Source organism: Azolla caroliniana, unplaced genomic scaffold (assembly GCF_043228905.1).
Source record: "Azolla caroliniana isolate FFs.n. ecotype wild unplaced genomic scaffold, voAzoCaro1.0.p SCAF_21, whole genome shotgun sequence".
Lineage (NCBI taxonomy): Eukaryota > Viridiplantae > Streptophyta > Polypodiopsida > Salviniales > Salviniaceae > Azolla > Azolla caroliniana.
This window is the reverse complement of record NW_028230456.1, coordinates 2,876,067-2,937,014: the sequence shown is the minus strand read 5'-3', so window position 1 is coordinate 2,937,014 and position 60,948 is coordinate 2,876,067. Positions and strand designations below refer to the sequence as shown.

Below are 60,948 nucleotides of genomic sequence, written 5' to 3'. Positions count from 1 at the left end.
TATGAAAAAGGGGATTATTATTGTTACTATCATGTAAATAATGCCAATGGTTGTATGACAAGTTACAACAAATAATATTAATTATGTGACAAACAAGTTACATCATATAAAGGGTTGAGGTAGATGGCTATGGTTCTAGGATAATCAACAATAAAAATGTAATGGTGAGACCTATTAGAAGAAAGTTATGTTCATTCAACAAGAGATAAACAAAGGTGTATTTTGATTGCTTTTTAGTATATTCATTAGATAAAGAAAAATATATGGGAAGGTAGCATTGCTACAATCAAGGTAGAGTTTGAGCACATTTGAACGTATTCATAATGATGCAATCATGTTTCATGTGATTACCCCTATGTCTATACATGTGATATAAAGAGTATACAACTTTGGATCAAGACAGATGGCAAGGAATGTAATACCTACAACACGTGACATTATTTACTTGGGTACGATGACTATAACATCCAACAACTTGTTCATACCAAAGACGTGCAAAGGGTAGGGCGTTAACAACAAATGTAGACCATAACCATATTGCATGTTTGGATGGGGCAATATCCTGTGTGCATGAACAATTCCATTAGTAGTAGTCAATGAAGGCCACCATCATGCATGTCGTGGGTTGGAACAATGTCATTGTGTGAGTGCACATAACACTAGTAGGAGTTAATTAGAGTTGGTGTAGGGAAATTTTATATTTTAACATTGTTTAGCTCTTAATATATATATATACATGGAATGAATAAATTGCTTGGATCAATAGAGAGAGATATGAAGTCCTTAGAGGGAGCTTAGAATGAGATGAACGTTCCAAGAGGCTAAGACGCGTGACATCCGCTTTTGTAGGTGTTGATAATTTATACACAAAAATCATAGTGTAAACCATAGACACTTATTTATTCTTATGATGTAGGCAGAGAAAAGCTTCTCGCAAAGAAAGAGGGAGGAAACACAAAGATCCTAATCGTATTAAGATGGGACATGGGGGAACATCGGGATGTATGAAAGAACATTGGGGATGTTCCTTATCACGCTCCTCATTGATCGGGACCCATTCCCTTGTAGTTGTGACATGTGAACATGTGGGGGCACATTTTTTAATATGTTCACGTAGGATAGTCTTCTATGTAAATAAAAACAAAGTGATACTTTTTCAAATAGGTTGTGGGAACATTTTGTGCATTTCCTTGTGTATTGGATTGTTGTTGTTTTCTTGTCATAGCAAATAGATACAAACTCTTTGCACCACATGGATACCTTAATGTCATGGTACACCTGAAAAACCCAAATGTGTCCGATTTCTTCACCACTACTTTGAATGGGTTAGCTGCATTCTATTTGTTTCAAAACATCGAGATTTCATTCACTTGCATTTGTTGCATGGTATTCATGTTCATATTTAGGAACATGACATTATCATTGTGCTTGACTTTCCTGCTTGATCCATGAGGAGTGACTTCCCCAAAGTGCATGGATTACAACATATCACCTTGCCTTTTTGTAGGATGTGATGCTCCGTGATAATGTATTTTATTGATGACTTACAAACATATCCCGTTGAGAAATGGTGGTTTTATAGACATTTGTACACGAATGGTTTGGCATTCAATAACTATCCAAAAGTTGGAAGGTAGATTTTGAGTTATGAACCTAGAGATGCAAAGGTTGAGTACTTCTATTGACACTTCTAATTTATGGACTCTATTATGCATCGAGCCTTGGGAGAATATTTAGTGTCTTGATATTTTACCATGCCATCAAGGTTCTTGTGAACACCTAGTCCACTCCCTTTTCACCAACATGCCCCTTTGACACATATCCATTGTATGCAATGATACACCCATTCTACAAAGTTGGAATTTCCTTTGTCATTCTCTCATTTGTATACCTTTGATCGTTGGGAGAATAAATTCTTTTATGGAGCACATTTATTAGAGTCTCATAAGGTGGCCAACCAAGAGAGGGTACTTGCATTGTTTGGAATAATGGGATGCTATCCTTGCCTTTTTCTTTGATGCAACAATCCATCATCGGTTTAGTTCAATGTTGGTTTACCAACAAGCACTAGGGTATTTCTAGGGTAGTGTTAATTAAATAGTCTACATTTATGAAGGCTTCACACACTTGATATCTCTTTGTGGATGGTGGCATTCCTTCAACGAGAAAGAGACTTTAGTGCTCACGTGCTCCTACGAGCACGTGTAAATTGCAACAAATGCTTTTTGAGGAGTCCTTCATATGTTGAATCAATGAGATTTGTTCCAAGAATGCTTTTAGTTAGGTGTATGGTGTCGTCAGGTATTGGGAGTGTATTGATCCACCAGGTAGCACCACCACCATCGTCAGTACTAACGGTAATCGTAGATGTTCTTACGATTCCACGAGGATTGTCGACAACAATGTTGTGGGATGTACATACATACATACATACATACATAACTTCATACACTTGGGCATGTATACATACATGCATGGCATGCATTAAAAGAAGTTTATACATACAACATACAACATACAACATACAACATATCTGGATACATACATACATACATACATACGTAACATATGTACACAGTACATATATATCTGGATACATTCATACATGCATACAAAACACATACCTACCTGCATACATACATACATACACGCATGCATGCATAAAAGAGAATTGTATAGAGATTAGAGAGAGAAGAAGAAGAAGAGAGAGAAGATCTGGAGTCATTCGATCTTTCTTCTGCAGACCTCACTTCCTTCCTTCCTTCCTTCCTTCCTTCCTTCCGCCATAGCCATAGCTTCGTTGCTCCACTTCAAAGATAGAAGAAATGGACGAAGATATCCTGCTGGATTACGTCGAATTCCACCTCTCCTCCTCGTCCTCCTCTAACAACAGCAGAAACAGCAACAGCAACAGCAACAACAAGGACAATCACACCTCCTCCTCTTCCTCCATGTGAGTTATCCTCTGTGCTTTTTCCCTTTCCTTTTGGATATGTCTAATGCCTATTTCCACGGAGAGTTCTCTATTACCTGCATTCCCTCCGTCCCGCCTTATCTCGGGCTGCATTTATTCCGGTCTTCAAAATGCCAATATGCTCTCTCTCTCTCTCTCTCTCTCTCTCTCTCTCCCCTGGCTCATGAACGGAGAGATCTTCATATTCTGCATTCTTTCGCTGAATGTTTATTTTGATTTCTGTCTCCCTGTCACATTTCTCCGTGTTTATTTGAATCGTCGAAAAGTTCGTAATTCTCTCTCTCTCTCTCTCTCTCTCTCTCTCTCTCTCTCTCTCTCTCTCTCTCTCTCTCTCTCTCTCTCTCTCTCTCTTCTCCATATCCTGCCCATATGCACGGAGCTGTCTTCATATTCTGCATTCTCTCTCTGAATATTTATTTTGATCTTCAAAATGCAAGTCTTTTTCACCTAATTTATCTCTGTAGGTGTTAGAATGCTGTGGCGACTTCTTCATATTATACATCTTTCTGTATAATTTTTGTGTCGGTGACCTTATGTTCTCTCTCAACTTTCCCTCTCTATTTTTCTGTTTCGATCTTCTAAATGCAAGTGTTTTCATATCTAATGTTGTATATGTTCTCTATGTGTTTATTTCCATCCTTCAAAAGGTTGCTCTTTGTTTTTGGTCTAGGTTATCTCTCTCGTCTTCCTTTGTTTTTGTTTCCATCTTGTTTTGATCTTTAAAAACTGCAAGTCTTCCTGGCCGGCGATTGTCCATGTTTTCATCTCTTTCTTCTGCTGTAGATCCTAAAATACGTAAGTGCATTTAGATCCCTTAAAATGCAAGTTTTTCAACCTCAATGCAGTCTGCATTTCTCTAATTTTCTGTGCATTTATGTCTCATTTCGTTGTCTGCTGCACAAGCAGCATGTGCGAGCTTTCTATATCTGCAGGAGGTGAAGCAGAGAAGATTATCTCGGGGTTCTTCAAGCCATTTCTATCACATATTCACGCCATCCAAGAACTCTATGAAAAGAACTCTTATTCTACTTCAATAAGACTGGAAAGACCTCACATTCATCAAGGAAGAAGGCCATGGTTCACCAAGAAGACTATAAACAGGTTAAGCAAAGAATAAATATATTTTTAGTTCACTTCAAACATGCTTTTAGGTTATTTCGAACATGGTTATGGATAATTTCAAACATACTTATTTATGTTATTCTCAAACATGATTCTGAATTATTTTAAAACATCTGCTGGGATTGTTTCTCACATCAATCAAGATCAAACATTCGTTTAAGGATCATTTGAGTCTGAAAAAAGTTGCCAGGATTTGTTGAGTAGATGGTTGACCTCTGCCTTTGTTTTGTCTATAGACTTGTCGAATTCGTGAGCTCTCCCGAGGTTTTAGAGCGTGTTAAAACAATTGAGGATGAATTACTGCAGCTGGAGCAAGTGCGGAACATCCAAGCAAGCAACTTAATACAGGTGTTCTCTTATGGGCATTCCTGTAACTAACTATGCATTAGGAGGTTTCCTGAATAGATCATGCAATTTAATCATGTAGTTAACTCTTTATTTAAGTTACAAGATGAGTAGAATTGATCCCGAAAAAAAAATTCAGTCATTTTGATCTAATTTTTTGGTGTCAGCCTATAGTTTACCCTCTTAATCATTCCATATGGAGGTGCCTCACAATTTATGTCCTAAATGCTTCCATATGGTTAGATCTGAGATCATTCTGGATTCAAGATTGCTGGAGGATGTACTTTTATAAGTTTATTGCTCTGTGCCAACTGTTACCTAAAAATTTATTGTCTTTCAGATGGAGGATCCAGCTCTGTGTGCCAATCCCTTCTCCAATACTGGTATGTGGTTCTCTTTTGTGAATGGATTCTATGTGCTTTTACTTCACAAAATCTTAACAATGGAAAATTACATCTGTATGAGTTTAAAACCCAACGCAGCATTTAGAATGCAATTCTATTGTATTTTCTTGTGTGCTAAAATCATTACCCTTGAATTCCAGAGGTCATGTTTACACCATCTGGACAAAATTATGACGATCCAATCAGCAATGAAGTAGAAGCGTCCAAGTAAGCGCTTTCCTGGAATCCGTCATGGAACTCATTAATAAATGTGTTATAATTCTCATACATATTAATATCCTACTCATAGGTGGCAGCTTGTCAAAGCAATGGATATACGACTACGTGCATTGCAACAAGAACAGAATTTGGCTTTTTCTCGAGCTGCCAAAGCTGGATTTGACTATCATATTATGGAAGATTTGATGTCTTTTGCTGAATTTTTTAGAGCAGACCGCCTATGGTAAATACTTACTCCTCATTGATGATTAATCTCCACTGTAGAGTATATATATCTAATAGTTACGTGTATTATATTAAAATGTGCAGGTTTATTGTTGGTTGACTCTATTTCTGATGTTAAACTTGCATACACATGCAGAGGCATACATGTAGATGTGATATTTGCATGTTTAATTTAGGATCTATGTGTTGTTCTATGTTCATGTTTTGATATTTGTATAATGTTTAGATCGTAATTAATATGTTCATAATATTGTATATTTTACTCTTTATGTAATGCTTTTCCACTCACTTGGGTTGCTTTAATTTAAATATTATACTCAGCAATTCTTACGTGTATGATCTGTATAAGCGGTCTAGTGTCTGACCTTTAGAGGTCATTTATCTTGATTCAAATTCTTTCTCCAGGATAATTGTGAATATTTTGATCTTTAATCCTTTTGTGGTTGCCACAATCTCAATTGGTATCTATTCTGTGCAGCTTACGCCTTTGATTTTAACCACAATGTCCTTAGCAAATTTTGTTGAGACTTAAAAAGCTTTTTCAGTCTTCTGCCCGTCATCGTCACAGCAACTAGTTCTACTTTGGCGTCCAACTCTTGCAGCCTTCCACTGAACCCAGTGTGGTGCATCAGTGTAAAAACAGTCAGTGAAAAGAATGCAACACAAATGGAAATGCTGAGATTGCATACTAGTAGTAAAATCAAGGAAGAATTAAGAGCACATCTTTTCATTGGTGTGGGGCAGTGAGGTGCTTCAGTTTTGAGTAACTTTCAACTGGTCGGCTACAATAGATTGCTTGTCTCTGCCAAATGTGTTTTTTCAAAGTTGAAAGGCTATTTCAGGGTGTCTTATTTCTGAATCTGTCTTATAATGACATTATATAATTACCTAGTTCTTTAATGTGGTCTGGTAGTTGTTGCAATTGTACAACCTCATAATGAGAGATGCCATAACTATTCTAAGCTATTCGTTTTTTTCTGTTTTACTTTTTGAACTTTGCAGCAGAGCATGTATTTGGTTCTTCAAGCTCTCAAGAAAGAGACAACAAATGCACACAAATTTTATGGAGGAAACAAATGAAGCACTCTTACAGTCTAGTGTCGGGGAAAAGGAAATTAGAGGGTCAATGTCACTATATGATAATCTAGCACAATCATTGTCAGACGAGCTCTTGGGCAATAGTCCACCAAAATCGGGAAGAACTCTTCCTCAAAGAACACCTCCAAGGAGGAGGTCTATGTCTCCACTGAAGAAAGTTCAGGTTGGAAAATTTGGCAGCCGTCGCTCTGGCTCTTTAACATCTCGTAGCATTAACTATTTCTCTTCTCAAGGACAAGAAATTAAGGAGAGAAATAGCAACGTGGAAGCTAGTGGCAGTGACAATGAAGACGAGATGGGTTATCATAATCAGGAACTTCAACCTTCTTTATCCTCAAAAAGATTAAGTGTGCAGGCTGCTATTAGCCTTTTTGAAGGCAAACACAAGGATCCAAATGAAACGCTGACAAAACAGCGATCCTTGAAACAAGAAACCTCCAGGATTTCTTCAGACAGCTCAAAGGCTGAAAATGTTAAACTGAGAAACAGTTTTGTGGCAAAAGATTGCAACCAATCTATCATGGATGATCAGAATGTACCGTTGAAAGGTGAATTGAAGTCGTTCACGTCGCAGATACATGTGGTACCTCATGTTTTACAGGAACCCTCAATTTGTAGTTTTGACACAAGTTTAGATTTTCAACTACACAACCAAGAGGAAACATTGGCACCACAGCACTTAAAAGTGTTGAGAAAAATCAACTCTAAGAGGGAGTCTCATGGAAAGGAATTTTCGAGATCACACAAATATGTAGAGTCTACAGAGGGATTCAGAGGAGTAAGTTCCGTAACTGAGAATACATTTTCAGCTCATGGACCCGTGGCTAATAATCAATCCAGTGCAAGCAGCAGTGTGACAAGCATACCTAGGGGCATGGCAACTTCAGATATAAATTGTGCTTCGCCTGAATCAAGACAATATGCTACTCCCACTTTTCCAATTACAGCCCAAAGAGATACACAGTTATCAGAGCGAACTGGAGTTCTAGATGAAGAGGACCAACCTAGTCACTCTATGGAAGAGGATTCTATTGACAGCAAAGGCTGTGTGAATGTTGCAAGAGAATCTATCATCAATTCTTGGAATATGCCCTCTGATAGTAACATGAAGGCTCTTGCTAGCATGATTAACCATTCAAATTCAAGTGAGGATTTTTTTGGTAGGCGTTATGAGCATTATAGTAAGTTGAGGAATGCCAAGATGATGGATGAACACCTTTCAAAAAGGGCCGAAAGAGAAGCAAAGCTCAGATTAATGGAGGAGACTCTGGATTTAAGGAAAGCAGAGATGCATGCAACCACAGCTAAGTTATCAAAAGAAGGTAAAAATCTTAGAGTCCGTGCAATAAAACTTGCAGATCTCAAAGAGAATCCATGCAATATGCATAAATCTCAGGTACAAGTTAACCTCTATATGTGCCGTTCTATTACGTGGTGTTCTTCCTTCCTGTATGTGCTGTGAGTTATGTGTTGATGACAAATATTTTTCTTCCTTTCTCTAAGATTTTGTGTGAGGAGAACAGCAAACAATCACTGGATAATCTCCCGCCTTCCCCTCCATTGACTCCACGAGCAACTAAAGAGTCTGCAAAACTTCACAAAATAAAAAAAGCTAGTTCGTCTTCCCAGAAATCTGCAACAACTCCTCGTAATTCTATGCGTGCTTCTTCAATATCGCCTAGATCTGCACCCACTGGAACAACAGGTAGAATTTCAGGTTATCAGCCATCTGTTTCTTCTAGTATGGGGGGTAACCAACTTGTATGTTCAGTTTCTTGTTTCTCAGACTTGAAAAAGGAGAATTCTAAGCTACATTCTAAGTCATCTCTCTCAAGTCATATGCATCCAAAGAATGATAGTATCTCCAAAGGTGTAGTTAAAGATTTCCCTCTAGAGTCTATTGGTGCCCCAAATAATTCTAGCAATAGAACAGCAAGAAAGAATACACATGCCAGCATGTCACCAGCAGATAATGGAAGGATGCCAATATCACTGAGTTTACAGGAAGAGGTCAAACCTGAGATCCCTCTTCCAGCTAAGATGAGAAGAAGTGCTGTTGCTCCTATCCATGAGGTGAAGTCATTTCCACAGAGGGGGTCTAATGCTGGGCATGGAACTTCTCCTGATTTTGTGAAGGTGAAGAAATTTTCTATTGTTGACATTACAGCGAAAAGTTCTAATGAATATTGCTCTCCAACACGCGTAAAGGGATTGGATGAAGATGCTCAGCTTATCAGTGTGAAAGATGAGAGTGATTACATCATTGATGAGAGCGTAACATCTCAGAATCATGCATCTATGCTTTTTCAGGAAATGGGAGAAAAAGAGGCAGAAATGGATCTCGACATATCCTCAGATGCAGAAGTAACAACACATCACTCAGATGGTAGTTTGTCTTTGGTTTCCATGTATCAAGTTGTGAATCCAGTAAATACATCTTCAGTAAAACACGAAGAGTCACTCAAGAATGAAAGAGCATGTCCTGCAGTATTATTCCCCATAGAATCTGGAAAACACAAACTATATAACAGCACTTTGGAAACAGAGCATGTATTGAACACTGGAGACTCTCAAAAACATACAACTGTCCATGGAGAAGATTGTGCTCAAAGCGAATCTAGCAGAGACATAACAATTCATGAAGGAGAACATAACACATCTGTAGAAGCATCTCACAGAGGAATAACAGTTCACGAGGGAGAACATAACACATCTATCGAAGAATCTCACAGAGGAGGAACAGTCCATGATGGAGAACAATTCAGCACTGTATCAAAGCTCATTGCTGATAGTGCAAAGTCATTGCAAAGGGAGAAAGTAGCCACTGGTTCAACATCTTTTCATGCTAATCTTGTTTGCGATGAACTTACCATATCAAAGCAATATTCTGTGGGTGCAGAGGAATCCGCAGTAGCTAGTATTCATGATGATCATTGTGTTGTGTTTAACACTAGAGTGTCAGAACCCTCTATTCCGAGTCCAGCTTCTTGGGATTCGTCATGTGTGCAATATGCTTCTGAGATTGATGCCACCCATAAGAAGCGGACAAACTCTTCTCAGAAGCCAGTTGTTGTGGTGCCACCCAAGGAGCCAGCCAAAGGTCTGAAACGGTTGTTAAAGTTTGCTCGGAAAAGCCGTGGCACTCCGGAAGTTATCATAACAGATTGTCTTTCTGCGACGACAACCTCAGGAGGTGATGATTACTTTGAAGACCCAAAAGCAAAGATTCAGTCGGTGAATGATCTACGTAAGTTGAGAATGAACGATAGGATGTTGAAGGAGTTCAGTAGACAAAATGGTGCACATAATGTCAATGACAATATGCGAGAGAAAGGACCAGGTAAAGGAATTGAGATTTCAAGTTGATGTTACTCTAGTTAGTTTCATAGATTTCTTATGCAATTTATATTACTGCTAGATTTTTTTAATTGTGAATAGTTTTCCGTTTCTCACCATCTTTTCAAAAACTGGCATGAATTTGATGTAGGGTTTACATTGCACCTGCAGTATTCAATTTCTTTAATATTCTAAAAAGTCGCATCGGACTTGCATTTCCCATTATGGTTTTTGAATTCCATATTATTTGGCTTAGGATTTACATCGCGGCTGCAGTTATGCAATTTCACATGATCTTGCATTCAGCATCTATGTGGGCATCCTCATGAACATGCTCTATTCTAGCAATCATTCCTAATAGATTGTAGGCAGCATTCCAAGTGAGAAATGTTGCAAGGACCTGATTTTGACTTCATTAACTGCAGTTCAATTACTACTAAGGAGCTCTATTCCAACACCCCCTTCTAACTTCAAGCTAAGGGATGATCATGTATCAGGGAGCAGCACACGCCTGAAAGGTACTCACTTTTATGTGAAAGTTTGATACAACGCTTCTATAATGCGTATCTAGTTTTGACTGAAAAATTCTGTTTTTCTTTGAGTAGCTCCGAGGTCATTCTTCTCCCTTCCAAACTTTCGGAGTCGAGGCAAAGAAGGAAAGTCAGTATGATCAGATGTAATGCCTCCACCTCCATTCACAGGAACAATACATAAATGTCACAAATGGAATTCTCCATATCATCGAAGATAAGGATATGTGCATTTATTACGTATACTATTCTTCCAACCTCAACCATTTAACTTTTGGCCAACTGAAGAAGCTCACATGATGTTCCATAGTTAACTTGAAGTACCAAAACTTCTACACATTTACAAGCTACCAAAGACTTTTACATTTTACACATTTACATTCAAAACTTCTACATATTGTGAGAATCTATTTGACCATTTTGTCTAGCTAGGAGTGTGCTAAGAGGAGCCACTTTGGTTTAAAAAATGATTCCTAGGTATTAGATCAGAAACAGTTATTCTAGTTTTGTTGAATCAGATCCTAAGCCCTTCTTCTACTTTTGTTTGTTTAGATCTGATACCCTGCAAAATTGTATGTCTTTATTGGAAATATAAAACTAGGGAAATGTGAATCCTGATCCACTGCAAACATTCTTGTAGAACAACTTGATCTAAATGTTTGGAAAGGTGCCTAAAAACCAGTTGACACTGATCTTGTTTGGTCTCTTGCTCTTCAAATTTGGTGTATTTAAGCTGGTTTGCAACTGAAGAAAATGACAGTTATGCATATTGTAATGAAAATATTTGAGCGTGTTGATATTTATTTCACACTGAAATGCTGATGTTAATATCTCTTAGGTCGGTTCAGATTGGATTGGCTGGAACTAACTACTTTTAAATTGTTTCTTTGTGAAAAATCGATCAATTTTTTTTAAACATATTGCTGCCTAAACATGTGGTTTACATGATAAATTATGTTAGCAAGAGTAAGCATAGAGATTGTATAGATACCCCTGAGCTAGATGTGTGGTTGTATCACATACTATGCAATTGTTTGCAATACTTTGCAATACTTTGCATCATGGAGAACATCCATCCCATTGCTACTGCCGTAAGATGTGAGTGGATATACATCGTTCCTTGTTAAACCTTGTCATGTGGAAGTGATCAGGATGATGATGTGCAAAAGTGATAATGCCTTGCTGTCTATGTGTAAATTGTTAAAGTGTGTTTATGGGTGCTCATGAGAAGAAACCTGATGCATTACCATTTAATAAGAAAGAATGCTGACCGTTTATAGCAGGGATTAAACTATTTTGAGGGTTCCACACTACTTCAATGAATACAGTAATTACACTTCATTGTGTCTTTTATCATTCTTTCAATATCTTAATCCTGCTCTTATGCTCAACTAATGATGTCGTACATGTTACTGAGTGATTAGCTTTTCACACTAGTCCTAACATGGTTTTCATATATCAATTTGATAATTCGTTTTTTGATCTAGCTAATCTAGATTGTACACCATTTATTGGTATTCTCTGGTGTAACTTGTACCTCGTGGAAGGTTATTCCACATTTAGTACATTCATCACATCACTCACACCTAAGTTAAACTATTTCTCATCTCTACCTACATGTAAACAGCAAATGAAAGCAGAAAGTGATGTCTCTGAACTTATGAGGTTGTGTAACCTTCTTGCTTTCATACTAAATATACTTCTCTATTTTGTGTTTTTTGTAGTGCTCAATGTTAATGATGTTGGAGGCATTATCCTCAACAAGGAGCTTTAATGAACTTTGAAAGGACAGAGAAAACAAATGCTCAAGCATATAGAAGTTGAAACACTGGTTTTGGATGAAAGAAAAATTTGACGTTAGACTAAAGAAATCGTCAAGAGCTAGACATTGGCATACAATATACTAATGCAATCCAATGACATGGACTTAAAAGTTCTGACTTTGTGCACTATGTACAAAAACATCACAATCACAATGAGTGTTTTGGAATCAGAAAGTTCTGTTCTAAAAGTTTGCCCACAGCGTGGAAACACGTTGACTGACAAATTTCTCTATGCAGTTCATAACGGGCACCATCTTTCTTGATGTGTTCGAATAAGATTCTCGATGAGATCGACTGCAAGAAATATACATAAATCTATTTTCGGATGAAGTAGAGGGTTTGAATGTAACACTTAGTCTACTAAATGCTTTTTAGAGTACGAGATAAATTATACAAAGGGAAGATGATCAAAATGCCTCTGATTTACCATATTTCCCAGAGCACCACTTCAAGCATACTAATCTCTAAGCATGCCAGTCGTTAACAATTTAACCGAGAAAATTCATTGATGAGAAAATTAACTGCTAAACCCTGGAAATAACTGCTAAGTCTTTCCTCATTTGTTGAAATGCCCCCGAGTTTTTGCTATTTCCTATTCTCAGTCAGTCTTTTCCCTTCCTCAAAATGCCAAGGGCATTGGGGGAATTAAAGAAAAATCCAAGCGGGGCTTTTCGCAGAGTCTTTCCCTGTTTTATCGATGAACTTGCCCAAAGATCGCAGAGCTTTCCTGGAGATGATGAAGTCATGTGGGGAGCATAAGGAGATCTCCATAGCCAAATCTATACATGCCCATGTTGTGCAAAGAGAGGTTTTACATAAGGATATATGCCTTTGTAATGCATTGATTAGTATGTATGCTAAATGTGGTGCTCTTTTAGATGCCATAGCTTTCTTTGAAAACCTTCCATGCCCAAATGTTGTATCATGGAATTCTATCATGTCTATATATTACCAACATGGCCTCCATCACCAAGCTCTCTCTTGCTTCAAACAAATGCAAAGCAGGGGTCAATCTCCGAACGTAGTCACTTATATTTGCATCTTGAAATGTTGTAGCAACATTGGATTTATCAAGAATGGTCAAGAGATCCATGCTATAATCATTATGCAAACATTGTTGTGTAATAATTTGGCGCTCGGGAATGTGTTGGTTCATATGTATGCGAAATGTGGTATGCTAAGAGAAGCACAAGATGTATTTGAAGAGCTTCCAGAACGAGATGTTGTAACTTGGAGCTCTCTTATTTCTGGTTATGGCCATCATCAGATGCATGATGAAGCTTTGAAATGCTTTTGGAAAATGCAACATGAGGATGTCCTCCCTGATGTGGTTACCTTTCTGTGCATTTTGAAATCTTGTACTAGTATAGAGTCTCTTGAGATGGGAGAAAAAATACATGCCTTGATTATAAGGCATGCAAAAAACATCATGCTCGACAACACGTTGGTTGATATGTATGCCAAATGTGAAGAGATGGGAAAAGCCCGAGAAATGTTTGATGAGATTCCAAAACGAGATGTTGTAACTTGGAATGCGTTGATCATGGGGTATGTTCGGCATGGTCTCAATGATGAAGTCCTTAAATGTTTCAAGTTGATGCAAGAGGAGGATGATATTTTTCCAGATGCAGTCACATTTATTTGTATTTTGAAAGCTTGTGGTAACATGGGTCTTATCGGTATGGGAGAAGAGATTCACATTGAAGTAAGAAACAATGGTCTACTAGAGAAAGACATATTGTTAGGGACAACAATAGTGGACATGTATGCCAAGATGGGCATGTTAGAAAAAGCAAAAGAAGTATTTGAAGATCTTCCAATAAGGAATGTGGTATCTTGGAATGCAATGGTTAGTGGGTATACCCAACATGGGCACAATGAGGAAGCCCTAAAATGCTTCAGACTAATGCAATATGAGGGACTTTCACCAGATGTGATAACCTTTATTTGCATGCTGAAAGCTTGTGGTAGCATAGGGTCTGTTGCAATGGGAGAAGAGGTACACGTCAAGGTTAAGAACCAACAGTTGTGGAAGAAAGATATGGTTCTTGGAAATACATTAGTGGATATGTATGCGAAATGTGGTATGCTCGGAAAAGCACAAGAAGTTTTCAATGAACTCCCATGCCGGGATGTTGTATCTTGGAGTGCATTAATGGATGGATATGCCCAGATGGGCGAGGCTGAAAAGGTTATAGAAAAATTCAATAAAATGATGATAGAAGTTGTGATACCAGATGTGGTTACTTTTCTAGTGTTGCTTACTGCATGCAATCATGCTGGTCTATTAGAGGAAGGGCTAATGGTCTTCGATGCCATGGATTCTAGTTATGCTGTGACTCCAACCTTAGACCACTACACATGTATGGTCGATTTTTTAGTCCGGGTCGGACATTTTGACAAGGCATTAGATGTGATTGAAAATGTGTCACCTTCTCATTGGCTTCCATTGTTGCTAACTCTTCTCGGGGCCTGTTGTTGCAACTGTATGAATGTAGATCTTGCGAGGTGGGCATTTGAGCAGTTATTACAGTTGGATAAAGAGTGTGTTTCAGCCTATGTTTGCATGGGAAATATATATGCATCTTCTGGTATGCATGAAGAGTTAAAGGGCATGTGATGGGTTTATAAACATCCAAGTAAAAATTTGAGCCCTTGGTGACGTATAAAAGAATTTCTTTGTGATATAATCGTGTTTGTTATAATATTTTATTGGATTGCTGTGAAGTGTTCCTTGCTGTTTGGTTACACATGGGATGGGTTATGAATATATAAACTCTGTATCTTTCTGAGATGTTGGAATGGATATGGCTTGAGATGGATTACATATGCTTGCCAGAAGAATTTTATGGTCATACCAAAATGGAGAATGAAAAATGATGATAGGCATGTCTTTTTGAGTGCTTTTAAGCACAAAATTATATTTATTAGCATTCTTTTGTGGGGTTCTCACCTCATGTGGAGGTTTTCCCCACCGGTAATGTGATTCATTACTGAAAAAAAAAAGCGAGTAGAAGAATGAAAGAGGTCTAAAGCACAAGATCATGTACATATGTGTGAAAAAAACCCATAGCGGTGAGTACATTCTTATGTTAGATTCAGTGAGAATGGTGGAAGTCCCCTCTAGTTAGAATTCCATGCTACATTTACAATGCCTTTTCCTGTATACACAAAACACTTGATTAAGGCCAAAATTGTACATCCCTTCATAAATTGTGGCATTGCATACACATGGAAAACAATTATGATGACATAACAATAAGACTAGAGTAGGTACACTTCTTTACTTTAGTGGATGTAGTGCATTGGAGTGAGATCATGGCCATAGCTTGGCCAACACACAAATCCTATCTCTTTTGATCATCAGTAGTGCAACAGCTAGAATCTGATCAGGGGTACTACCACTAGCAATGGTTGGTAGTCACATACTTATCATCAAACAACCAAGTCACACAAACATTTTTCTAACAAATTCTCTTTTCAACATAAATGACCACAAGTAACTTGCCCATTCTCGCAAAATGGTGGGACAAATTAGTACAACCAACAACTTTTATTGCCTCCTCGCCGCCAAAGGATGAAGCAAAGTACCACGGAGAAACCTTTTTCAGGTGAATGAGTTATCCACATCATCTCGCGTTGTTCACAACAGCAGAACATTTAGGCTTTGTGCGAATGCTCACCGGGGTATAAATGTGAAAGTGTGTCGTCCTTTTACCCTTAAACAAGGCCAAAGGTTTTTAACTTTTTACCCTTTCAAAACTAAGGCCTCTTGGGTTGCATTTAAAACCTCTAGTGTAGGGTACATTTAAAACCTCTAGTGTAGGGTACAATGGTAACTTCTGTACTCTTTTCTTGTATTAAAAAATCTACAATAAAACAAATGCAGCAAAGAATGCATCAGCTATGATTGTGTCCCCACCCCTCTCACCTCCTTCAGAATCTATGAGCATCAAGGTCATTTTCAAACATAGCTTCTTATTCAACCAAAAAATCCATTAAAAAAATGCTCAAATATTGTTTATTTTGTCGAAAAAAACTCACTTGACGAAGCTCGCTAAATAAAAATATATCTCAATGTTAACAAAAGTATTTGAAAGAGTTTGTGCGCGCCAAACATTATATGAAATCATTGATATTTGATGAGGTGTTTTGTGATATCTCACTTCTTTTCTCTACAAAGAGCCTCAACTCAACATGTACTCACACACTTTGACAAACGATAAACTCTAGGATGCCCCCAATTCCAAGAACATTTTCACGCATGGAACCCCCTTAGGGAAGAACTTCATTTATCATGCTCATTGACGTACCTAAATCATTAGATACGAGTGAAGTGAGGAGGAATAGAAGTGATAATATCACACCGATGGCCAAGGATCTCAAATACTACATTTTTTTTTATCTTTTAGTTTTTTTTAGTTTTACGCAATTCGATGAACGGAACACAAAGAGATATTCGAGAAAGCTACAATAGCTGATCGCACATGGAAGTGAACATTCTTGGTAGCTACGTAAATAATGAAAAAGCAATGTGAAACGTTGTATTGGGATATGTGCTCTCATTCGCTCCAATAGACACACTCTTGATACCCTTGTGTACGTTCTTGACCTTCACACACTTGAGATGTACTTGAGACAAGAAAAGGATCTATCAAATGTATCTAGTAAAAATTTGGCGTAATAGAAGGAAGATGTGGCTCCTTATGCTAACTTAGAGTGGCATGACCTCGTCCCGCTAAAATCAGTTAAGACATGACAAGTACATGGTTTCATTCGGAAACATTTGGAAGTAGTAAGTAAATGGTCGCAAACAGATGATGAGAAATGTTCCCTTTCCTTAGCTTGGACTTGTCTTTGTCCCATGAGAAGATTAAACCGCATTGTCTAACATTTTGTTTACTCCAAAGTTGGTTCACATATTATTTGTAGAAGCATTGTTGAGGAATGGTGGAACCTTTGGGATGAACATTCCTTATTGGAAAAACCCATTGCACCTTTCCCAAACTAACACAACTAACTTTTTCAATTCAATTGTCTCAAGACACATTGAATGATCCTTTTCAAGAAATAAGAATTTGGAATTCAAGAAATTCATGTGAAAATTGATGCTTAAATGTCATAACACTAAAACAAAAGAAATTCAAAAAAACATTCTTGCACCTAATAAATATATAAAGAGTGAAATTTTTTACTCAGCTATGCTCCACTTTTTCAAGATACATTCGATTAAGAAATTTTTAAAGATAACATTTGATTAAGAAATAAAGATTCTAAGAAGAGCAAATATAATGTTTGCACTAGTGCATTCCTTTTGTATTGTTTGCATTTGTTGCTTTTAATTTACAATACTTTTTGTGTGCGCATTATAATTAATTAAGTTCCAGCCTCTGACATCTCGGTCATGCAGAGCTTTCCTCAACATGTAATGCGATTCATGTCTTTATTAATTCATCTCCTCATTTAAAAGGTATTACTTCCATTCCCATCCTTGCCGCTTTATATTCTATATGTTGCAATAATTGATAACATTGTTTAAGCATGAATGCTTGATTATCATGATGAATCACATTTTAATAGTTGCCTCGATCCCACTTTAGTTCTAATTTCTGCAAACCATATACAATTCTAGCCAACATGTACTACGCACATGTGTGATGGAGATAGTCCATGGAATCTGCAATGATATCCCAGGAAAACATTTCTGGTTGAGTAAATTCACATGAAAGAATGGATTAAACATGTCTTTGATTCAGTAAATTTGGGCAAACTTCCAATTCAAGGTTGACGAATTAAGACTAAAAGTTTTAGGCTTGAAATTATGGGTCTGGTGGTGAAGCCATTGTTTGAAGAAATGACATCCGGTTGTTTCCTTGTCATCTTGAACTTTAAGAATGCTTTCACATAATCATTGACTTAATCAATTTATTAAAGAGAAATTGAAATATAGTTTTCTGATTTCAGCTTGGGAGCTTTAGTGCTTCATTAATAGATGAGTGACTAAAAATTGAGATACTAGGCATTTTACTACAATACTAAAGAAACTCCCATATTTAATACATCATGGCAATCATTTAAACCTTGAACTGATCCATCTTATACATACTTCAACAAACTCCTTATCAAACATTTTTAACGTTTATAAAGGCCAACAAGCCCTATCGGCTCCATTTTACATATTGAAAGTCTAAAACAAGCCTTCAAAGATTAATATGTAGCTACATCCTCTTCCATGACAAATTACTGCCAGCACCACAATTGTACATCAAAAGTCAAGCAACTTTAGTTTGAGATGTTATATTAAATCTAAACCTTGGGGTCAAAGTCCACATTTTGCATATAATTTTTAACCTCATATGTAATGCATCATGACACCCCAGTTACTATCTTCTTAATCACAAAATTAATCATAAACAAAAGTAATTAAGAAGGAAATTAGAATACGAGGCCAGAAGTTTGGATCTCTCCACACCCAACCCAATATCACCCCCAAAGTAGGCCCATCAACTTAATTGGTACAAGGTTCACTCCATGTGATCACTCATCAGTGACTTGTTCCAGTGTCTTCGGATATAGAAGGTGACATGGAAATCGAATCGAAAGAATCATATCTTCTGAAAGGAGATTGTAGCTGTGAACCTCCGATGATGTCTTCAACCATCTTTACAACTTGGCTCATTCGCGGTCGTTGCTTCGGTAGAGATGACACACATTGCATAGCTATTTGGAGCATACCCACCATCTCCTCTTCAACGTTTTTATACCTAAGAAGCTCAAGATCAAACACTTCTGCTGTCCATTCTTCTTGGACTACCGATTGCACCCATTTCGGCAGATCTACTCCGTCATCGTGGGAGTACAATGAACGCATTGCAGGTTTCCCGGTTAATATCTCAAGCAAGAGAACTCCGTAACTATACACATCTCCTTTTTGTGACACTTTCTTGGTCTCGTTTAGTTCGGGTGCTCTATATCCAATCAACCACTTGGTTAATACAGCTGAAGAATGTGTCATGAGGATGAGGCCAAAGTCAGATATACATGCGTTCCCGTCTTTATCCAAGAGAACATTGGTTGATTTGATGTTGCCATGAATCAATTTTTGAGTTTTGCATTGATGATGAATAAATGCTAAGCCCCGTGCTACTCCTACCGCAATCTTGATGCGAGTTGTCCAGTCGAGCGGAGTTCTCCCAGGGCCTCGGTTACCTGAACCCAACAAGAAGTTAGGTCACTGCACTATTCATGCATTTAGTTTTTGGTAAGGTCACTAAAAATGTGGTGAGAGAACGACATGAGACATGAACATTATCATACAATGCTTTTATTTTTCGAACAATATGATTGCTACTAAATGTGATTTGAGAACATCGATGATGACAGAATTTATGAGAATGAGGAAGTTTTCGGGTAGCAAAATGATACACACCGTGAAGTAAAGAATAGAGATTTCCCGATGGCAAGTAATCGTACACAAGAAGCTTCTCATCTCGAGCATAGTAGTAAGCTCGTAATGCAACAAGGTTTGGGTGCTTGAGTCTCCCAATAACATCCATGTGTTGCTCAAAATCTTTGCGACCCCCTGTTGTTGGGTCTTTCAATCTCTTAACCGCAACAACCGATCCATCCTCTAGCGTGGCCTTATAAGAAGTGCCGAATAAACCTTTACCCAACATTTCGGCTGATGCCCTCAAGAGGTCTTCTAATTCAAATTGCTTTCTTCCATCCATAAAAACAAGCTTACCCTTCTCACCCTCCACTTGCATGCTAGGATAGTTAAAAGCAAGCTTTTCTGGGTCAGACATTTTCTTCTTCTCCTTAATGTCTTTCCGCCTCTCCTTCTTAATTTCTTTCCTCTTCTCCTGATTATTATCATTATGACTGCGGTCAGCATTTTCCGAATAATGGACCTCTTGAACGTGGTTATACTTTTTCCAATAGTAGAGGATGAAACAAGAAGTGATTAGTACTACCACAGCCACATCACCTACAACTATGGCTACGAGGGCACCACTTCCAAGTTTAAATGGCCTCTTTTCGCTCTTTACGACCGAAACAGTTGATGCAGGTTTCGAACTTGGGCTTGATGATACTACCATAGGGTTATCTTGTCCACCATCACCATGAGGGTTTGTGGGTTGTTGGCTAGTATCACAAACCAAGAGTGGCACACCACATAATCCTTCATTCCCTTGAAACGATGATATTGAGAAGTTTGACAAAGAACCAGGTATAGGCCCATCAAGTTGGTTGAAAGAAACATTGAAATCTTTAAGATTCACAAAGTTTTTGAGGTTCGGAAGTGGCCCGGTTAGCTTGTTATTGTCTAGCTTGAGTGTGAGGAGCTTCGAGAGCTGTGTGAGTGAGGCTGGGACCTGTCCAGAGAGAATGTTATGGGATAGATCCAATCGCCAGAGCCGAGACAGTGTCGAAATTGAGTCTGGGATTGGTCCAGAGAACTCATTGCGAGAGAGATAGAGCGATCTCATATACCGCCAATTAGAGAAATTTGTAGGGAGAGAGCCATTGAGGAGGTTGTTGTCAAGGCTAAGGATTCGGAGACCATCCAGGCGAGCCAAGGGTTCAATAGGACCCCCGGAGAGTTGTAGGCCTTGGAGTACGAGTCGGTTGACACGGCCATTAGCATCGCAACGGACACCATACCAAAGGCCAGAGCAATGATCATCTCCTGACCAAGTCATTAGGTTCAAACTTGCATCCAAAGAGGCCTTGAATTCAAGCAAAGCTGAGTGGTCTGATGAGGACCAGGACAGTGGCAATGATGCCGAATTGTTGGTCGCGCAGACAAATGTAGCTGAGAGCATGATTGATGATGTTGTAAACATCACCATCATAAGAAGGCATTGCCTTGGGGTGTGAAACCAAGCCTTGTGTTTCATGCTGATGCCAAAACAAGTCTCTCTTCTTTTCCTAGTGTTTCAGTTTCTCCATTTCCTCCCAAACAAGATCCAATTTGTTTTATGTTTTCTTGGGGGAGCTAGAATTTGAGCCCTAAACCAAAAAGAAGAAGATTATGAGCAAGATAAACAGAAAGCTATCTTCACAAGATTTCAAAGGAAATGCTTTTACAAGAAGATCCCATGTTTTTCATCAAAATTTCAACGGAGAAAAGAAATGCTTATGCATAAGCGAGATCATGATTTCTTCACCTGAGATTTCAAAGGAGGATTGCATTATACATACATACATACATACATACATACATACATACATATATGCATGCATGCATGCATAAAAAGAACATGATAAGAGTGATTACGAGTTGTTCATGTGAGATTTCAAAGGAAGATTGCAACAACGTGGATCACACACCTTATCCGATTCAATGGAAGCCCATACACATGGATGCCACATTCATCATCTCTTCTTCAACAAGGGAGGGTTGTTAAATGTTTACAGAAGAGAGAAGAAAATGTGGAGCTAGCAAGTAAGTCACCATGGTTTGCTTCTTAGAAGCAGAGGAAAGGGGGGGTATACAAATACATACAACTAAAAACAGGGCTTAGGTTTTTTGCTTTTTTAGTAGTGGCAGGTGCTATAGTTATAGCTAGCTAGTGGCAGCTAAAGTTAGTAGTAGTAGTAGTAGTCATAATAATTGGTAGGAGTGCAAGCAACACCAACATAGATGGATTCATGTGTTTCTTTGGCTCCACACTCACACACAATCACACTCACACTCATAGACATCTATCGCGGACCCACGCTTCCTATTTCTTCGAATACACTACATCCGTAGAAACCCCCTTTTCCGGCTTTCTTTCTTTTCCGACTCTCTCTCCTCTCCGACCTGTAAGGAGGGGGCATCATCGGAGAGGAAGAGGAAATGCATGGCTTGTGTCGGAAAAGAAAGAAAGCCAGAGATGCCCATTGCTCCGGCACACTCTCGTACTTGCAAGAGCCCTTTCTGTCCCGCATGCGTGTGGGAAAAACCCGATACCCTACTTAACCTTACTACCTACGATGTGGTTCCTCATCGCCCCCACACACAAAAAAAAGCTCCATAATGCGTGTCGGCAAAATACGAGCGAACTGGGGCTTTCTCTCGCACATGAAGATGTCCGAATATTCTAGCGAGATGTGTGGGTATGCATGTATGCATGTATACACATCCATTTGGCTCTTGTCTAATCTTGATCAGTACCATCTCCATTCTCCAAAGTATCAATGAGAAGATGAATTCTCCTCATGATATATAAGGATCGATGAAAGAAAACATGGTATTCTTAGCTAGGCATGTTGAGGTTTTTCCTTGTGCAAAACATCGTATTCTTTCACATTGCAAGGATTTGTAAGGGAAAGTGAGCTCTTTTTGGCAAATGGGGATTGCCTCTGAATGAGGTTGATTCAAACCATAGGGAATGTAAAGGGAAAGTGGGCTCTTTTACACATGGGAAAACATAAAAAAAACTGATCAATATTGCTTTTCGCTCTGTTCTTCTTTGTCCATACATTTGACGCAACCTTGACGAGGCAAAAATGGAATTGGTAAATCACATGAAACTCTCCCCTTTTCTGTCTTTTTACTTAACTTTGAGTTGTCGTTGCAATTGTCCACATCCCACAACTTTTGGGTCAATTGGACTGCGATATTCTTCTTTGGACACATGTATATACAAATCTTTCAACTTTGAGTGCAAATAACACTTCACACATTGTATATAGCTAGCCTCCAATATAAAGGTAAAAACAAGACAAAAAGGGACAAATGAGGTAATGAATTGGTGCTTTTTCAATTCTCATAATCATCAACACAGTTAGTTGATCAAATCCCATTCATGTCTTTTGTGAAGGTTGAATTAGTCATCACATTCTTTTTCCAAGGAAAAATGGTTCACTATATAATGTATAGTGTTTTTCCTTCACTCTATCTCACGAATTTCGCTTCTTCCTCTCACGTGATCATAGCCATGGCTTACTCTTTCTTTTTGTTCATCAATCATGGCTGTCCTACATATTATACCAAGTGTCTCTCCATTATACAAGTCACATGGTTAGAACTTCCTTTTCACAATAACACAACATGTATGGTTGTGTATGTTGAACTTCTAGTTGCTTTTTGCCCTTACTTTCTTAGCCAACATTTTGTTTGTTTGTGTTGTCATTGAGTGCCGCCAGTAAGCACATGTATGCTAGTGATTAAGACCAATGTTCATTCAAATTTTCTTTCCTATTTGATGAAGTTCCCTTCTTGGGGATGAAATAATATGAAATCTTGAGAAAATGCAATGATTTTCGTGAAATAAATTTCATTACTAATTCGCTCACTTCCCTTGGGAAAATATGACCATGTAACTCAAGTTAATGGGGGTTTACTAGAAAATTCCTACAAACTTTCTTGCATCTTGCCACTATTTATAATTGAATACACACATGAGTTTAATATTTTGAGCGATGTTCTCACAAACGCTAAATTAAAAAGCGACAGATGATATTAGATAACCCTTAGAATGATCCTTTCTCAATTTTATTGCCCACCCACCCACGATATAAGTTTCAAACTTTTCTTGTATTCTAGGACTATATCTTTCTTTTGTGTAATTTCCCAATGTTGGATTCATTCCTTGAATGCTGAATACGTAACCAAAGGGTTTTCTTTTGACAATCAACATCGAATCTTAACATCTCTTGTAAAAGTAGTGTTTGTATTTCAACAACATGACAAACAAAAACCCCATGATGTTCTTATTACAATAGTAAGGATCCTATGGCAAGGTAAATTCCCCAAGGTGTTGTGAGACAACTTGACATAAAGGCAACTCACCTCTGAGGACAATTTGCCTGCACAACTTAGTTGTGAAAACTGCCAAATTAATCTTCCTTACCAATAGTGGTACTACATGAAAACTATTAGACAAGAACTCATTTGTCTCTCAGCTATGTGGTGCGAAGCTATTTCTCCCGGAACGAATGGGTCAAAACCTTCAACTCCCCAAGCCGGATCTATGGGTCTCTCTCTCTCTCTCTCTCTCTCACACACACACACACACACACACACACACACACATTATCGTGGTGGTGTTAATTGGAATGATGCATATCTTTCATAAGTGCCACATGCTATGTTTTTTTTGGAAAATATCATATATTTAATTACTCCATCCTCCCCAAAAAAGAAGAAAAGAAAGATTGTATCCAACATTTTTAATGAATTATAAGCAAAAATGTCGGAAAATACAAGAAAAATGAGTCCAAATAGAATAATAAAATATGCACTCACACACACAAACAAACATTCATGCTTTTAGATATTGTAAATTTGTATGCAGAAAACAATATTCTTGTGTGTTACTTGCACTTTAGTTTAAATTAGGTTGCCAAAATTACATGCACTCGTACAAGTGCATGACATTCCTATGTTGATTGATCATTATTATATCGTATTATTAATTTTTTATGTTTGTTAAAATTTCTTTCACTCGCTTGCTATTTAGTTTTTAAAAACAACTTATTCATTAGCAAATAAGAATGCTCTGCATGTAAGTCTTACATGTTTACTTTTCACATTTGTGTTGCTGAAAGTTTTTTTTTTCTGTGATTCGTATCACAGATACGAACCCTCGTGTTTAAATTATCATGCCTATTGGTATGTACACATAATGTGAGTAAGGGTAGGACACTAATATTTACAAAACATTAGTGAAGGGTATCTTCACAATGAGATTGGATTATGAATAGAAGGAATGATATGTGCATGCACTATCATGATCTTGACAACCCATGAAAAATAGTCTTTTAGGAAAGCGTACCTATTCAAGGGGCCAAGAAAGAAGTATAAATATGAGGCCTAGCTACCCTCATAAAACATATTACATCAGTAGCGGGGCTAGGCTTTTGTTGCAACGATTGTGTTACCTATTCTAAGGTAGTAGACATCCTAATATCTGTCAGTATAGGACGTTAATGGTAGGTTGGCTATGTCTTGATCATAGCTCAAGGGTGGTTGGGAGGAACAAGTTCATCTATCCAATCTATTCACCTTTCTTTTACTTTAATTTGGTCAATTGATTCCGATCATGCTCACTCCAATCTAATTCATCATCCTCTCTAGGAGATCCATCGATAAAAACTTTGACATTCCTAAAAGTACCGTACAATTTGTATTTTTTGATGCAAGAAATGGTGACAACACCACTTCTTTGGGGTTCTTTTCACAAGGTGGTATCTACAAAGCCATAAACAATTGTGTTGTATGAATTGTGAAAGAGTTGCTCGATCTTAGGATTCGACACAACTTTGCTAAGATGCAAAAGACATTCCTCCATTTATGAATTCCCAAATTTGCTAATCTGGCTAACCTTGAACCCAAGACACAAACATAGAAAAGTCAACAACTTCACTCACATTGAAGTAACTTCTGCCCATCTCCAAAGTACTCCCATCATTCATCGATTGTTACATTCAAAACATCAATTTGGCAATGAACATCACTCATATGGTAATGAGCACCAACATAGTGAGTGGGTGGTGCTTAAATCATTGACGAAAAGTCAATTTTTTGGTGTGCACTACATCAGCCGCCCATCCTGATGTAAATATTGGCATCCGAAATCTTAGAATTACGTCTTGTCCAAAATTTCACCCATATGATGATAGCACTAGCCAAAACTCTTGGTCGGAAGAGTTTGGGCATTAAGGGTTCTAGAGGGCATGCCTCTAGTTTAAGTCAAGAATCTAGTTTCAAATGATGGAGACATTTCCTACCAAAGATTAGTTCTCTAGAAGTAGAGACCATTTAGCTAAAAACATGCTCCACATCTTAGATGAGAATAAGGAAAAACAATAGAGTGCATTCAAACTTGCATTTGTCAGTGACTCAGCTCATAGATTGTTTTGTCCCCCCAAAGGATGATATAATATCATTGATCCTCATCAATCACCTTAACTAGAAGGAATTCAAAAGCTTCCATGCTTAACTTGATTCATAAATCAGTTCCTGAATGTTTACCTCGTTGTATTATCACTTTTGGATCTTGATGCCCTTAGTAATTTTGTCTTAGTTGCGTTACTTCCAAGACTTATTGGGGGCTTTGTGACATACAACCTTTTAAAGAGAAACCTGAATTCCGTAGACCTTCAACCCAGGCAAAAATAAAAATATTGACCCAATGGCAATTGAGGAGTGTGTAAATGGCATTCACACAAGCCACACCCCTTTTGTTTGCAACACAATCTCTCATTACACCCTATTTTCCATCAATGCAAGATCACCATAAAAGTAGATGTAGACTCACTACTTCCAAAGACTCTTACAGAGCATGCCTTGTGCGCGAAATAGAGTAGCCCTAGCTTTTGTACGTTCCTTGGCTGTATCAGACTATTAGCTATAGTGGTGGTGTTCAGATCATATATATGGTAAACATGAATGACATAACCACCTTGTATGTGTACATTCATTCAAACATCTCACTTGCTATCAAAATATACTAATTCCCATTTTCTTGCATACGATGTTTCATTCTCATGGCTACAATTTTTTCAGCATCCTCTTCCATACCGGCAGTGGCATAAATATCAGCCATAAGAACATAAGCTGGAGCACAAGTAATATCTAGTTGTATTACACGATCAAAAGTTAATCTTGCAAATCTAATATTCCTCCATTTCCTGCAAGCACCTAATAGTGTGATCCAAATGGTAAGATTGTCTGAGAATGGCATCCTATTAATCAAATCCATAGCCATTTCAAAGTGCCCCGAAGATCCAAAAACAATAGCTAGGGAAGTGTGGTGCTCAATTTTTGGCGAGATGCCATATCTGCTACTCATGTACTCAAAATACATTTGGGCCTCATATAGTAGACCCATATGACAACATCCATTCAATAGAGATAAGAAAGTGACATCATCTGGAGGGAGACCCTCATTTTGCATTCTTTCAAAACATAAGATGGCATCATGACCTTCGCCATGCTGAGCATATCCTGCAATGAGGGCAGACCAAGAAACTTCATTTCGATTTGGAAGCTCTTCAAGCACCTTTTGAGCTTTTGTAAGCATACCACATTTTGCATACATATCAATTAAGGAAGTTCCAAGCACAATATTGTTCTTGAGCAAACCTCTATTGATAATCTCATTGTGGATTTGTTTGCCTTTATCTATAGCCCCTATATTACCACATGCTTTCAAGATACAAGTGAGGATGACATCATCTGGGGTGAGGCCTTCACGCTGCATCTGTTCATAACAATTCAAAGCATCATGGCCTTTTCCTTGTTGAGCATAACCCGAAATTAGTGCACACCAAGAGACTTTGTCTCTTACACAAAATTCTCGAAGAATATCCTCGGCTTTTGCAATCATTCCACATTTGGCATACATATCAACCAGAGCAGTTCCAAGCACAATATTTCCCTCTTGCCATCCCCTCCTCACAATTTCATCATGAATCTTTTTCCCCTTCCGAGTGTCTCCTACATTTCCACATGCCTTTAAGATACAAGAAAAGGTGGACTCATCAGCAACAATCCCCTCATTTTGCATCCATTCAAAACACCTAAGTGCTTCATAGTTTTGCCCTTGTTGCACATAGCTTGTGATCAATGCATTCCATGAAACTACATTACGATCTGAAAGTTCCTCAAGTATTTGTTTTGCTTTTGCCAGAAGACCACATTTTGCATACATATCCACCAAAGTGGTGCCAAGCAGGATACTTTTCTTCAGTAATCTTTTATTAACAATCTCATCGTGGATAGTTTTTCCTTTTTCAAGATCTCCTATGATGGCACAAGCCTTCAAGATGTAAATGAAAGTGATTTCATCCGGAGAGGTTCCCTCGGCTTGCATTTGCTTAAGGCAATCAAGTGCCTCGTGACCTTGACCCTGTCCAATATATCCTCCAATTAATGCATTCCAAGAAACTACATTTCGAATATGAAGATTTTCAAGAGCCTTTCGTGCATTCGGAAGCATACCACATTTGCTATACATATCAACCAACGCATTTCCAAGCACAATATCTTTCTCTAGTAGACCCCTATTGATTATCTCTTCATGGATTTGCTTACCCTTATTGAAATCTCGTATGTTTCCACATACTTTTAAAATGCAAGTAAATGTGACAGCATCTGGAGAGAGGCCCTCATTTTGCATTTGTTCAGCATAATCAAGTATTTCATGAAATTGGCCATGTTGGACACATCCCTCCATGACTACATTCCAAGATACCACATTTCGAACATGAAGTTCTTCAAATAAATTTTGTGCTTTTCTTAGCATACCACACTTAGCATACATATCCACCAACGAAGTACCAAGTATGGTATCTTTCTCAAGAAAACCTCTACTGATAATATCATCATGAATACTTTTGCCCTTATCAACGTCCCCTAAGCTACCGCATGCTTTCAAGATGCAAGTGAAAGTAATCATGTCAGGAGAAAAACCCTCTTCTTGCATCTGATTAAAGCAAAGTATTGCTTCAGAATTTCTCCTTTGTTTCACAAACCCACTTATCAATGCATTCCAAGATATGATATCTCGAACACGAAATTGTTCGAGCAATTTCTTTGCTTTTGTTAATGCACCACATTTTGCATACATACTTATTAAAGAGCTAGCTAAATAAGGACATTTTTCAAGTAAACCCTTTCTCAAGATTTCCACATGAAGTCGTGATCCTTTAAAGAGATTTTTTTTCGTCCCACAAGTCTTGAGCAATTGAACTAAAACATAACCTTCCCTGTTATTTTTACTCCCACTCTTTTCTAGACATGGATTTCCATGTAAGGAAATCATCATTCCACTAGTTGGGCGATACTCTGCAGCAGACGAGAGATTTCATGACTTAAGCTATGGAGACGTAGAGCTAATATGCATTAAAACTCTCTTTCAATCTCTCTCGGTAAGGTAAAAGCACACAATTATAGTGTCTGTAAAATCCACTTCTACAACTTCATCGTCTTCTCTGCCTACCTTTGTAGGAAGAGGGACATCTTCTAAAACCGTCTGAAAACATGAATCTGCACTCGAGGAAATGATCTCCAGACTCCACATGCTCTAACATTCTCTCTCTCACACACACAGTGTAAGTATGTTGTAGAGAAGTAATGATGGTTAAAAAGGGAGGTTTAAAACCATTTTTTGCAGACTAATTCAAAGAAATAGATCACACTTGATGCACTAACTGATTGTACGGGCTTCTGATCTAGTATAGTTTCAGCAAGGAATGAATTTCTGTGTTGTAAGTACATCTGTCTAAACTAGTAACTTGGAATAGGTTTTTTGCCTCATTTTGCTATATGCTTTTGGTCACCCAAGTCTACAAAAAGTTCAATCTTGTGGTCTTCTTCCTTTTGAGTAACTCATATTAGTAGTGGGGTAGCCTCAATATGAGATAAAAATGTTTAATTGGCGATACATTGACTTCATTTTGAATGCTTCTCTCATTTAATTGAGTGTTAACTAAATGATAGTATCAATTATGATGATTGATTTTTTGTTTAGTTTTAGCAATTGTCAACATAAAAACCCCATGTTATGTATGATGGGCAACAAGGAGACAAGCACCCTCCAAATAACATAATTATTTGCCTGTGTGAAGAGAGTTTTATTATTATCATGTGCTTTAACTTGGCCATATCTTTAACAGGGCTACCCTCTGGTTTGTGGGTGAATGCACATAATTGAAAGGGAAATGCCATGTGAAAATGTAACTAGTTGTGTACCCTCATGTATTATATAATACAGTACAAAAAGCAATTAGAGGTACTTATTAAGAAACTATATTTTATAAACTACAAGTTGGACTAGTAACTGAGCGAACTCTTCCAGATTCATGCCCATGGCCATGTTATGATTTACAAAATAGACATTTACTCTCGATAATGCATGTCCAACCAACACCACATACATAATCAACACATGCATTTCCAAAGGAATGTTCTATGCTTATGAGTATGTGATGATATACAACATAGACATTTACTGTCTAGACTCTATTTTATAATCCATGTCCAATAGAATGACCAAAGTACCAATTAAGATGTGCACACATGCATATTATTAGCTAAATGAACTTTCAATGCTCAAATGAATGAAACCCAATAAGAGTATGCACCTCACAATGCAATGGTCTCATCGTAAATGCGAAGTACAACAAATACATAAACAACATAGGAGCTGGCTTTATCTAGCACAATCTATTGCGAAGTAAATGCTAAAATGAATACACGAAATTTTACAACAATAGCAATACCATAGATCCTCAATATAAGAAAGATGATAACAATCCATTTCTTGGAGTTGCATTTACTCAATGATTGAAATGAAGGATATGAGCCATGGTGTTCAAATTTTAAACTTATACATGCCAGATATACTCACTGATGTGCTCCACATTTTTCCACATAGAGTCCATGTGTTCCTTAAAAAAAAGGAGTGATACTAAACCCTAAACCCTTGCAACTCTAAATGAATTGTTTCTCCCTCTTTTTGTACAGAAAATGTGGCTGTGTATTAACTCCAAAAAAAATCCTACAGAATTCCCAGGAACTAGATCTCTCCCGTTTTTAAAAAAGTAACCATATCATGTGCACCTGGAACCCCTCATGAATTCTTCTTCACTAAGAATTCTCTTTTCCTTTCTGTAGAACAAATAGTAAACTCAATGTTAGCTTTTAAGGTGATAAGGCAACTTCTACAAGACAAATTTAATTCCCATATTAAATGTATGGAAAAACTCTGAAATAGAATTTACTTTTTCTTTATTTCCCCAGATGCCTCAGATGTCCATATGTTTTCGTTATACCCCAAACTCCCTTGTCAACAACTCTTCAGCATTTGGAAGTTTTTTTGAAAAATTATATGATCAATTATCCCATTTTTCTTAATTGTATGTGCACTGATTATTTGGTGAATTCAAATCTTACAGGCCATAGGGGGGAAAAAAAGAACAAATGATAATTTCAGAGTTTTCTCAATTCCTGTATGACTGATGGCTTGGAGACAAGCTAAGTAAGCTACATACTCTTACTCTATGCCACTATTATGGTTTTTATGAGAGTCAAGAGGATACTTGCCTCGGTACTGAGACTCGCATCCAGCAAGAATTAAAATGTGGGGGTGCAGGCAATACATCATCATTTCTCAGCATCCAAAGTACATCAAGAGGAATAGACAAAAAGATGGTAATGGTGATCTCAAACATTCCCCCTGTTAGCCACCATATGCCTAGCTAGTGCATACAGAAACAATGGAAATTTCAAACACCTAGGGATGCATGAAAGGACATCATTACACAAAGACCGGAAGTAATCAATATTAAGTCCAAGAGGGCATTTTATACAGATGGTAATCTCAAACTTCACCACCAACTGCTTAACAGATGCAGAAAATAAACATTGATTTCAAACAACTTTACCACATAAAGTTCACTCTACAAGGAAAGTCTAGACTTGGTGCACACATCAGAAAGTCTTTGGAAGATCATGTATTGATGTTGAAGATCCTCTCAAAATCACACATCATAAATAAAACGAGATAGATATAAATATAGAGAGAAAATTAACATACTCACAAGGTTCACCCAACAGTTGTCCTGCTCATATTCTCCAATTGCCCAAGTGTGGCCATACCTGGGGGGATGAAAACTACTTCTCTCCATCCCTCTTCGTCCACAATACCCTGTATGTTATTATAGTTCCATTAAATGTCATGGAGTCTGCAAATGATTTCCTAACAGTTTTAGAAGCAGAATCACAATTATTTATTAGCATAATACCTCCATTCTCTTGACCACGTGTTCAAAACTGCCAACCTAAGATTTGTATGGAAAAATTAGTCTGGTAACTGTTAAAAGAAATGTGAGGAAAATAACAGATTTCATGTGCATAGCACAAAATTTGGACCTGAATTATAATTTAATGTAAAGGAATTAGCCAAGAAAATTCTACCTGTATTTCAGTGTCCATTTGAAATGAAGGATTAGCTTTATTCTGTAGTTTGGATGCTTTTTGAAGTGCTTGATCTAAATCTTCCTGGGAATAGCAAAGACAAATTTAGAAAATTTTAATCAAGTTGAGGTCCACGCTGAAGTTTGGCTCCATCAAGAGTAACATTCAACTTTTAGTTTTATTTTCATAGAGCAAAAAAATGGAAAAAAGGATAATGTATCTTGCACCTTGCAAAAGAAGATTGGACAAAGTCGAACCTCCTTACTCCTCACAATCAAGTTATTAGACTGTCATTAAAAATATCCATGAGGTTCAAATTTTGCACGCAGAAAATCTTGAATCAACAGCAACTATTGATAATAAAATCAGTTGGAATTTTCATATTGAAGTGATGAGTAACATGGAACTCTTTATAAAATAGTTGAATTTAATTGTTCATTCAAAGACAGTGCAACACAAATTTTCTTTTAAGGTTAACACCTTTGCTTAGAGAAGAATCCTTCCACGAAGTAATTGAATTGCAACCTCCACCTGACTCAAACCAAGCTTATACAATAGAATATATTAAGTGACAACATCTAGGTAGGAGTGGTCCTTGAGTAGTACAGAGGTTTGTGGAGTGTCAACCTTCTTTCTACTATCTTTTCAGATGACCACGTGATTTTTTTAATGTTGTAATGCCATCATGTATACATTCAGCTACATTCATTCCCGAAGATCTACAAGATGATTGAATTTTGTCTGCTCTGCTAAGATAAGGCAAGATAGGGAAATGGGTACTTATGAAGCTTCTAGAACTATGCATGGAATGATACTTCATATGCTGCATAGATAGAGAAAGGCATGTTGAATTAGCAGAAATACTGATCGAGGAGTAAATCCTAACTTAAAAAACCCTAGATCCTAGTGCACAACCATTGGTAATGTAAGAAAACTTGCAACGGAAGCAAGAACTGAGGACACACAAGAGTGACAAATAACGAGTTTTAAATTACAATTAATAATGAGTGAAAGTTGTTTCTAATTTTCCTAATTATCAAATGAATGTTTCCTAATTACAACCTTATTTAGTACATTAAGCTTCAAAAAATCTTAATTAGTGCCCATTTTCTAGAAAGAAATATGATTAACAAAATAAAAAAATGTAGCATGACCAATTGAAATTATCTAATCATATAATGACTGTCTTTGGGCTGATCTTAGACAGCTATCACATAATCATTTTCTCAACCAATGTTAAGCCCTTGCCATACATTTCACTCTTTCTAGCATTCTGGTGGCATTGGAACAAATCTTGCGGATACAAAAGTATTTTTCCCTATAGCCCTTTCACATTTTGGTGGACACAATGCCTTTTCCATTTAGTATCTAATTGCTAGATGGTACTCTTAACTTGGATGATGTATCCTTGACCTTTGTTTTAATGCCACTGAAAAAGTGCAGGGAATAAAACGACAGCAAGTGTTTAAACAAAAACAATTCTCAAAAAATAAGAAACGACAACATCAGTCAATCTCAATTTACTATGACTTTCAAAACTCTAGAGAAGTACACTAGGTTTAGAACAATAAGAGGAAAACATACACAAGTGAAAAGAACATGATTCACTTCATACCTGGAAGATTGGCACTCCATCAAATGATATACCTTTTTCTTTGGTATTTCCACTTAGCTGCAAACTTTTCAAAATGGAAGAATATTCAATATAGGGATTCAAAAAGCCTGATAAATATGCGATGAGGTTAAATCATACAAATTAAGTCCAAATGAAGAATCAAATGTACGACCTGAAGAGCATTCATCACTTGTTGTGGATCTGGCAAGAATCTAAATGCTATGCCTTTAGCATTGAGGTTATAAACCTGCATTTTAAAGTACATAAAAACACATAGGATTTTGATTGTATATTACATTTCATGAAAGAAGTCATAACCAGACGATCACCTTGTTAAGAGAAACAGCAACAACTTTGGCTCCTTGGCCTGCAAGTGGTTCTCTAGCTTTGACCTGCAATCATGTACTATTATAATGCCATATAATCAAATTTTTTATAATGAGAAAAGGAGGGAAAACAGTCTTGAAAACGTTTAATATATTACAGGAAAATGTTAGGAAAGTTTCCAGAATACAACACATTTTTCATGAACCTCCCAAAATACCTTCTCCTCTCTCTCTAAATTTTGATGAACTTAAACCATTACTGGATCAAATAATGGAATGAAACATAACATCTTCAGCTAGTTTTATAGATTACCAAACAGAAATTGATTCAGAAGACCTTATTCCAAAAAATGCATTATTATCTAATGCCTTTACAATATTTCAGAGTCTTTGGAAAAATGATAACCTAATCTTATGAAAAAATATAAGATTTTTCATCTTATTTCTACAAAGAAATTATGCAACTGTAACAAAAGGAAGCTCCAATATTAGAGGATGAATTAATGGTATCACCAAAGTTTTTATCATCCCTTAGATTACCAATGACCATGACAAGTTCTCACAAGATATACTTTGTGCTTCATTCACAGAGTCTCTGATTCTTCAGCTTATTCTCCATGAAAACTGATGAACCTCTATAATCTCTAATGAGATGAACTTGAATATATAAATTTTACCTAGTTTTACTATCACTTACATTATCAAGGTAACATGTTAAAACTTCTTTATCTCAGAAGAACTACATTTCTAATACATTTACAAAGTTCCCAAAGTTTCTTGTCACAGAATGCAGATGAAATAATGGTATTAAAGTAAATTCTTCACCTGGTTTTATCATTTGGCCTTGTAACGAAACGGACTTGAAATGTTTCACTCATTACAAGAGATACGTTCTACCATGTTCATAAAGTTTCAGATTCTTCAAGCACGTAATTGATGCAACTCTTATCATTTCTAAGATTGATCACCCATGAGAAATGACAGAAGTGGAAAAAATACTGGTATTAACATTAACATCTCCACCCAGTTTTATCATCATTAGGTTGTACTAGAAACTTGGATTTACGAAACTTCCTCTTTTTCTCTCACAGCACAAAGTTTACTTTTCTAGAACAAACCACGCAAAGTTTCAGATTCTTTGAGTTACTGTCCATTAAAAAGCATGCAACTTAGCATTTTTACAAAATAATCTAGAATTACTATCACATGGATTTGAAAGACATGCTTGTTTAAACATGATTCGATGATAACCTCACAAGAGGAATTTCTCTACAATATTTATAGAATTCTCTTGAGTTATTGTCCTTGACAAAAAAAATGAACTGGACAAAATGCCACTATAAATTTACTATGTCTTCACCTAGTTTTTTATCATCACTTGTATTATTACCAAACAAACATGGAGTTGAAAGACATATTTTCTTTAAAAGGCCTGTAAAGGACCTCTTCTTATAAGAAGAAGAACTACATTTCTGCTACATTTGGAAAGTCTCAAATTTGGAACAAAGCGGAGGGAGAGGACGCTAATACCTGATCTAGGAGAGCTTCTGCATCGCTCCTTCTAAAGCAAAATATTCCCAACGATTTCTGACTAGAGGAATCGGAAACCAGAACAAACTCGCTAGAACTGTTACAAACAGCATATACAGGTACGCCATCTAATTTCTGAGATATTTCTTCAGTGCTAAGAGCAACATCAAACAAGTGTTTTCCTTCCCTTTCAATCCTTCCACTACTTAAAGAAGCGAACAAGGGTCCGTTGCGATGATTTCTCATCGATCTCTGCGGACATGGCGAAAGAAGAATCTTAGAAAGGTCGAAAGAGAAGAAGCTCTGTGGAAACTGACGGTTCGCTGACGGCTTCGGGGGGAAATTGTTCTCTAGGATTAGTTTGGCGGAGGAGATAAGATTCTCCGCGTGTTTCCTCAACGGATCCAGAGCTTTCGCTGCAGAGTTTCGCGCCTTGAGGAATCCTGACACTCCGTCATAGCTACAAGAAGAAGAAGAAGAAGCCATGGTTATGGCTATGGCAATGGCTTCTTGATTCTTCAGTTTTCTCGACGCTGCTACTCTAGCGGGGCTTATGTGAATCTACATTCACACATGCATGCATGCATACATACATACATACATACATACATACATACATGCATGCATACATACATACACACATACGTACGTACGTACGTACATCATACATGAATACGTAGGAAAGGTGAAAGCGGATATAAGCCAAATGTTTGTTCTAGTGTTTGTCTCGGGACGTGACATTATAACCAATGGATGTGCTCTCTCGTCCCTAACTCCTTGCACCAAATCAAATACTGACTCTAATCGTGCACGATCGATCCCTGCGTGCATGTATGTATCTTACTCGTTTATCAAGCGACTCAATGCACTACCTCCTCAATTGTCCCATTTTGCTATGCAAAAAATCCGGGTTGACGCAGCAATGCTAATTGGTCACACAAAAAATGTGAGGCAATTTCACCTTTCTAAACTTGACAAATGTAAATACCCAATAGATGAGCTAGGAACTAGCATTAGTCAAGATGTAAGCCCACTCAACAACAATTGTGTGAATGGTTGAATTGTTCACTTTGACGTTGGGCGCCGATTGTTTGGGTAGGCTATATGTATCCAACACAAACATGAAGTTAAGCAACCTAGGCTCAAAAAATTTTGTTTTCGTGTTTTCTCATATAGATCAAAGGGCTCATTCATGTAAGTTGTGCAAGTCAAATAAGGTGCTCGACCTTTCATGCGATTAGGAAATTCCATGGCAATGGTCCCATGACTTTGAGAAGTTACCACCAAAATGGCCAACCCAATTGAAGTTTCCACAACTATCATCATTAACATTAGTAGAGTGAGTGATTAAAAGGGGCTGAATACTGAGCATACCCATAATTTGGGGTGCAAGAGAGATGAACATTGAGATTACATTTTCATATTCATAGTCAACAGCGAATGGATGAAGTTACACATTCACCATTGACCTATTGAAAGCTCATTACCAAATGAGACTCAAGCACAACAAATTGTTTGAAAAGAGGTGACATGGTTGGTGGAAAGTTAGTTTGCATTACCTCAACTCCAAATCTCATTATTATTGAAAGCAAGAAGACAACAATCTCTACACATCATTGTCCCACTTTGCCAATCTTAAGGTTGATTCAATTTTCTTGAAACTATGATGAATTGTTGAAAACCAATTATGATTTAAGTAACCAAGCATATGCATCGGAAGAAGGGATTAAATATGTGAATCCTATGATGGTAAGTTGCAACACATGCTTATTTGTAGACTTAGGTAATGAAAATACATTTAGGGGTATTTTCTTACTAGAAGAATATGGCAAGTGATAAGAGAGACTTTAATAGATACTCCACAATAAAATACCCTAGAATTGCTCAAATTGTAGGCTGATGGAGAAATAAACTTGAACAAGATCCTCGCATTATAAATAATAACCCTCTCTCGCCTATTTAGTCATCTATTATATGCTTCCTTGAATGTTCAAACACTTTCACCTGTCTATTGATGGTACACTACCTTGCATGATCAATCAATTTCACATCTCTATTGATATATGCTGGAGTGATCAACCAAATTCATATTTGGCTTTCCAAACCTCATAGTTTTGATTGACCTTCGAGTTGTGTTGTGTATCCACTGGATTGTTTTCAATGATCTTGGGTTCAGTTTATATGTGTCTTTCCATCTAAACTTCCGTAGGACTTTCTACACACATCTGAGGTTTCTATAAGCTCCACGAATTTGACGTAACAAACAATGCCATGCCAATGTGTCAAATGCTCTTTTCTATTGCAAGATCCTCTTCAACCTTTGAGATATGTCAGGACATGATTATACCTCTAATGCAGTTATAGTGAAGCTTCTTATCATACATATTATGACTGTGCAACATCATGCAGGGATGAGCAACCTTGTTGCTATAAAAGCTCTCACTTTCTTCTATACTTCACTTGTTTACTTTGTATCATATCATGACACATCTTATCCTTATGATTTGTTGTGCCATAATACCCCACCCCATTTCAAGTGAGAGATAAACACACAAAATTCGATTTTGATATTTATCCTGAATGTTACTGACTCACAATTATCAACAATGATAAGATATCACAAAAATGTGCATTTTCATTCTACGTATAAAATCGGCACCATTCCATGATTATTTGTGCCCACATATGCACAGAAGATCAAAGAGAAGGTTTATACTGCTACATCGTAAGAGTAGTCGCATAAAATTTCCCACTTGAAGTTCCTTTGCTCATAGAACTTTCTGTGCACTATAATTTAAACATTCTGATTTACATTTCACCAAGCATTCTCAGACAAATATGAAATAAAACGTGAAGGATTTTTTCAAGTGGACCAACTCCTACCCTACCTAATCCATCTTATCTGAAATCAAGTAACACGAAATGTATTCAACGCACGGAACAACGTTAACTCTTTTTCTACCATATTTCTTCATTTCACCTCAGTATTAATCATTTTAATGGTGTCAAGATATGGGCTGATGCCAAAATCTGCACTCATGGCTTCAGCATATGTATAATATTTTTTCACAAGGCACCTTTGACTGCTTGCTCTAAGAACAAGCTGAAATATCACACGACAAGGTTGTATACCTTCTTCGAGCATCCTATAAAAGATATTAAATACATTTTCCATATCCCCAATTTGGGTATATCCTGCAATTAATGAAATCCACAAGTCTCTATCTCGAACCAATAGTTTGTCAAACACATGTTCAGCTTCCTTAATCAATCTATATTTGATATACATATAAACTAAACTGTTGCTAACATCCTTATCTAGAATACCCTTTCTTTCAATGTCTGAATGTATTTCTTTACCCATTTCTAGAGCATCTACATTACCACATGCTTTCAAGATGCAAGAAAATGTAACATTGTTTGGGGAGATACCTTCACATTGCATAGCTTCAAAATACCTCAATGCTTGTTTATTAAGCCCATGCTCATAATATCCTGCTATGAGTGAGGTCCATGAGACAACATTTCGAACTGAAAGTTTATCAAACACATTATTAGCTTTTCCAAACATGCCAAATTTGGCGTACATGTTGATCAAACTATTTCCAACAACAATATCTGTTTCTACTGATTCCATTTGGGCATGTATTTCCCCACCTTTTCTCATAGCTCCTATATTGGCACAAGCTTTCAAGCTACAAATGTACGTAACAAAATCAGGTGGAACCCCCTCTAATTGCATGAGCTCAAAATAGTTAAGAGCTTCTTGAGCAAGCCCATGTTCAGTATATCCTGAAATAATTGCATTCCATGACACTACATTGCGAAACCTAAGCTTATCAAACATGGTTTGTGCTCTCCAAAGCGAGCCACATTTAGCATACATATCAACTAAGCCAATTCCTACACTATCATTTTCCAACAATCCCTTTCTTTTTATATGGCTGTACAATCTTCTTGCCTGACTTATATTACCAAGGATGGCGCAAGCTTTCAAGATACAAGCAAATGTGACATCATTTGGTGAGACACCCTCAAGTTGCATTTGTTCAAAGCATCTGAGGGCTTTCTCGGCATACCCAAGTCCAACATATCCTGATATAAGCGCAGTCCATGATACATCATCATGAACTAAAAGATTGTCAAACACTTGTTGTGCTTTGCTAAATGAACCACATTTGGCATAGGCATCCAGCAAGGCAGTGCCAATAGAGAGATCTTTCTTTAGTAGTCCTTCTTTTTCAATCTGACGATGTATTGCTTCAACTTTGCCGCTGGCTCCTAAGTTGCTGCATGCTTTCAAGCTACAAACAAATGTGATGGCATCTGGAGAGATGCCATCAAGTTGCATATTTTCGAAACAGTCAATAGCTTCCACGTTATGCCCATGTTCAGCATATCCCAACATAAGGGCAGTCCAAGCTACCACGTCTCGAATTCGAAGCTTATCGAACACAAATCTTGCTTGTGCAAGAAAGCCATGTTTGGCATATATACCCACCAAGGTAGTACCAAGAACAAGGTCCTTACCCAATAAACCGTTTCTTTCAATGTCCTCATGGATTTCTTGAACTTTGTCCATGTCCCCCATGCAAGCACAAGCTCTTAAGATACAAACGAATATAACTCGATCAGCTTTGACACCCTCGAGCTGCATTAGTTCAAAACATTTTATCGCTTTGTCAACATCATCATGATCTGCATATCCCGATATTAGTGAAGTCCATGCAACAACATCACGAGTTTTAATCTTATCAAAAACTTTCTGTGCCATTGTAAGAGAGTCACATTTAGCATACATATCGACCAATGCACTTCCAACAAAAGGATCCTTGTTAAGTAATCCCACCTTAGTAGCTTTGGTATGTATTCGGATACCATCTTGTAGATTTCTCAAATTTGCACAACATTTCACCAGTGAAAGTAATGCAAATGCACTGATCTTAACTGAATTGTACCGTTGCATTTCATGGAATAGTAACAAAGCATGCTGAAGTTTGCCAGCTTTAACATTAGCTATGATTAAGGCATTCCAGGAAGATGTATTTGGATGTGATAATCTACGATACACATGATGTGCGCAAGACAACTTTCCAACATCAATCAGCATCAAAACGATATAATTCCCATGGATTGCATGAGATTGCAGACCATTTCGGCACATATGTGCATGCAAACGCACCACATTTGTTGCATTTTTTGCTTCTTTCTTGCAGGCCTTCTTGCAATTTTGCAAAACCCATGAAAGATGATCAGGGGAAGGAAGTAACAATGCACCTTTTTCGAGGCAGGAAAGTGATCCTTCTGCAATCCTCGAGGTTCTGTGTTTCATTACAGGGAGGATGGAGCAGAGAGACGCTCACCCAACTGCAGAGCCCAACAATGAGAGGGAAAGAAACACACAGAGAGAGAAAGAGAGAGAGGTTTGTTTTCCACTCTCGATTCTCTTTTCACAACCATACAATCATTCATTCTGCGTTGGATATATGGCTCCCTGCATCCTGTAACTTCGGAGATTCAGGAACAAGGAATACGTATGTCTCCAGATACCCCTCATGTCTCCCGAGACAATTCCCGAGACAACCCTCTTCCAAGAAGCTGTGCATCCATAATTCCTGCCGAAGGTTCCATTCTGCAGGAGGCAGACATTGTCTGCCTCAACCAATATCTCCAACTTTACCCCATTTCTGCAGAGGCAATGGAGATATCGTTCGCAGGGTACGGCTCGGGAATTGGAGTCATGGGAGTGATGAAGATCGAAATGGTCGATCTCTAAGGAGCAGAGCAGCAGAGCAGCAGCGACCACAACTGTGCCCCAATGTACGTACGTATCTATGTATATATTTGTATGTACGTCCGTACGTACGTATATGTATGTATGTATGTACGTATGTATGTATGTATGCGTATGTATGTATGTATGAGTGTGTATGTATGTATCGGGAGCTTAACATAACTAGAAGTTGGATCCTGATCTCAAGAAGTGGGATCAATGTATGGCATTTGAATGTATGGGATCAATGTATATGTATGTATATATGCGTATGTATGTATGTATGTATGTATCAGGAGCTTAACATAACTAGAAGTTGCATCCTGATCTCAAGAAGTGGGATCAATGTATGGCATTTGAATGTATGGGATAAATGTATATGTATGTATATATGCGTATGTATGTATGTATGTATGTATCGGGAGCTTAACATAACTAGAAGTTGGATCCTGATTCTCAAGAAGTGGGATCAATGTATGGCATTTGAATGTTGACCTACATGAACTTCATAAGAATTCGCGCTTTTGGATTTGTTTCAAACACTTTGCAAGTGGAGTTGGGGATGCTAGTGACACATGTTTTTAATACCATAGAGAAGCACCAACACCACTAAAATTGTTAAACATGTATTTCCTTAAAACCAAACACTTATGTTATCCTTGATTGCATATATTCTGAAAAGCATAACAAGTCCCCTATAATCCTTGCTTCCAAGTGAGAAATACCACATTCATTCCATATATGATTCACTAAAACCTTCAAAACCAATGTGTAAATGTTCATGTATGTGTCAAGGTTGTCTTTGTATTGGTATGATTAGCTAAATGCATAGTTGCACTTCCAAAACATTCATGTCTAAGGGATATCTCATGAAATGGTACGATTAGGAATGTATATGATTGCACATGTAGTGGAAAGATATCAATAATGGTCATGACTCGTGAGTATGTAGATCTCCATAGATGGTCATGTATGGTGAGAGCGGGGATAACAAAATTAGAAAAGCTTGCCAATTTGCATCAAAATATTCTGGTCAAGGAAAAAAACTCCCCTTCCAGTTAAGAAGCTTGCATAGCATGTGCTTGCAAAGTGAATATAGGGATACAAACATAAATGTATAGCATTGTAGCATGATTGATTAAGATTGTGATATTGTAATGACATGGGGTCCTCGGTTTGAATCCAAATATTATACTATCTTAGGGCTTTATCATATCTTATGTCAAAACGTAAAAATTGTGAAAAGATTTCACATCTGGGAAAAGTTTTCCCACAAAGCTTCAGGAGAAGGGTTTTCACGTAAACTGATTGTGTTAGCACACTCGCATGTTTGTTTTTGTGTATCCTTTTTGTGAGGTTCTTTTGTGAATCATTCTTAGGAGATCTAACTACTCGTGAAAAACTTTCAATAAAGTCCCTTCGATGAAGGGCTTCAAGAAAATATCCTCTTAGCATGTTTCATCTCCTAGTGTGTTCATGCTTGTACATTGGTTTCACGGATTATGTTTGAGATCTACTCACTCACGTAATTCTATCAAGTGATTTGGCTCGTGAAAATACAATTGGGTAAATTACTCTTCATGAATTGATTTCATTTGTTCCCTTCATGGTTCCCTTCGCTCATAACACTTAGGATATTTCCTTTATGTAAAGTGTTCGAAGAATCCTCTTCTAAGAGGTAATTTCCAAAAGACCATTGGGCACAAAAAAAGGGAGGGTAAAAAGTTAGAGTGAATTAAATTTCTTTTACCCCCAAAGATCTTAAGGAATTTGCAAATTCCTTATCCCCATCGACAATATACTCTTTTCCCTCAATTGGTGGGGAGTTAAGTACCCAACTTAAACTCCATCTACTAATTTAAAGTAGAAAAAACAACAAATAAAGTAAAATAAAGTGAGAAAGGAACCAAATGACTAGGAAAAGGAAAATAAACTGGTTGTTGAGAATCAAGCTCAACCTAGTCTAGTGCATGAACACACCCTTGAGAGTGTATGAACACTCAAAGGTCAAAAGTCACACCACTACTCTCTACACATTAACTATGTGTCATATAATCATATTCTATAACACATAACTAATGAGTTTCCACATTCCCCATGACCGATGAGCTTCAATAGTTAATGAAGAGAGAGGGTGACTATATAAAGCACACTCCTCCTACTTTGTAATGGGTCGGTTAATCTCCTTTGTAATATACATTTTCTTGAGTATTCTATTCCCCATTTTTCAATCTATCTTGTGTCTCTCTCCTCTCCTCTTCTCAAACACACACACACAACACATCTCTAACCTATTCCGCTACATAGAATCACCATCGATTCTTTACATGGTATCAGAACGCTTTGGTAGCTCGATCTAGCCCATCCTCATGTGTTGTGTCTAAGTCGACGATTCAAAGAAATTTGGCTCATCGCTATCGTAGTGCCGCTACATAGCTTGTGTTCGAAAGAGAAGGAAAAGAAGAAAGAAATCTACATCGACAGAATGAATACTCAAATGGGGAGCGCTCTCCCTAGCGAGAAGTTGGACCGAAACAACTTTGCATCTAGGGAATACAAGATGCACCAATATCTTGTCGGTCAAGGTTATTGGAGCTACATCAAAGGAGCACAAGAAAATCAACATGACCCAAAGGACGCTGACTACTCAACATGGGTGCAAGCAACGAGTCGAGTAATGTATTGCTCGGCGACATGTGTTCATGACCACATGCTCGGCTACATTTGAGAAGCCTAAACGCCGAAGGAAGCATGGGAGAATCTTAGGAAGATTTCCGTGGCCAACACAACTGTAAGAAAGCTTCAACTCCACCAAGAGTTGAATAACATCCAACAAAGGGATATGTCCATCACAAACTACACCTTGAAGATCAAGGAACTTTGTGACTCGCTCGGCTCTATAAGTGTCAATATGGATGATGACGAGATGGTGCAAATATGCCTCGGCGGCCTCACACCACGGTTTGGCGCAATGAGAACCACCGTTCTAGCGAGGGAGAATTCTCCCTCTTTCTTCGATCTTCAATCAATGTTATTGTTGAAGAAAATCATGTTCGAACTAATAGCAATGCCTCGGAAGGCCACATGCTCTACACACACTTGGATGGAGGAAGAGGATGTGGTCGAGCAAGAAGAGGCCGATTCGGCCAAGGACGAGGCAGATGAGCTCCGACCTATGAAAACAACTCCCATTACTAGCAAGAAGTTGGAAACCCAAGAGGAACGGTTGGAAGAAGGGGGAGTTTCCATCGAGGTCCAAGCCGACAAAACTCGATCGAATGTGGATATTGCAGCAAAATCGGTCACCACGAAGAAGAGTGTCGAAAGAAGAAGCGTGAGTCCGCTTCCATAGGCCGACAACTAACCAATTATGCCACCAACTCCGACTATGACGACCATGGTAGAATGTTTGTCATGAGACATAGAGCAAATTCTATGCCGGCTTCTACTTCGACTAGTGCCTCCAGCCCGGAAGATGTATGGTTCATCAACTCCGGTGCCTTGAACCATATGACGTCCCATCAAGAATGGTTCCAAGACCTTCGAGAGCCAAAAGATGACACCAGTCATCCGATTCAGCGTATCAGTAATGTCCCAGTCGGGAAAGAAGGTGAACAAACGTGTATCAAAAATGTCTTGCATGTACCCACTATAACTAAGAATTTGGTCTCGGTCGGCCAAGTTGTGGAGCAAGGGATGCAAGTTCAATTCAACCAAGGTGGTTGCTTCATTGAGAAGGAAGGTCGACTAATTGCTCGTGGTCAAAGGGAAGACCGAATGTTTATCCTCGAATCGAACAAGGTAAAATCGGCCATGTTTGCAAAGGGCCTCAAAGCCAACACCGACATAGAGTTATGACATAAAAGAATCGACCATATCAATCTCAACAAACTCAAGGCGATGCAATCAAAAGGAGTCGGCTACGGCCTCCCGACCTTCAAAGAGAAAGAGATTGAAGGAGTATGTAAAGCATGCCAATTCGGCAAGCAACATCAACACCCATTCCCGAAGGAGAGGAACGTGAGCAAAGGCCTATTGGACGTAGTCCACGCGGATGTGTGGGGACTGGCACAAACGACCACATTCGGAGGATGTCGGTACTATGTTACCTTCATCGACGACTTCTCTAGATACACATGGATCTTCCCCATGAGGATGAAGAGTGAAGTGTTTTCACACTTCCAAAATTTCAAGAGAGAAGTCGAAAAGACAACCAACCTCCATGTACGATGTTGTGGAAGCGTATGTGCGGAAGCGTAAGACAACAACTTGACTGCGTAGCAGCAGAGAGGGAGAGAGAGGGAGAGAGAAATACAAAGAATACTCGGGAGAGACAAAGAGAGAGTAGAACAATAATCTCGATTAAAAAATTATATCAACACTCTGTATATACAACGTGCTCAACAACACTATTTATACAAGTCTTGAGAGGACTGACAGAAGTATCGTGTACTTCAATGCTCACTCGAGCATCTGGCACTGACTACGAGACTATTAACTCCCTAGTAATCTAGCTGCTACTAGGCTTCCGTTTACTGATAGATCCAGCTAACCGGCTCCCCAGCTCACCGGGTCACCGATCCGGCTCAGACTTATTCAGCCGATCCGGATCCGGTTGAGCTTGCCGCTCAACAGATGTCTTCGGTCATACGGAGGAAATGAATACTTCTTTGATACGTTCATGGCATACCTTTGACAAGAAGGAATTCAACGAGAATTCACTTGCCGATACACACTACAACAGAATGGTGTAGCCGAACACAAGAATCGGCACATCCTCGAAGTGGCCATACTGTCATGATAACACTCACATCATGCATCGAAAGGATCATGACACTCACATTATGACTCGAAAAGATTTGAACCCACGACCTTGTTGTACACATGTCAAATCCTTAACCATTGTATTAATATTCTTATATGTATAGCTTCTAGAATATGAAATCTAATATCATAGGAATATTCTATATTACTCTACATTCTAGAATGACCTAGAATATTCTAGAGTGTTCTATACCACTAGAACCTTCTAGAATACTCTAGAGATCTTCTAGATTACTCTACATTCTAGGATAACCTAGAATATTCTAGAGTGTTCTCTATTACTTATAAATAAGGATCTACCACCCATCCCAAACCTAAATTGGTTCAACGCCATTTTGTAGCCTACTCTTTGTAATCCATTTTACGCTTCAATATAATAATTCTCTTTCTATCTCTTTTTCTCTCTTTCTCTCTCTCAGTCTTGACAGTTTGAATCAATTTTCTTACTTTCATCTCTTCGTCTTCCACAAATCCTAACAAGTTCTCTTCTTCCTTCTCCTCTCCTCTCGTAAGCTATGGAGTCCGTGAGCAAACAAGAATACATGCGTGTTCTTTCTGAGCTCGACATGCTCACGAATAAATTTGTGGCATTAGAGCATGAGAATCAAAGGCTACTTGGAGATCTACAACACGTGAGCGCCGAAAAAGCTCAACAATATGAAGAGTTATCACAACGGGTTCATCAACTCGAGGCGACTATATTGTCATTACGTGAGCAAGCGTCGGGGGCTTAGAACTCCCCTAGAGAGCCAAAGATCAGCCTCCCTGCCAAGTTTCATGGTACGAGGTCTTTATTTCGAGGCTTTTTGAATCAAGTTCATCTAGTTATTTAGCTACATCCCAATCGGTATCCAACTGATGCTGCTCATGTGGGATTAGTGGGAACTTTGCTATGCGGTACGGCGTTAGCATGGTTCGCACCACTTCTTGAGAAGAAATCACCATTACTGGAGGATTTCGAGGCATTTGTTAAAGAGTTTCAAGCTAGTTTCGGAGACACCGACAACACTAGGACAACGATAAACAAGATTCGAAGGCTCCGACAAGGAGATCGTCCCGCATCGTCTTATGCAGCCGATTTCCGTCTCGTGGCATGCGATATCCCTTGGGATGAGGCAGCTTTAATGGATCAATTCCGTCAAGGTTTGAGAAATGATGTCAAAGATCTTCTTCTTACTTTCCCTGAAGATCCACAGTCACTTACAGAAGCCATTAGTCGAGCTGTGCGATGTGATAATCGCCTATTTGAGCGACGTTCTGAGCGCCAACAAATGTTACGCCGCCAATCTGAGCAGACTTATGCTTTCGTAGTCGCAACGCCTCCACAAGACCCATTACAAGGGATGGCCCAACTCCAATGGAAATAGAGTCAACACAACGTCGTGGGCCGTTATCAGATGCTGAGAAGCAACGACGTCGAGCGCATCGCCTCTGCCTGTATTGTGGCGGTCCAGGACATATAGCTGTAAATTGTCCACATAAACCTAGGCGTCAAGTATACCAAGTAAGTGCCCATGAAAACCCTACATCGAGTTCTATTGTTACTTCTAATAACATAAATAAGCCTCATAGTCCATGCCATGAGAATAGATTCGATGTCTTGAGTCAATTAGAGGATGTGTTAAACGAGTAAGTCCGGCCAAAATAGGAGTCATTTGGCTGGACCATCCTAGCTATGTAGAGTTAGTTCCTAGTCGTGGTTCCATTTCATCAAATCAAGTGAGTCGAGTTTTTTCAGCACAAGTCGAGCTTACCACATCTGCATGTCATCGAGTCCTAGCCTCTGCCCTTCTAGATTCTGGAGCCAACTCTTGTTTCATGGATCGTGAATTTGCCTTGTCACAAAACATCCTCTTGAATAAGTTTCCGAGCCCAGTAGTCGTAGGAGTCATTGATGGACGTTGTCGTGAAGATTTTCGTCCACAAGCGGAAACCCGAGCAACAAGAGCCAAAGAGCGATGTGCAACGTTGCACACGTACATAATGTATTTGTAATAGTAATAAGGGTAAAGTGCATGGTGCTAGGAATGCCCCCATAAAATCCCTAAGGTATAAAGGTGATGTGGTCTTGTGCGCACATCCACGCGAGAGAGAGAGAGAGGTACTATGCGGTACATAGGTACCTAGTTGTTTGTGAGGAGGTGGGAGTTAAGGGCCATCAATCTCACCCTCCCCAAATCAAGGCAAATATCCCCTTTGAATGAAAGGGGATATTTTAGTCTCACTTTTGTAAACGGTCTTCCCTCCTTATGCTATAAAAGGAGAGAGAAGGCACCATTGTGGGGGTTGCCTATTTTGAGTGTGCGAGGTATACCACATAGGTCGAGCGTTAGGGTTAGGGTTTCTTTATCTTTATCTTTATCTTCATCTTCGTCGGTTAGGGTTTCGAGTAGTCGTTTGGTGCGGCCTACGCGGCCACCATTTTGTAATCGTTCATTTCGTTTTAATATATCTTGTTGATCATCTTGTCTCCATCTTCCTCTTGTTCGATCTAATCTTTTGTTCATTCTTCTTCTTCTTGAGCAAAGCGTTCATTCCATGGCCGATTCCTTCTCCTCTACTCCTTAGTCCAAGACCCCCATGGTCCCGCCCTTCTCCACGCACGCGCGTAGCAACGCGACAACGTCCCATAGCATCAAGAGATATAGTCGAGGAGTCCGAGCCAATTAGGAAAGTTCTTGGCAATTTGGCAAGCATAATCTCTTTCAACATTATTCGTAGTCCGGAACACCCAATATTTCTAGGTCTCCCCTGGTTTGAACTCCATAACCCGAAGATTGATTGGATGAAAAGAACAATTGAGGAGACCCGGGAAAAAAGCACAAACCCTGCATCCCTCTCTCCTACATGTGGTAATAGATCCCCAGAGTTATCGCCCATCTCTTTACGACAGTTGCGGGAGGAAGGGGGGAACGAGGCCATGTTCGTCTTCGCAATAATAGCAACTCCATCATCCACTTCACGTGAGGCGGATATTAAACTACCAGAGAAATACAAGGAGTTTTTAGATGTCTTTGATAAGGTGAAGGCCAATACATTGCCGGAGCATCGGCCATACGACTGCCCTATTGACTTACAACCAGGGAAAGAACCTCCATGGGACCCAATTTATAATCTCTCCCCTGTAGAGCTAGAAACTTTGTAGGAATATATTGATGAGAATCTAGCAAACGGATTCATTCGGCATTCTAGATCCCCTGCTGGTGCACCTATCTTCTTTGTTAAGAAGAAGAATGGGACTCTTTGGTTGGTCGTGGATTATCGAGGGCTAAACAAAGTGACTATCCGGAATAAATATGCTCTACCATTAATCTCGAATCTTTTGGAACGTCTCAGTGGTGCAAAATATTTCACGAAGTTGGACCTTCGCGGAGCATATAATCTAGTTCGGATTCGCCTGGGGGATGAATGGAAGACAGCTTTCCGCACTTGCTATGGACATTTTGAGTATACAGTGATGCCATTCGGTCTCACGAATGCACCTGCTGTTTTCCAACATATGGCGAACGATATTTTTCGAGATTTTCTTGATATCTTCACTATACTTTACCTAGATGATATTTTAATCTACTCAAAGACCCAAGAGGAGCATGATGAACATGTTCGTCAGGTATTGCGTCGACTCCGAGAATATGGTCTCTACGCAAAATTAGAAAAGTGTAGTTTCGGCCAGAATCAAGTGGAATTTTTGGGGTATGTTGTATCGTCAAATGGTATTGCTATGGACCCCATGAAGGTACAAGCAATTTTAGAGTGGCAAACGCCCCTTTCAGTGTGTGATGTGCAATGTTTTCTCGGGTTTGCAAATTTTTATCGAAAATTTATTAAAGATTATTCGAAGGTTGTGCTTCCGCTTACTCAACTCACACATAAAGATCAACCATTTATATGGAGTTCAGATGCAGCCGAGGCATTCGAAAGCTTAAAACGAGCATTTACAACGGCACCTATTTTAGCACATGTCGACCCAACAAAACGCTTCATCCTCGAAGCCGATGCATCCGATTTTGCACTAGGGGGTGTCCTCTCGCAGACTGGAGATGATGGACAACTACACCTTGTTGCCTTTCATTCACGAAAGTTTGAAGCTGTAGAGATCAACTACGAGATCCATGACAAAGAGCTTCTTGCAATCGTGGATTCATTTCAACAATGGCGACATTTTCTAGAAGGTTCTTCTCAGCAGATCATTGTCTACAATGATCATAAGAACCTGACTTATTTCCAAAATGCTCGAGTCTTGAGTTGGCGACAAGCCCGGTGGTCGCAATTTTTGACTCACTTCGATTTTATCATCATATATCGCCCTGGGATGCAGCAAGGCAAAGCAGATGCTCTTTCTCGGCGCTCTTATATGGAACTTCGTCCAGGGGAACCTGCATTTGAGCATCAAAAACAAATCCTTTTGGGTCCTAATCGATTACGATTAATGGTAGTTAACGCCATAACAACTCTTGAAAATTCCACTCTTCTTGATTCCATTCAAGATCATATGGCCACTGATGATTTCGCCAAGGATGTTTTGGATCATATCGTCCCGGATCGTGCTTCTTGCTCATGGTCGAAAAATCCTCGTAATGACTATTGTCAGTTCTATTGGCATGGTGGTTTTCTATTTCGACAAAATTTATTGTATGTTCCTGATGGTCCCCCACAACTACAAGTTTTGCAACATTGCCATGACTCACCAATGGTTGGTCATTTTGGAGTTCACAAGACTCTAGAATTAATTTCTCAACGCTATTGGTGGCCTCGCCTTTGTCATTTTGTTGAGGAGTATGTTCGGAGTTGTGATATATGTTGTCGATCAAAGAATCCTCGTCACCGACCCTATGGCTTACTACAACCACTTCCCATTCCGGAAACTCCTTGGAAGTCTATATCCTTGGACTTCATTACTGATCTCCCAGTTTCAAAAGGTTTTGATGCAATTCTCACAGTGGTTGATCGATTTACCAAAATGGCACATTTCTTGCCATGTACAAAGTCGATTACTAGTCAAGAGGCGGCTGATCTTGTTATGCTGGAGGTATTTAAGCACCATGGTCTGCCGGATGATATTATTAGTGATCGTGGTCCACAATTCATCTCAAAGTTTTGGAAGCACCTGTTCAAACTTCTCCACATTTCAGTTAAGCTTTCTTCGGGCTATCATCCTAAAACAAATGGCCAAACAGAGCGTACCAACAAGACATTGGAACAATATCTTCGTTGTTTCATCAACTATCAACAAGATGATTGGGTTGCTTTTTTGCACTTGGCCGAATTCGCTTACAACAACTCAGCCCATTCTTCTATAGGATATTCCCCATTTTTCGCAAATACGGGTTGTCATCCTCGGTGGACGATGAATGCACATCCAGAAGTTCCTACCAACCCTGCTGCCGAGGATCGTCTTAGTCGCCTCCAAGAAATTCAAGCTAACATTCTCCACAATTTGCACGATGCTCAATTTACACACAAGAGGCTTGCCGATCGTCATCGTCTAGACTCCTCAAAAAAGTTTCGCATTGGGGATCATGTATGGCTTCTCCAACACAACATCAAGACCACTCGACCTTGCAGTAAATTGGATTACCAACGTTTTGGCCCTTACATGATCACTGGTAAGATTAGTGATGTTGCATTTCGTTTCGTCTTGACCTCCCTCTGCACATGCATCTTCATCCGGTGTTTCATGTATCCCTTTTGGAACCTTATACTACAAGTTCAATTCCGGGCCGACTTACGACACCCCCACCACCTGTTGAGTTCTTGGACGGGCCTGAATTTGATTAGAATCGTGCGCAACAAGCTATATTACTTAGTCGATTGGCTAGGTTATACCCCCAATGATCGAACTTGGGAACCTACCGCAAATCTTTCCAATGCTGTAGAACTCGTCAATGCATTTCATCGCCATTGGCTAGGTTATACCCCCAATGATCGAACTTGGGAACCTGCCGCAAATCTTTCCAATGTTGCAGAACTCGTCAATGCATTTCATCGCCAATATCCTTGTAAACCAGGTCCTAATACAAACCCTACGACCCGTGAGACGTGTCATCGAAGAAGGGGGATAGTGTCATGATAACACTCACATCATGAATCGAAAGGATCATGACACTCACATTATGACTCGAAAGGATTTGAACCCACGACCTTGTTGTACACATGTCAAATCCTTAACCATTGTATTAATATTCTTTTATGAATAGTCTCTAGAATATGAAATCTAATATCATAGGAATATTCTATATTACTCTACATTCTAGAATGACCTAGAATATTCTAGAGTGTTCTATACCACTAGAACCTTCTAGAATACTCTAGAGATATTCTAGATTACTCTACATTCTAGGATAACCTAGAATATTCTAGAGTGTTCTCTATTACTTATAAATAGGGATCTACCACCCATCCCAAACCTAAATTGGTTCAACGCCATTGTGTAGCCTACTCTTTGTAATCCATTTTACACTTCAATATAATAATTCTCTTTCTATCTCTTTTTCTCTCTTTCTCTCTCTCAGTCTTGACACATACTAAACAAGAAGCATATGCCCAAGTCATATTGGGCAAAATCTACAAATATTGCCATCTACCTCATGAATCGATGCACAACATCCAGAGTGCACAATGTAACCCCACATGAGAAGTACTATGGAAGGAAACCGGATCTATCCCATGTAAGGATATCCGATTCAATTGCATACATGCACATTCCCGATGAGAAGCGGCAAAAGCTTGACCCAAAATCGGAGAAGTGCATCCTCGTGGGATAATCACTAGAGCAAAACAGGTACAAGTGCTATAATCCATCTACCTAGAAAGTTCGAGTGAGTCAAGACGTCGTTTTCGATGAGTCAACATCCTGGTACAAACTAGAGACAACTCTGACTCCAACCCCAGTCAACCCGAACTTGGCCAACCAAGAGATAGAAGACGACGATCAACTGAGGCACATGTTCGAAGAAAGTCCGATCACAACTAGGCTCAGTGGGCCGCAAGCAAGAGCCCCCAAGCGACCAGAGCACATCTCGGCCAAGTCCAAAGATGGACAAAGGCAAGGCCAAAATGCCAAAATATGAAGACGATCAATTCAACGACAACGAATCAACTCACTCACTGATAGTGAGTTCGGTGGCTTTGATGTGCCTCTTATGAGGTCACCCAGAGTTAAGAAAGCACTCACATCGGCAAATGAGAAACTTCGTCGCTCCACCCGTGAGAAGAATCCAGTTAGCCAATTCGGCTACAACGACTATATGGCATACCGCTACGCCTTTATGATGAAGGCGGCGACAATTCGTGAACCGGGAACTTTTTCCAAAGCAACCAAGGATCCACGATGGGTCGAAGCAATGAACGAGGAGATGCATGCGCTATGCAAGAACGAGACATGGGAGCTCGTCCCCCACTCACCGCACAAGAAGGCAATCGGATGCAGATGGATTTACAAGGCGAAGTATAATGTTGATGGCTCCGTCAACCGCTATAAAGCTCGACTCGTAGCGAAAGGATACACACAAACACATGGAGTCAACTATGAAGAGACCTTTGCCCTGGTGGCAAAGATGACTACTGTACGGACCGTGATTGCACTTGCAGCGGCGAAAGGGTGGCACCTCCATCAGATGGACGTCAAGAACGCCTTTCTTCAAGGTGAATTAGAAGAGGTGTACATGGTACAACCACCCGGCTTCGAATAGAGCACCCATCCGAAAGCAGTCTACCAACTAAAGAAGCCACTCTACGGCCTTAAGCAAGCACCATGTGCTTGGCACTTGAAGATAAAACAATACCTTCATCGAATCGGCTTCTGAATGTCGAAATCCGACAACTCCCTCTACATAAGAAGCAATTTTGGAAGTTCGATTGTCATCATCCTATATGTAGATAATCTAGTCATTGGAGATGAAAATCTAGTCGACATCAACAAGGTCAAGTCCCTCCTCTTTGACAAATTCGAGATGACGGACATGAAGGAGCTCCATCTACCCAAAGTAAACCATGATCAACCGTGTACATTGATTTATCAGTGAAAGAGCACACTTGATAGCCCTAACCTAAAGTACAAGGCTTGAATCAACAACAAGGGATTTAAGCAATATTGCAATATCGAATTTGACAAAGTCTTCTCACTAGTTGTAAAGGTGATCTCATTGTGGATTTTCTCACAATCACGACCACGGCCCGTAATAATCAGGTCTTTGATTGAAAGCAACCGCATGAAGTTGGCTTCTTTAAGCAATCCTCATGCAATCTTTGTTTGATTGTCTTGAACTTAAAGACATCACACTGCAAATTTACAGTTTTTACGTCAATGAGTGCTTCTAAGCTCTTTAGTGTATAATCGCCACTTGTATACTTCTCTTTATTCTTTGTGGTTTTTCACCTCGCTTTGAGGTTTCCCACTAGTAATAAAAGTGTTACTAACAAAAACACAATCACGACCAAGGATGGAATGGAGCTTTAGTAGACAGATGTCAATATACTTTTCTTTATGGAACGTTGAGCTAGAGGAGTTTATGGAGCAAATCATTGTGTTTGTTGAGTTGGGTTACATGGGGGAGTTGGTTTGTTGACTAAAGAAGAGCTTACAATGTTTGAACCAAGCTCACAAACATTAATACCAGAAGTTGCACTCATTTGTGAAGTCAGAGCAAATTCATCATGATATTGAGTATTCTTACTTACATATGAAACAATGCTAGGGCAATAGCCTAATCCAATTTATCATGTTTGTGGATGAGATGTTGATTATAGGAAAGACAATGGAGCACATTCGAGCATTAAGCAAAAGCAGAGTGAGCTTTTGTGTGCTAATGTTTGATAATTAGGGCATTCCAAGATGACTTATTCATGTTCCTCAAAAGTTTTAACTGATATTGGTGCCAAATTCATGGAAGTGTGGATTCTATTTTCCTTGATGTCAAGCTTGCAAATTACAAGGATCAAATAGTTCCTTTTGTTGTTTCAAGAGTGAAAAAGCATTAGGATGAATATGGACAAAATGCCAAAAACTCCTCCATACCTTGCTTGACAAGTATTTGCTTCTCGTTGTTCATCACTTTCTCAACGCTTGTTACACACATTTGTCTTGTGTAAGCTTAAGTGATTTATCTTACCTACTTTCTCGATGATCTTACAATGGACCTCACACGTCACTAAAAGTAAAGGTTTTGCATGAACCTTTTAGTAGGTTATCAATGAAATGGTGGGCCGCCAATTATCACAATACCCTTTTCGGCCAATTAATCAATGTGTGCATTGAAGTATTGTAGACAATCTCCAAACATAATGAAACTATAGTTTGATGAATAGCATAAAGTGTTTCGCAAAGAAGCACTTGTAGGTGGAGGGTGCCCATTGGGATGGAGAGAGGCCCTACCTTCATTGACATTATTGATCAAAGTAATTTTATCTCCATATACCAAGGTTTGTCTAGATGAATTAAAAAGAAACGACATGATAACTTGACAAAGATATAGTTTCTCCTAAGGGCAACATGTATACATATATGGGATACAATGTTCGATGACTGCAACACCTTTAAGCATACGATACATTAAATAGAGGTAGTTGGACCTCAACTGAGGTCATGCAAAAATGTCTAAGGAAATTTGTCTTTCTTTGAAACTATATAAGCACATAAAATCAACATTGTTGATCAAAGTAAATTTACTCCATATATCAGGGTTTTGTTGGAGGAATAAAAGAGAAAGTTCGTGATAACTAGATAAAGATGTAAATATAGATAAAGTAACAATGTAATTGCAACACATGTGTGTAGGATATAATGTTCAATGATTGCAACACTTTTAAAGATAGAGTAAACTAAATAGAGGTAGTTGTCTCCCGATTTCAACTGAGGTAAAGCAAAAATGTCAAATGGAATTTCTCTTTCTTTGAAACTACATAAGCACATAAATTTTTTGATCAAGGCATGATCTAATTTTTGACCAAATGTAAGATATTATGAATATTCATTACGCCATTATGTATAACTTACTCTATGAATTACCTAAAGTAATTAAGTCCAGTGGTAGGCGAATTACAACAACATTTAACCACCACAATGATTGCAATTAGCCTTTGGAATTTCAACTCATACTAAATCATCTTTTGTCTTGTTTTAAGAGTCATAAAACCCATATCTCATGTAGCTTCCACCCGAGACTTTTTTTTGTTCCATTATCTTATCATTTCGTTAACCAGAACGACAAGCCTCTAAAGGTTGCCAATTTATGCATTTACTTATACATAGTTATAACTATTATTAGATTGAAAATGATATGTTAGTGTGGATTGTGTTAATCAATACCAGACTATCGTTTGTGTCATTAGAAGGGGCAAGATGTTGTTAAGTTCCAAGGTTTAAAAAAGAAAAAGCTAGAAATAAATTTAACATTCCCTCCTTATATATAGATTTTGAAAAATAAAATGCGTATATATTTATAAATTATAAATATTGTGAATTTCACAAATACCATGTATATGTATCTTACAAACCCCAATGATGTTTGTGTTGATTTGTTTCTTTAATAACTATAAAACTGAAATCACATAAATAAAAAACTACGTCTCTTTATTTTAAACTCTTCATAAGAGTAGGAGACCATCGTTTCAGAGAATGGTGAATAATTTATCATATTTTGTTACCACCATCGTGAGATCTCCTTTATTACTTCATGATTCATAGAGTATGTATTATGACACATAAGGACAAGATTCTAAGAGCTCCTCCATACCGAGACATGGATTTGCGTCCAATAGTCCTCCACTTTCTCAATACCCTTCACGAACATTACCATGTGTTAGACTAGCTTTGTTGATTTATCTTTCTTATTTTCTTGTTGTATCATCTTTCGATGGATATCATGATTAATGAAATACTGGGAAATCAATCAATCCAACACACTTTTTGCGCGTATAATGAATGTGCATCCATTTAAGTACCATGCATTAGCTTTGGACATACTTAAATATAGTTCGATGAAAAATGAAAAGCATTGTGTACAAAGCTCTTCCAATGGGGATGGGGAACTAACTCCCTAGAGACAAAGAGTGGCATTGAAAGACCCTACTTGCACCAACCTTCTTGTGCTAAAGTAAATGCATATTCATCTATGTCCATCAAAATATTAACCTACCTACCAGTCTAGGTGGTAGAGTATCCAACAAGTGTGTGAAGATGTATACATATATGGAACAACGTATGCGTTCTTGTCGATGTCAATGAATGTAAATAATAGCATGTAATGGACAAATGTCTATATGGAGAGCCTCTATGCTTTTTAGAATTACAATAACAATTACAATTTCATTCAAGTTGTAATTCCTATGTGTATGCTTGACAACATTAATAAAAGTTGTAATTGAAACATATTCGTATAGGCATTCATTCTGTCATTATGTATTATTGTGTTAAGTGGAACAACTAAAGTAAATTAGTTTGCTGATAAGATTGTGAGTTTTTATGGAAAAAAAAGAAGAAAAAAAGATTGTGAGTTCCAACTACAAAAATGACTTCATTTAATCAACATGTTGACGTTTACATAATCTAGAACGGGATATATAAATATACAATTTCCAACTTAGCCTTTCAACTTTGAGCATCTCATCATTTCCTTGGGTGGAGGACTAAGCTTTCAAGGTTTGTCACTACTAAAATTCACTTATTTGCAATTAGGATGAGTCATTAATAAAAGGCCATGTTGTAATTTGTTCTAATGGCTTACAATCTTAGTTACGCTTAACAGAAGGGCAATACTATTCTAAGACGCAAATATGCCATTAGTCTAAATCCTTACTTAAGAATACATCAATGTATCACCACCTGTCTGATGGGATCCTCTTTTCGTGTTTCCGCGCATGTTCTTCTCCTTGATTTGCCTTCTCGAAGAATGCATTCATCGTTGGTGATGGTAGAGGCTGGGATTTAACATGTGTGTGTTTGTTTGTTTAGTTGATGTTAAGCCTTTATTCTACATTAATCATAACCTCATCTCAAGTAAGTAAGTTGTTTAACGATGGTGATTTGTACATGTTGTTGGTATATCATTCAATTCAATTCAAGTCAACTCAAACTCATTTTCACTCTCTCAAAACACTAATGACTAGAATAATACTTTATAATATGTAACAATATAGTGTGAGTGTGTGTGTGTAATTTCTAGGACTTAACGATTCCCTTCCCTTACTCACACTAGTCGTATTTCTGATTTATTTTGTAGCGGTCCTAATTTCTAAATATGATGTACTTAGTATACGTACAAACGTGTGAGTTACATTCATACATGTACATATACATTTGATACATACGATGTATATTGATATATACGTTGGTAAATCTTGTGCATATGCCCCGAGAATGATTTTGCCTTAGATATGTATGTATCTCTTATCTCTCTCTAATTATTAATCAAGAGGAAAAAGAGAGATCAAAGTATTTTTTTTAATTGGCTTTAATCTAAAACTTAAATAAATACTGAGCGTATTACACACGGTATCGATTCAAAAAAAGAAAAGCAAAAAGAAAAGCAAAAGGAAAAGGAAAAGAAAAAGGAAAAAGAAAAAGGAAAAAGAAAAAGAAAAAGAAAAAGAAAAAGAAAGCAGATTAATTATTCAAGCTCATTATTTAATTTCCTGTCCATTTATTATCCTTTAATTGACAAAAACATTATTAATATAAATAAATAGATCTATAAACAAAAAACCTACTGGCACATATAGAGAATATTTGATTTTAAAAAAAAGAAAGAAGTTTGTTTAAATAAAATAAATAAATGCTTTTTTATGTTGTTGTTGATGCGATTATGTATGTATTATGTATAAAATAAAAACAACTTTGTTTATTTATTTTTGTGTAAAAACATAAACAACTAAATTTCTTATATTTTTTCTTTTATTTATTTGTAAGTTGGTAGAAGGCAGAAGGCAGAAGGCAGAAGTAGAAGGCAGAAGTAGAAGGCAGAAGCAGGAAGAGGCGGAGAAGTAGCAAAAGGCGAAGGAAGGCGTCGGACGCAACGACATTGTTTCGATGACGATGAAGCGGCAGCCGTACAACCAAGATGAAACGTACGTCGCCCCTCCGGCGGCGGCGGCGGCGGCGGCGGGAGAAGCAGCTCCACCGCCGCCGCCGCCATCTCTGGAGGAGGCCATTCGCCGCACCCAGTCTCTTCTCCTCTCACAGCAATACCCGGAGGGCTACTGGTGGGCGGAGCTGGATGCCAACGCCTCCATTACCGCCGAGACCGTCCTGCTCTACAAGATCCTGGCCGTCGATGGCCACTACCCGCTTCACAAGATGGAGGCCTACCTCCGCCGCCAGCTCCGCCGCCGCCCACCCACCGCTTACTGGGAGCTGGCCCACGGCGACGGCGGCAATCTGAGCGTCAGCATCGAGGCCTACATCGCACTGCGGCTGCTGGGGGCCCCCAAATCCGACCCGGACCTCGCCGACGCCCTCCCCTTCATCCTCTCCCGCGGCGGCGCCTCCGCCTCCAGGATCTTCACCAAGCTCTGCCTCGCCCTGCTGGGCTGCTTCGACTGGCGGGGCATCCCCACGCTGCCGCCCTGGTTCATGCTCTTCCCCCCTTCCTTCCCCACCAGCATCTACGAGATGTCCAGCTGGGCCCGCGCCAGCACCGTCCCCCTCTTCGTCGTCTTCGACAAGAAACCCGTCTTCCCCGTCCGTATCGGCTCCGCCGCCACCCCATCCTTCGCCAACTTCGACGAGCTCTTCACGGAGGGCTCCTCCCTCCATGCCAACGTCCTCCCTTCCTTCTCCCCCGCCCGCAACCGCAACTGGCGCGCCGACTTCTTCGTCGCCCTCGATTACACGCTCAAGGCGCTCGACCGCCTGGGCCTCGTCCCTTTCCGCCGCCGCGGCCTCCTCGCCGCCGAGAAATGGGTGCTGGAGCGCCAGGAGGACAGCGGCGATTGGTCCGGCATCTTCCCCGCCATGTTTTACACCATCCTGTGCCTCCACGTCCTGGGCTACGCCGCCGCCGATCCCGTCATGCACCGCGGCCTCCAGGCGGTGGCGGCGTTCACGGTGGAGACGGCGGAGGTGTGCCGGGTGCAGGCCTGCGTCTCCCCGGTGTGGGACACCGCCCTCGTCGTCCGCTCGCTGGTCGACTCCGGCATCCCTCCCGACCACCCCGCCCTCCGCCACGCCGCCCAATGGCTCCTCCACAAGCAAATCCTCCAGCCCGGAGATTGGTCCTACAAGAACCCCACCAACGCCACCGGCGGCTGGGCCTTCGAATTCTTCAACCGCTGGTACCCCGACGTCGACGACAGCGCCGTCGTGGTCATGGCCCTCGACGCCGTCGACCTGCCGGACAACACCGTCAAGCGGAACGCAGTGGCGCGGGCCGTGGCTTGGATAACCTCCATGCAATGCAAGGCCGGTGGATGGGGAGCCTTCGACAAGGACAACGACCAAGACTGGCTGAACGCGATGCCGTTCGGGGACCTGAAGGCGATGATCGATCCCAATACGGCGGACGTGACGGCACGGGTGCTGGAGATGGCGGGCCGGCTGGGGGCCAGCAGCGCCAAGGAGAATGTGGGGCTGTTGCCTGCGAGGGAGGTGTTAGAGCGAGGGATGGCGTATCTGAGGCGGGAGCAGGAGGCGGAGGGGTGCTGGTTCGGGAGGTGGGGGGTGAATTACATCTACGGGACCAGCGGCGCCATGATGGCGCTGGCGGCGCTGGCGGGGAAGGAGCATGAGGAGGAGATCGGGAGGGCCGCCAGGTGGCTGGTGGAGGTGCAGAATGAGGAGGACGGAGGGTGGGGGGAGACGTGCTTGACCTACGACATTGTGGCACGAGCAGCAGCGGGGGCCGGGGCGGTGAAGAAAGGGAAGATGGAAGGGGACGAGGAGGCGGGGAGCACGGC

At 39.1% G+C, this 60,948-nt stretch overlaps 7 protein-coding genes across 11 annotated transcripts in view; 3 read left to right on the top strand and 4 right to left on the bottom strand.

Annotated features, from left to right (window-relative positions):
• The first annotated feature begins 2,695 nt into the window (after positions 1-2,695).
• Positions 2,696-10,943, top strand: LOC147850325 (uncharacterized). Of its 3 annotated transcripts, XM_087336296.1 has the most exons (12): positions 2,696-2,953; positions 3,881-4,075; positions 4,333-4,444; positions 4,782-4,824; positions 4,986-5,052; positions 5,135-5,287; positions 6,292-7,783; positions 7,891-8,092; positions 8,159-8,523; positions 8,698-9,727; positions 10,149-10,241; positions 10,329-10,943. In XM_087336296.1, exons 1-12 carry the CDS (start codon positions 2,826-2,828, stop codon positions 10,391-10,393), a joined length of 3,945 nt encoding a protein of 1,314 aa, XP_087192422.1. In that variant the 5' UTR covers positions 2,696-2,825; the 3' UTR covers positions 10,394-10,943. The 3 variants fall into 3 exon arrangements, with proteins under 3 accessions (XP_087192422.1, XP_087192421.1, XP_087192420.1); XM_087336295.1 differs by having other exon boundaries at positions 8,174-9,727; XM_087336294.1 differs by having other exon boundaries at positions 8,159-9,727.
• A 1,830-nt stretch (positions 10,944-12,773) lies between these two features.
• On the top strand, positions 12,774-14,696 carry LOC147850324 (pentatricopeptide repeat-containing protein At2g33680-like). Its single transcript, XM_087336772.1, has one exon. The coding sequence runs from the start codon at positions 12,774-12,776 to the stop codon at positions 14,694-14,696; it is 1,923 nt and encodes a 640-aa protein (XP_087192898.1).
• A 3,652-nt stretch (positions 14,697-18,348) lies between these two features.
• LOC147850323 (putative inactive receptor kinase At2g26730) lies at positions 18,349-21,619 on the bottom strand. Its single transcript, XM_087336327.1, has 3 exons — positions 21,410-21,619; positions 19,506-21,088; positions 18,349-19,285 (listed from the first exon to the last, which is right to left on the bottom strand). The coding sequence occupies exons 2-3, from the start codon at positions 20,974-20,976 to the stop codon at positions 18,621-18,623; spliced, it is 2,136 nt and encodes a 711-aa protein (XP_087192453.1). The 5' UTR covers positions 20,977-21,088; positions 21,410-21,619; the 3' UTR covers positions 18,349-18,620.
• A 4,901-nt stretch (positions 21,620-26,520) lies between these two features.
• On the bottom strand, positions 26,521-28,836 carry LOC147850322 (pentatricopeptide repeat-containing protein At3g02330, mitochondrial-like). Its single transcript, XM_087336771.1, has one exon. It carries the CDS (start codon positions 28,834-28,836, stop codon positions 26,521-26,523), a length of 2,316 nt encoding a protein of 771 aa, XP_087192897.1.
• Positions 28,837-30,275: 1,439 nt separating this feature from the next.
• Positions 30,276-35,963, bottom strand: LOC147850321 (protein TIC 22, chloroplastic-like). 3 transcript variants are annotated; one of them, XM_087336241.1, is made up of 9 exons: positions 35,463-35,963; positions 33,936-33,998; positions 33,779-33,853; positions 33,607-33,663; positions 32,219-32,278; positions 31,992-32,075; positions 31,820-31,855; positions 31,616-31,722; positions 30,276-30,683 (listed from the first exon to the last, which is right to left on the bottom strand). In XM_087336241.1, the coding sequence occupies exons 1-8, from the start codon at positions 35,946-35,948 to the stop codon at positions 31,621-31,623; spliced, it is 963 nt and encodes a 320-aa protein (XP_087192367.1). In that variant the 5' UTR covers positions 35,949-35,963; the 3' UTR covers positions 30,276-30,683; positions 31,616-31,620. The 3 variants fall into 3 exon arrangements, with proteins under 3 accessions (XP_087192367.1, XP_087192368.1, XP_087192369.1); XM_087336242.1 differs by lacking the exon at positions 30,276-30,683 and adding an exon at positions 30,690-31,269 and having other exon boundaries at positions 31,608-31,722; XM_087336243.1 differs by lacking the exon at positions 30,276-30,683 and adding an exon at positions 30,690-31,273.
• Positions 35,964-38,433: 2,470 nt separating this feature from the next.
• Positions 38,434-40,794, bottom strand: LOC147850320 (pentatricopeptide repeat-containing protein At2g39620-like). The gene has a single exon (XM_087336770.1). The coding sequence runs from the start codon at positions 40,792-40,794 to the stop codon at positions 38,434-38,436; it is 2,361 nt and encodes a 786-aa protein (XP_087192896.1).
• An 18,274-nt stretch (positions 40,795-59,068) lies between these two features.
• The window catches only part of LOC147850319 (dammaradiene synthase-like), a 2,679-nt gene continuing 799 nt past the window's right edge, over positions 59,069-60,948 (top strand). The window contains exon 1 of the mRNA XM_087336773.1: positions 59,069-60,948. This exon is cut by the window's right edge and continues 799 nt beyond it. Coding sequence (XP_087192899.1) covers positions 59,084-60,948 — 1,865 coding nt within the window. The 5' untranslated portion in view covers positions 59,069-59,083.

Bases quoted from the DNA above. Each gene is read 5' to 3' on its own strand.
- LOC147850325 (XM_087336294.1), top strand. From the start codon at position 2,826: ATGGACGAAGATATCCTGCTGGATTACGTCGAATTCCACCTCTCCTCC. The intron at 5,053-5,134 runs GTAAGCGCTTTC...TCCTACTCATAG, and splicing joins AATGAAGTAGAAGCGTCCAA to GTGGCAGCTTGTCAAAGCAA. The intron at 5,288-6,291 runs GTAAATACTTAC...TGAACTTTGCAG, and splicing joins TTTAGAGCAGACCGCCTATG to CAGAGCATGTATTTGGTTCT.
- LOC147850324 (XM_087336772.1), top strand. From the start codon at position 12,774: ATGAACTTGCCCAAAGATCGCAGAGCTTTCCTGGAGATGATGAAGTCA.
- LOC147850323 (XM_087336327.1), bottom strand. From the start codon at position 20,976: ATGAAACACAAGGCTTGGTTTCACACCCCAAGGCAATGCCTTCTTATG. The intron at 19,286-19,505 runs GTGTGTATCATT...TGTTGGGTTCAG, and splicing joins TCTCTATTCTTTACTTCACG to GTAACCGAGGCCCTGGGAGA.
- LOC147850322 (XM_087336771.1), bottom strand. From the start codon at position 28,836: ATGATTTCCTTACATGGAAATCCATGTCTAGAAAAGAGTGGGAGTAAA.
- LOC147850321 (XM_087336241.1), bottom strand. From the start codon at position 35,948: ATGGCTTCTTCTTCTTCTTCTTGTAGCTATGACGGAGTGTCAGGATTC. The intron at 32,076-32,218 runs GTGCAAGATACA...TGCTATTCCCAG, and splicing joins GTCCAATCTTCTTTTGCAAG to GAAGATTTAGATCAAGCACT. The intron at 31,856-31,991 runs GTAGAATTTTCT...TACAAATCTTAG, and splicing joins AAATGGACACTGAAATACAG to GTTGGCAGTTTTGAACACGT.
- LOC147850320 (XM_087336770.1), bottom strand. From the start codon at position 40,794: ATGAAACACAGAACCTCGAGGATTGCAGAAGGATCACTTTCCTGCCTC.